Source organism: Triticum aestivum, chromosome 2D (genome assembly GCF_018294505.1).
Source record: "Triticum aestivum cultivar Chinese Spring chromosome 2D, IWGSC CS RefSeq v2.1, whole genome shotgun sequence".
Classification (NCBI taxonomy): Eukaryota; Viridiplantae; Streptophyta; class Magnoliopsida; order Poales; family Poaceae; genus Triticum; species Triticum aestivum.
Window position 1 is genome coordinate 105,204,037 of NC_057799.1, and position 71,382 is coordinate 105,275,418.

The 71,382-nt window shown below is 44.4% G+C and overlaps 4 protein-coding genes across 6 annotated transcripts; 3 read left to right on the plus strand and 1 right to left on the minus strand.

Moving 5' to 3' along the window:
• The first annotated feature begins 21,356 nt into the window (after window positions 1-21,356).
• On the plus strand, window positions 21,357-24,926 carry LOC123051959 (probable serine/threonine-protein kinase At1g01540). Its single transcript, XM_044474974.1, has 7 exons — window positions 21,357-22,590; window positions 23,371-23,475; window positions 23,582-23,704; window positions 23,788-23,958; window positions 24,046-24,175; window positions 24,277-24,489; window positions 24,606-24,926. Exons 1-7 carry the CDS (start codon window positions 21,974-21,976, stop codon window positions 24,735-24,737), a joined length of 1,491 nt encoding a protein of 496 aa, XP_044330909.1. The 5' UTR covers window positions 21,357-21,973; the 3' UTR covers window positions 24,738-24,926.
• Window positions 24,927-31,864: 6,938 nt separating this feature from the next.
• On the plus strand, window positions 31,865-39,590 carry LOC123051960 (DExH-box ATP-dependent RNA helicase DExH10). Of its 2 annotated transcripts, none has more exons than XM_044474976.1 (17): window positions 31,865-32,144; window positions 32,682-33,694; window positions 33,952-34,266; window positions 34,478-34,582; window positions 34,688-34,756; window positions 35,551-35,718; window positions 35,799-35,870; window positions 35,944-36,060; window positions 36,291-36,518; window positions 36,640-36,798; window positions 37,164-37,253; window positions 37,341-37,436; window positions 37,511-37,664; window positions 37,748-37,896; window positions 37,988-38,083; window positions 38,295-38,387; window positions 39,236-39,590. In XM_044474976.1, the coding sequence occupies exons 2-17, from the start codon at window positions 32,696-32,698 to the stop codon at window positions 39,344-39,346; spliced, it is 3,021 nt and encodes a 1,006-aa protein (XP_044330911.1). In that variant the 5' UTR covers window positions 31,865-32,144; window positions 32,682-32,695; the 3' UTR covers window positions 39,347-39,590. The 2 variants fall into 2 exon arrangements, with proteins under 2 accessions (XP_044330911.1, XP_044330910.1); XM_044474975.1 differs by having other exon boundaries at window positions 31,922-32,144; window positions 32,678-33,694.
• A 556-nt stretch (window positions 39,591-40,146) lies between these two features.
• On the minus strand, window positions 40,147-42,366 carry LOC123051963 (anaphase-promoting complex subunit 13). Of its 2 annotated transcripts, none has more exons than XM_044474978.1 (4): window positions 42,166-42,366; window positions 42,019-42,081; window positions 40,732-40,835; window positions 40,147-40,435 (listed from the first exon to the last, which is right to left on the minus strand). In XM_044474978.1, exons 1-3 carry the CDS (start codon window positions 42,245-42,247, stop codon window positions 40,753-40,755), a joined length of 228 nt encoding a protein of 75 aa, XP_044330913.1. In that variant the 5' UTR covers window positions 42,248-42,366; the 3' UTR covers window positions 40,147-40,435; window positions 40,732-40,752. The 2 variants fall into 2 exon arrangements, with proteins under 2 accessions (XP_044330913.1, XP_044330914.1); XM_044474979.1 differs by having other exon boundaries at window positions 40,732-40,814; window positions 42,166-42,365.
• Window positions 42,367-43,735: 1,369 nt separating this feature from the next.
• LOC123051961 (uncharacterized) lies at window positions 43,736-46,091 on the plus strand. The gene has a single exon (XM_044474977.1). It carries the CDS (start codon window positions 43,917-43,919, stop codon window positions 45,669-45,671), a length of 1,755 nt encoding a protein of 584 aa, XP_044330912.1. The 5' UTR covers window positions 43,736-43,916; the 3' UTR covers window positions 45,672-46,091.
• Window positions 46,092-71,382: the final 25,291 nt, after the last annotated feature.

The window sequence follows — 71,382 nt, forward strand, 5'->3', positions numbered from 1 at the left end:
CGGATGAGATCCCGGACGTCACGAGGAGTTCCGGAATGGTCCGGAGGTAAAGATTTATATATGGGAAGTCCTGTTTTGGTCACCGGAAAAGTTTCGGGTGCTATCGGTAATGTACCGGGACCACCGGGAGGGTCCCGGGGGTCCACCAGGTGGGGCCACCAGCCCCAGAAGGCTGCGTGGGCCAAGTGTGGGAGGGGCCAGCTCCAGGTGGGCTGGTGCGCCCGCCACCAAGGCCCAAGGCGCAGGGAGAGTGGGAGGGGGCAAACCCTAGGTCCAGATGGGCCTTAAGGCCCACCCTAGTGGTGCCCCCCTCTCTTTTCCCCTTGGCCGCACCCTAGATGGGTTTTGGGGGCTGCCGCCACCCCTGGGGAGGGAACCCTAGATGGGGGCGCAGCCCCTCCCCTTCCCCTATATATACTTGAGGTATTTGGGGCTGCAAACACACGAGATGATCTCTCTCTTGGCGCAGCCCTACCTCTCTCCCTCCTCCTCTCCCGCGGTGCTTGGCGAAGCCCTGCAGGATTGCCACGCTCCTCCATCACCACCACGCCGTCGTGCTGCTGCTGGACGGAGTCTTCCCCAACCTCTCCCTCTCTCCTTGCTAGATCAAGGCGTGGGAGACGTCACCGGGCTGCACGTGTGTTGAACGCGGAGGCACCGTTCTTCGGTGCTTAGATCGGAATCAACCGCGATCTGAATCGCTACGAGTACGACTCCTTCATCCACGTTCTTGCAACGCTTCCGCATCGCGATCTACAAGGGTATGTAGATGCACTCCCCTTCCCCTCGTTGCTAGATTACTCCATAGATTGATCTTGGTGTTGCGTAGAAAATTTTGAATTTCCGCTACGTTCCCCAACAGGAACACCATCACTTTCTTGCACATGATCGTCCTGATATTGCCATTCCTTATAACCTGCTGTTTAGCGTTAAAACTCATGATGTTATTCCATTGCCTGCACCTGCTTTGTTTGATTCTGCTGCCAGGGGCGGATACCGGATTATGCCTGCAGACATCATCGCCTACCGGAACGCTCAGGCTACTGCGGAGGCAGCACAGGAGGAGCCTCAGAAGTGGGATGAGTGGATGTTTGCTCCTCAGCACCCCTACTACCCTCCAGGCTACTGATTAATTTCCAACTTAGGCCAAAAGCCTAAGCTTGGGGGAGTATGTGTTTCTCACCGACATTATATTCATGCTCATTCTTATCATTCTATTTATCGGTGCTCACACATTTTCATTGTATCATCCATGCTTAGATTTATTTTCTTGCTTTCTTCTTGTGTGTTTGAAAACTTTAGAAAAACCAAAAAAATTAGTTGTAGTAATTTACTTTGTATGCATGCTTAGTAGTAGTATTAAAAAGAAAACCCAAAAAGATTTCCTTGTTCTTCTTTTGCTTGTTGGGAGCTTTCCCGTGTAAATATTTTTCTCGTTTTTGCTTTCTACTTGCTTGTTGAAGAAAACCAAAAAATCCAAAAAAAATCAGTGTGTTTCTCTGTATTTCTTTTCTTTTTATTCGAGTTGTACCAAGGAGAAGACCGCGATGAAAATGTTGAGTGGCTCTCACATGAATAACTGTTGAACTAATAAGAGCACATTTTACCTTGTCTTCTCTTGTTGAATAAAATGTTTGCAGATTCCAGCTTAGTCCACGACACTCTTCCACTATTATTATTTTCATATCATTCGGTCGTGCAAGTGAAAGGCAATAATGACGATATTCGATGAACTGGCCGTGGCAGAGAGAAACTGGTATGAACTCGACTTGTTCTATTTGTGTAAATATGTTTAACCTAGTATCCATGATTCAGCCCATTACGATTAACCATGTTTGCAATGGCAATTAGAGATTATAGTTTCTCATGCCATGCATAAGTAGCTGGGAGTTGATAATGATTTAGCTTGGATATCAACATAGCGTTAAAATGAGTGTGATGTAGTATGATGATATGGTATCCTCCTCTGAATGTTCGAGTGGCTAGACTTGGCACATGTTCATACATGTAGTTGAATCAAAACCAACATAGCCTCTTTGATATTTATGTTCGTGGTGTCCATATCCTACTCATGCTAGTGTCCAATGTTACTTATGCATAATGCATGGTTATGATCGTTGTTGCTCTCTAGCTGGCCGCTTCTCAATCTAAATTGCTAGCCTTCGCCTGTACTAAGTGGGAATTCTGCTTGTACATCAAAAACCTTGAACCCAAAGTTATTCCAGATGAGTCCACCATACCTACCTATATACGGTATTACCCTGCCGTCCTAAGTAAATTTGCATGTGCCACCTCTAAAAACTTCAAAAATTATCCTTTTGTGTGCCTGGATCGTTCATGGAACGACAGGAGGTGGTCGGTATCTTCCATGCTAAGCGGGTTATTCTCAGGTCGAGTGTTTATTCACTCGCCATCGCACGAGAAAAGGGTGGTAATAGGGATTCCCACTCCCGAACTCAAAATGAAAATAATTAAACAAAACTCCCCCGAGAGTGTTGTTGGTATGGACAGCACCCGTTGTTTCAGACAAGGTGTGGAATGTGACTGTTGGTGGAGGGGGAGTAAACCTTTACTTTTATCGCTTGGGAACCTCCACTAGCATGCTTAGCATGGAAGATGTTGAAAACTGATGGTCGTGAAGTGAATAAGAAAGGTGCATGTCTCAAAATAATCATTTGTCTCTGTTTTAAAAATTGAGCTGTGGCACCTCTACAAATCTATGCTTCCCTCTGCGAAGGGACTATCTATTTACTTTTATGTTGTGTCACCACCTTCTGAAACAAGCGCCAGAAACTGAGTAGAGCAGAGTTGTCATGATTTATGCATTGTGTGTAGCTAATGTTGGGTGCATCATGACTGGATGTTTTCTACCATGAATTACAATGTTTAGTCGCTGCTTGAACTTGGAGGTGCTCTGCATTTATGTTTTGCGGTCTCATAAAGGGCTAGAGAGATACCACTATTGTCATATTATATCATGGTTGTTTTGACAACGTGGTGCTATATGAGATATCTTATTATTGCTCACTAGTTGATTATGTCATTGATATGAGTGATTATAATCTTTAAGAGTTATTGTCGACATGGTTAGTTATAATGATTGGCTGAAAACATGGGTGCTGTTTAACCTTATTTATGCAAACAAGAGCAAAAGAGTTCGTAAAAGTTTTTCTTTCTCACTTTTAGTTTATCAACTGAATTGCTTGAGGACAAGCAAAGGTTTAAGCTTGGGGGAGTTGATATGTCTCCAACGTATCTACTTTTTCTCACGCTTTTCCTCTTGTTTTGGACTCTAATTTGCATGATTTGTATGAAACTAACCCCGGACTGACGTTGTTTTCAGCAGAACTACCATGGTGTTGTTTTTGTGCAGAAATAAAAGTTCTCGGAATGGAACGAAACTTTGCGAGGATTTTTTATATTAATAATAAGAATTTCTAGAGCCAAGACCTGCCGGAGAGGGGCACCTGGGTGGGCAAAACCTACCAGGGTGTGCCCCCCTCTTCTGGCGCGCCCAGGTGGATTATACCCACCTGGTGGCCCCACAGACGATCCCCCTGATACTATAAAATGGCATACTTCTAGAAAAAAATAAGGGAGAAAGAATTATCGTGATCCACGAGACGGAGCCACCGCCAAGCCCTGTTCTTCCTCGAGAGGGCAGATCTGGAGTCCGTTTGGGGCTCCGGAGAGGGGGATCTTCGTTCTTCGTCATCACCAACCCTTCTCCATCGCCAATTCCATGATGCACCCCACCGGGAGTGAGTAATTCCTTCGTAGGCTCGCTGGTCGGTGAGGAGTTGGCTGATATTCATCATGTAATCGAGTTAGTTTTGTTAGGGCTTGATCCCTAGTATCCACTATGTTCTTAGATTGATGTTGCTATGACTTTGCTATGCATACTGCTTGTCACTTTGGGCCCGGGTGCCATGAACTCAGATCTGAACCGTTTATGAATTCATCGTTATATCCATGTTTTAGATCCGATCTTGCAAGTTATAGTCACCTACTACGTGTTATGATCTGGTAACCCCGGAGTGACAATAACCAGGACTTCTTCCGGTGATTACCGTAGTTTGAGGAGTTCATGTATTCACTATGTGTTAATGCTTTGTTCCGGTTCTCTATTAAAAGGAGGCCTTAATATCCCTTAGTTTCCAGTATTGACCCCGCTGCCACGGGAGGGTAGGACAAAAGATGTCATGCAAGTTCTTTTAATAAAGCACGTATGACTATTTACGGAATACATGCCTACATTATATCGATGAACTGGAGCTAGTGCCGTATCGCCCTAGGTTATAACTATCACATGATGAATATCATCCAACAAGTCAGCGATCCAATGCCTACAAATTTATCTTATATTGTTACTGCTAAGTTATTACTGCTATCATCACTGTTACACTTGCTATAAAATTATCGCTATCACCGTTACTGTTACCGTTGCTACTGTTACTATTATCAAAACTATCAAACTACTTTGCTACTGATTAGTTGCTGCAAATAATTAATCTCCAGGTGTGGTTGAATTGACAACTTAGCTGGTAATACCTTCAAATATTCTTTGGCTCCCCTTGTGTCGAATCTATAAATTTGGGTTGAATACTCTACCCTCGAAAACTATTGTGATCCCCTATACTTGTGGGTTATCAGCGCCATGAAGAGGCGTATGCTCGAGTACTCTCAATTCTCGAGGTGTGCTCGACCAAGCTGTAGGCGTGCGTGCTCAAGACGAAGGTGTTGGGTGTCATGGCACGCCTTATGGGTATGAAGCTTGTGTTGATTTTGGGGCCACAATTGCCATTTCTACCTCGCCATTGACATCGATGCTTGATGATTTGCAAAGCTTGTAACCTACCACTACATGGGAGAAAACCACCAGACTTAAAGGAGATGAGAGTATTGGGTTTAGATATATTAAGGTCTTCAATCAAGCGTCACTTACAAGGCAGGCATAGCGCCTACTTCAATTTCCAAACAATTTGTGTGCTAGAATTATGAAGGCTAAATATTTCCCTTGTGGGCGTCTGCTAGACACAACCTTTCATCAAAATATGTTGCCAACTTGGCAAGGCATTCTGCATGGCTTGTACTTGTTGAAGGAAGGTATCATTTGGAGATTTTTTTCCTGTGAGAAGGTTCTTGTTTGCATAGATAAATTGGACCCCCATGAGTCCTCTTTGAAATTTTAGGTAAAAGGAACAAAACTCTGTTGATGTGGGTATCTGAATTGTTATTGTGTCGTCCCCTGTGATGGAATGAAAACTTTATTGGACACATTAATACGTCTCCAACGTATCTACTTTTCCTAACGCCTTTCCTCTTGTTTTGGACTCTAATTTGCATGATTTGAATGAAACTAACCCCGGACTGACGCTGTTTTCAGCAGAACTACCATGGTGTTGTTTTTGTGCAGAAATAAAAGTTCTCGGAATGGAACGAAACTTTGCGAGGAATTTGTATATCAATAAAGAGAATTTCTGGAGCCAGGACCCACCAGAGGTGGGCACCTGGGTGGGCACAACCCACTAGGGCGCCCCCCTCCTGGCGCGCCCAGGTGGGTTGTCCCCACCTGGTGGCCCCGCAGACCCTGAAACTGACGCTATAAAATCCTATTTTTCCAGAAAAAATCAGGGAGAAAGAATTATCGCGATCCACGAGATAGAGCCGCCGTCACCTCATGTTCTTCATCGGGAGGCCAGATCTGGAGTCCGCTTGGGGCTCCGGAGAGGGGGGGTCTTCGTTCTTCGTCATCACCAACCCTTCTCCATCGCCAATTCCATGATGCTCCCTACCAGGAGTGAGTAATTCCTTCGTAGGCTCGCTGGTCGGTGAGGAGTTGGATGAGATTCATCATGTAATCGAGTTAGTTTTGTTAGGGCCTAATCCCTAGTATCCACTATGTTCTAAGATTGATGTTGCTATGACTTTGCCATGCTTAATGCTTGTCACTTTGGGCCCGGGTGCCATGAATTCAGATCTGATCCGTTTATGTTATCACCATTATATCCATGTTCTAGATCCGATCTTGCAGGTTATAGTCACCTACTACGTGTTATGATCCGGCAACCCCAGAGTGAAAATAGTCGGGACAACTCCCGGTGATGACCGTAGTTTGAGGAGTTCATGTATTCATCGTGTGTTAATGCTTTGTTTCGGTTCTCTATTAAAAGGAGGCCTTAATATCCCTTAGTTTCCAATAGTACCCCGCTGCCACGGGAGGGTAGACAAAAGATGGCATGCAAGTTCTTTCCATAAGCACGTATGACTATTTACGGAATACATGCCTACATTATATTGATGAACTGGAGCTAGTGTCGTATCGCCCTAGGTTATAATTGTCTCATGATGAATATCATCCAACGAGTCACCGATCCAATGCCTACAAATTTATCCTATATTGATCTTGCTAAGTTACTACTGCTGCTGTTACTGTTGAACTTGTTACAAAACTACTGCTATCACTGTTACTGTTATTGTTACTGTTGTCACTATTATCAAAACTATCAAACTACTTTGCTACTGATCACTTTGCTGTAGATAATTAATCTCCAGGTGTGGTTGAATTGACAACTCAGCTGCTAATACCCTCAAATGTTCTTTGGCTCCCCTTGTGTCGAATCTATAAATTTGGGTTGAATACTCTACCCTCGAAAACGGTTGCGATCCCCTATACTTGTGGGTTATCAAGACCTTTTTTTGGCGCCGTTGCCGGGGAGCATAGCTATATTTGTTGAGTCACTTGGGATTATTATCAATTTATCACTATGAAGAATCTGAAGGATGCTAAGACTAAGATTTATCCCTCTAAGACGAGGGGATGTAAGGAACTGCCATCCAGTTTTTCTTTAGATTCACCTTCTGTTATAAGTAAACTTGCAACACCAACACATGCTATCAATTCTGATATGTCGCAAGTTATTGATGATGCTACTTCTACTATGAATGATGCTTACGATGATGCTAGTACCATGCTTGATAATGATGATGTGCCACTTGGTGAATTTCTTGATAAACAAATTGCTAGAGTTATACAACATGATGTTGTTGAATCTGATGATGAGCTTGAAACTGAATCTCCTGAAACACCTGCTAGAACTAGCCTTCCTAGATATGAATTGCCTAAGGTACCGGAAGGTTATGTTATGAATGAGGAGACAACTAGAGATATTCTTGCTTGTAAGGATAGAGATGATCTAGAGAAATTACTATGCAAGTATAAAGAAAAATCTCTGAATGCTAGAATGCAATATGATCCTAAGTTTGCTACCTCACCTATCTTTATTGTTGATAAGGATTATGAATTCTCTGTCGACCCAGAGTTAATTACTTTGGTTGAATCTGATCCTTTCCATGGTTATGAAACTGAAACTATTGTGGCACATCTTACTAAGTTGAATGACATAGCCACCCTTTTTACTCATGATGAGAAGACTCGCTATTACTTTATTCTCAAACTATTTTCGTTCTCATTAAAGAGTGATGCTAAAGCTTGGTACAATACTCTTGCTCCTGGTTGTGTGCGTAGTCCCCAGGATATGATTTATTACTTCTCTGAAAAATATTTCCCTGCTAATAAGAAACAAGCTGCCTTACAGGAAATAATTGAATTTGTGCAAACTAAAGAAGAGAGTCTCCCACAAGCTTGCGGGAGGCTTTTCCAATTACTTAATTTTTTGACCGATCCTCCTCTTAAGAAAAATGAAATACTTGATATCTTCTATAATGGACTAACCGATGCTTCTAGGGATTTCCTAGATAGTTGTGCTAGTTGTGTTTTCAGGGAACGGACTGTTGGGCAAGCTGAAGAAATATTGAATAATATATTGAAAAATTATGATGATTGGACTCTTCCTGAACAACCGGTTAAACCCACTCAGAAGAAGAGGGGTATATTATATCTCAGTCCTGAAGATATGCAAGAGGCAAAGAAATCTATGAAGGAAAAAGGTATTAAAGCTTAGGATGTCAAAAAATTACCTCCTATTGAAGAAATACACGGGCTTAATACACCACCACTGCCTAAGGTGGTAGAGGTAAATTCTCTAATGAAGTTCAATGATGATGACAATCCTCACAATATGCATCCTAGCCAATGCCTTTATGAGTTTGAAAATTGCATTAGAAAACAAGATCACTTCAATGCAAATGTTATAAAACAATTGAAATACAATGCTGATATGATTGCTTGCTTGAGTGACTTGTTATTTAGAATCTCAAATGATGTTAGAGGTGTTGGAAAGCATGCTTCTATGGTTCAAACTCAGCTAGAACAAGTTGCTAAATCTTGAAGAGAATTGCTTGATGAAATAAATAATAATAAACATGACTTTGCTATTAGAGTAGCAACTAGAGGAAGTAAAATGACTTAGGAACCACTTTATCCTAAGGGATACTCAAAATAATTGAACAAGATTCTCAAAGAGATAGCACTGATGCACCTAGTCCTTCTAGAAAGAAAAAGAAGAAGAAAATGGTAGGACTTTGCATGCTTCTAGTGAACCTAAAACAGAAAAACCTCCTGATAACGATAATGAAACTCCTATCTCTGATGCTGAAACTCAGTCTGGTAATGAACACTCACCTTTTGATAATGAAAAAGATAATGATGAGGTTCATGAAGATGCTCAACCAAATAATAAAGAACCAGACAATGATGTTGAGATAGAACCACCTGTTGATCTTGATAACCCACAACCTAAGAATAAAGATATGATAAAAGAGACTTCATTGCTAGAAAACATGGTAAAGAAAGAGAACCATGGGTTCAAAAACCTATGCCTTTTCCACCCAAGTCAACTAAAAAGAAAGACGATGAAGAATTTGAACGCTTTGCTGAAATGCTGAGGCTAGTCTTCTTGCTTACTCGCTTGACTGATATCTTGAAAATGCCTCCTTATGCAATCTCCACTATGCTTGCTAATTATACTTTTAAAGATGGAGTACCTAAAAAACTTGGAGATCCGGGAATACCAACTATACCTTGCTCTATCAAAAAGAATTATGTGAAAACTGCTTTATGTGATTTAGGAGCTGGTGTTAGTGTTATGCCTTTCTCTTTATATAAAAGACTTGATTTGAATAAACTCACACCTACTGAAATATCTTTGCAAATGGCTGACAAATCAACTGCCATACCTATCGGTATCTGTGAGGATGTGCCCGTTGTTGTTGCTAATGTTACTATTTTGACTGACTTTGTTATACTTGAGATGCCTGAGGACGACAATATGTCGATTATCCTTGGTAGACCATTCTTGAATACTGCAGGGGCTGTTATTGATTGCAATAAAAGTAAGGTCACTCTTCACATCAATGGTAATGAGCATACGGTGCACTTTCCAAAGAAACAATTCCAAGTGAATGGTATTAATGTTATTGAAAAATCCCCGACAATCACTATTGGAAGTTTTCAAATACCTCTACCTACTGTCAAAAAGAAATATGAAATGCTTATTATTGGGGCATTCATATCCCCGTTGAGGTAACTTAGTGATTTACGATAGTTCTTCGGTTTCATGATTTACGATAGTTCTTCGGTTTCATGCTAATCGAAAGTGGTTGTTAATAAGACTTGATCAACCTTATTAATGGATCATTTTTTAGCGATATGAAGTTGATGAATTTAGTAAGCACTACCTTTTGTCCCTACTTTTTGTTTTCTATCTTTATTAGTTAAATAAAATAAATGCCATGTTTTGTCTGTTTTCTGAATTTCTCGTGCAATAAAAAATGACCCAAAAATAAAAGTTCTCAGAATGCTCTGAAAATTTAATACGGTTTTTTCTGAATATTTAAGAATTACTGGTGCAAATAATATCAGAGGGAGGAGCACGAGGTGGGCACAACCCACCTGGGCGCACCAGGATCCCCAGGCGCACCCTGGTGGGTTGTGGTCCCCACGTGGGCCCCCTCACTTATCCCTTCACACCACATCATAACTTATCTCCAGAAAAAAATCTCCATTACTCTCTCTCCCATGTTCTTTCTCTCAAACCCGCGGATTTCGGTCTCTTTGCTCGAAGCTCTGTTTCCGAAATTGTTTCGGGGGATTGTCGCTTGGTATGTGACTCCACCGTTTGTCCAATTAGTTTTTGTTTTAGTGGTTTATATTTTGAATAATTAGCTGCTCTTGGTGCTGCTGTAGATGAGCTTGCATGTTGAATTCTTAGAGTTCTAAGTAGTTTGAATGCTTGATATGGCTTCTATGTATCCCTATGAGTAGTTGATATCAATCTTATAAAGTTTTGTTGATAAATTGTGTCACTCAAAAATTTTCAGAAAATTGTACGCGAACATGATGAATCTATTTGGAAGGAGTTCTTCGAGGAGGAGATCCTCGGGGGCATCTTCTAGTGACAACTCCGCTCGCCTGTCTTATGCCGAACCAAGTGAAAGTTCCATTCGAGATGTAGCCACCAAAACATTTGCGATGTTTATATGATGCGTGTGGGCATTAAGGAGGAATTTGAGCAATATGTTCACAATGCCGGTCTCGGTCCCTACATTTCAGATAAGTGCGAACAACACCACACTCTCACTGAATCATTTGTCAAAGGATTTAAATTCCATCCCCGTGAGTCTAGGGTGTCATTTAAGCTTTATGAAAATCCATTTACCATCTCACTAGAGAGTTTTCCTCACCACTGCAAACTCCCATTCTAGGGTTCGCTTGAGGAACCGCCAAGGGCTGAGTACCAATCATTTTTTACTAGTCTTTGTTACGGTGAGACGAGGGGAGTGACACAAGGTAGAATAAAGAGCATTCATTTTCCTGCAATTCGGTACTTTGCATTATTTAACGGGAAATGTATAGTAGGCAAGCAAGATTGTAGAATTCTTTGTGCTCCAGACTTGAGCCTCATATGCACCGCTCTCACCGGTGATAGGAGTTATAATCTTGGGGCTATTGTTGCACGCAGACTGTAGCATAACGCCAACAATGGCTATTTCTATGGTGGAATATATGCCACGCGTTTAGCACGAGGGCTGGGTGTTTCACCTTTGCCCTTTGACCCTATCCTACCCATGCAGTATGTAGACTTTGATGCTTTAAAAAGTCATAAGATCCTCAAAGGAAAAATTCATAACTTCACTTACAATCTGTTGTTTAACCAAACATTTGTTGTGCACACATATTTGCCTGCGCCTGCTCTTTTTTACTATCACAGCAAAGGAAGATATTTTGTTCTTGAGAGCGAGGCCGGAGCTCACAACGCAACAGTGGAGGCAGCACGGCAGACCGAGGCATCCGCACCGGGAGCCTCTGTGAGCTACCACGCCGACTACTATCTAGATTATTGACTGTGTACCAAGTTAGGCCAAAAGCCTAAGCTTGGGGGAGTACGTGTTTCTCACCGACATTACATTCATGTCCACTTATTCCATTTGTCGGTGTTCACACTTTTTCATTGTATCATCCATGTTAAATTTATTTTCTTGCTTTCTTCTTGTGTGTTTGAAAAATCTTAGAAAAACCAAAAAAAATTAGTTATAGTTAGTTTACCTTCTATGCATGCTTAGTTGTAATACTAAAAAGAAAACCCAAAAAGATTTCCTTGTTCTTCTTTTGCTTGTTGGGGGCTTTCCCGTGTAAATAGTTTTTCTCGTTTTTTCTTTTCCCTTTTATTTCCTTATTCGAGAAAACCAAAAACTCCAAAAATATTTTAGTGTGTTTCTCTAAATTTCTTTTCTTTTTATTCGAGTTGTACCGAGGAGAAGATCACGATGAAAATGTTGAGTGGCTCTCATATGAATAATTGTTGATCTAATAAATAACCCATTTTACCTTGTCTTCTCCTGTTAAATAAATTGTTTGCAGATTCCAGCTTAGTCCACGGCACTCTTGCACTATTATTATTTTCACATCGTTCGGTTGTGCAAGTGAAAGGCAATAATGATGATATTCGATGAACTGGCCGTGGCAGAGAGAAACGGGTATGAACTCGACTTGTTCTGTTTGTGTAAATATGTTTAACCTAGTATCCATGATTCAGCCCATTATGATTAAACATGTTTGCAATGACAATTAGAGATTATAGTTTCTCATGCCATGCATAAGTAGCTGGGAGTGGATAATGATTTATCCTGGATATCAACATTGCGTTAAAATGATTGTGATGTAGTATGATGATATGGTATCCTCCTCTGAATGTTCGAGTGGCTTGACTTGGCACATGTTCATGCATGTAGTTGAATCAAAACCAACATAGCCTCTATGATATTTATGTTCATGGTGTTCATATCCTACTCATGCTAGTGTCCAATGTTACTTATGCATAATGCATGTTCATGACCGTTGTTGCTCTCTAGCTGGCCGCTTCTCAATCTAATTGCTAGCCTTCGCCTGTACTAAGTGGGAATTCTGCTTGTGCATCAAAAACCTTGAACCCAAAAGTTATTCCAGATGAGTCCACCATACCTACCTATATGCGGTATTACCCTGCCGTCCTAAGTAAATTTGCATGTGCCACCTCTAAAAACTTCTAATAAATGTCCTTTTTGTGCCTGGATCGTTCATGGAACGACAAGAGGTGGTCGGTATCTTCCATGCTAAGCGGGTTATTCTCAGGTCGAGTGTTTATTCACTCGCCATCGCACGAGAAAAGGGCGGTAATAGGGATGCCCAGTCCCAAACTGCAAACAGAAAAAGCTTACAAATAATCAAACAAAAACTCCCAATGGAGTCAAAACCTTTACTTTTATCGCTTGGGAACCGCCACTAGCGTGCTTAGCATGGAAGATATTGATAACAGATGGTCGTGAAGTAAATGAGAAGGGTGCATGTCTCAAAATATCGTTTACCTATGTTTTAAAAACTTGAGCTCTGGCACCTCTGCAAATCATTGCTTCCCTCTGCGAAGGGGCTATCTATTTACTTTTATGTTGTGTCATCACCTTCTAAAACAAGCGCCAGAACCTGAGAGCACTGCTGTCATGACTTATGCATTGTGTGTAGCTAATGTTGGGTGCATCATGACTGGATCTTTTCTACCATGAATTACAATGTTTAGTCGCTGCTTGAACTTTGGAGGTGCTCTGCATTTATGTTTTGCGGTCTCAGAAAGGGCTAGCGAGATACCACTATTGTCATATTATATCATGGTTGTTTTGACAACATGTTGCTGTCTGAGATATCTTATTATTGCTCGCTAGCTGATTATGTCATTGATATGAGTTAATATAATCTTTAAGAGTTATTGTCGGCATGGTTAGTTATAATGTTGGCTAAAAACCTAGGTGTTGTTTAAGATTATTTATGCAAACAAGAGCAAAAGAGTTTGTAAAAGTTTTTCTTTTTCACTTTCAGTTTATCAACTGAATTGCTTGAGGACAAGCAAAGGTTTAAGCTTGGGGGAGTTGATATGTCTCCAACGTATCTACTTTTTCTAACGCTCGTCCTCTTGTTTTGGACTCTAATTTGCATGATTTGAATGCAACTAACCCCGGACTGATGTTGTTTTCAGCAGAACTACCATGGTGTTGTTTTTGTGCAGAAATAAAAGTTCTCGGAATGGAACGAAACTTTGCGAGGAATTTTTATATCAATAAAGAGAATTTCTGGAGTCAAGACCCACCAGAGGGGGGCACCTGGGTGGGCACAACCCACCAGGGCGCCCCCTCCTAGCGCGCCCACGTGGGTTGTCCCCACCAAGTGGCCCCGCAGACCCTGAAACCGATGCTATAAAATCCTATTTTTCCAAAAAAAAATTAGGAAGAAAGAATTATCGCGATCCACGAGACGGAGCCGCCGTCACCTCCTGTTCTTCATCGGGAAGCCAGATCTGGAGTCCGTTTGGGGCTCCGGAGAGGGGGATCTTCGTTCTTCGTCATCACCAACCCTTCTCCATCGCCAATTCCATGACGCTCCCCACCGGGAGTGAGTAATTCCTTCGTAGGCTCGCTGGTCGGTGAGGAGTTGGATGAGATACATCATGTAATCGAGTTAGTTTTGTTAGGGTCTGATCCCTAGTATCCACTATGTTCTAAGATTGATGTTGCTATGACTTTGTCATGCTTAATGCTTGTCACTTTGGGCCCGGGTGCCATGAATTCAGATCTGATCCGTTTATGTTATCACCATTATATCCATGTTCTAGATCCGATCTTGCAAGTTATAGTCACCTACTACGTGTTATGATCCGGCAACCCCAGAGTGACAATAGTCGGGACAACTCCTGGTGATGACCGTAGTTTGAGGAGTTCATGTATTCATCGTGTGTTAATGCTTTGTTTCGGTTCTCTATTAAAAGGAGGCCTTAATATCCCTTAGTTTCCAATAGGACCCCGCTGCCACGGAGGGTAGGACAAAAGATGTCATGCAAGTTCTTTCCATAAGCACGTATGACTATTTATGGAATACATGCCTACATTATATTGATGAACCAGAGCTAGTGTCGTATCGCCCTAGGTTATAACTATCTCATGATGAATATCATCCAACGAGTCACCGATCCAATGCCTACGAATTTATCCTCTATTGATCTTGCTAAGTTACTACTGATGCTGTTACTGTTGAACTTGTTACAAAACTACTGCTATCACTGTTACTGTTACTGTTACTGCTGTCACTATTATCAAAACTATCAAACTACTTTGCTACTAATCACTTTGCTGCAGATAATTAATCTCCAGGTGTGGTTGAATTGACAACTCAGCTGCTAATACCCTCAAATATTCTTTGGCTCCCCTTGTGTCGAATCTATAAATTTGGACTGAATACTCTACCCCCGAAAACTATTGCGATCCCCTATACTTGTGGGTTATCACACATCTACCCTCATTATGTGGAGGCAACCTAAATATCCATTTGTCATCCACTGGAGGGGGTCATTGTGTCTTCGAACGAGTTTTTCACTGTAAGAAGTGTGTACGAAATGGCGATGCAACATAGTAATGGCATGCAATAGAGGTTAATATAGTATGGTGCCACAAGGAGATAGAAATATCTAGAAGTTAATTTGGCAATCTCACACGCTTCAAAAATTGAAAGTTTTTTCTTGGAGAGTGATGATGAATAGTCTTGAGATGTATGCTGATAGAGTTCACCATCATTTGGTGTTATTCTTACATGTGGCATATGCAATTGTGAAGATAAGGATGCTTTCCACACTCTTGTCAAATGCCCCAAGGTACACACCCTTAGGTCTGATCTTCGAGAAGTTTGGCCTCTTCCTGGTGAGGATTTGTTTGCTAATACTAGACCAAAGTGGTTGCTCCTTTTTGCTAGAAATTCTGAATATTGATCATAGAGCTAAGGTTTTGTTCATGCTCCAGAGATCGTGGCCTCTAAGAAACGACCTAATATTCGGTGAAGGTAAGGCACCTGTCCTAGATTTGTCACCTTTATCCAAGTTTATGTGGCTAGTTTCTTGGATGTGGTAGTGTAGGAAATCAAAATGGCAAAAGTAAAGAATCTATGGGAACAGATTAGTTTTCATACGCAAGCATGAACAACTATAGTTTGGAAAAGCCATCAAGCTGGATGTAGTATGATTAATGTTGACATTGGCTTCGATCCTTGCTCAGCGTCAGGAACTATTTGCTAGGTAGTGACAGAGATATCTGGCAGGGTCTTGAAATCAGCAAGGATATTGTCCCAACTTGTTCCACGATGGAAAAGGCGGAGCTTCAGGCGTGCATCATGGGGATCCATAGGGTATTGATTCCTATCCACCCTACATTTTCAAAGCTCGCTGCCTTTACATATATTAAGAATTGCCTTAACTCCTCATATATGGGCAAATCGTCTTACATGAATTTTGAACATGATGACGTTGGATTCGTTGAAGAAGTCAATGAATTTCAAGATTGTTCATATTTAATAGAGATACTAATGTTATGGCTCATGGTTTTGCTTAATTTAGTAAGAGTGGTTCTTGTATGGGTGTGTGCGTTGGCGTGGTTACTTCTTGCATGTTGGAGTTGGCCAAGAATGATTGTAAAACCTTATCCAAAAAGGTGCATTGAATGTCATGATGGTTGACATGACAACCTTCATCATTGCATATCGGCTTTCAATTATGAAGGAGCTGGTATGATTATAATTTTGAATGACGGCGTAGTTGTGGGGAAAGGAACAAATGAGAACCCTATGGGCATCACCCTCAGAGCGTAAGCTTCTATTGTAGAACATAACTTCACCCGATGCAACTTTTTATTAGAAAAGACCATATGTCTGGCTTTAGTGAATTTAAGCCCTTAGAGGTTTACAACATAGGTTCATGATGGCGGGATCTCATAACCTGGGTAAAACATCTCTCGAGTGAAATCTCATAACTAGATCATCCACGTGCACCTTGCCTTACCAAAATTCCCCAAATCATGTGTATTGCCATGAAATCCCCACAACAGTTCAAATGCAAAAAAACAGAAATCTAGCTCAAAAGCCATGAAAGAACACATACCTCGATACAAACTCTGAGCAGGGTCCTCGGCTCGATAGCTGCAGTACACACACCCCAACTCCAAATGAGCCTTGACTGCGAGGCACTTCAGTTTCCAGACCGCTCCTCATTGAGCGCCACAACATGGATCCCAAGTCACCGAGAAAGAGCCTCAAGGGTCAATGAGTCTTGGGTCTTGCTCGGCGGCCTCCAAAGCTGTAGAAAAAATAGCCTTTTATATAGGCAGTCATTGAAGTGTATTCTAATCCCCTAGGTGAATTTTGGTAATCAGTGCCAACATATCTCAAGGTACTAATGATTCATAAAGTATCTTTCATATTAGCTCCCAAATGATGCATCAAAATAAGATGATTGGTGCCCACTCAAAATCCCATTAAGACAAGTGTTAGCCAAACTAAGGACTTGAATTTTATTTTAGTAATCCAAGATCATATTGAGTCCATAGATACGAGATGCTATCAAAAAGGATAGAACTTGTTAAGCTGAGTTTCTTTCTCTATGTGTTGACAGATCGAACTCAAAAGCCCTAAAAATAGCCTTTGGTTTCTCCACTGTATCTACCATTTTTTCTACTTTTTCGCTTAGGACCATACGAACTATTTTTTTAGATATAGTCATTGCAAACGATAGATGAGCTCCCGAACACCTCCGTCCGGAACCTCTACAGCGTTTGTGCACTCCTTTGCACACAGTACGGATTTTCGAGCGGACTTGGTTGAAATTTCCGAACGACATCCAGTAGTGTGTGCTAAGTGAGTCATTGGTCAGTCAAAGCCTCTAAATGACTTTAAGTTGGACCTTTTGAGCTTTTGAAAGTTTCTGCCTTTAGTGTTGTTTGGAGATTACGAGCTAAACCTCCGGAGCTTCCTAGCTATGCTAAAAAGGTGTGTAACAGTCATATTTCTGTTTCCGCCAATTTATACTCTCACCTATTGTAGCGACCCGACCTCAGACGGTCAAGTCTCTGTGCTTAAGTGTCATCCCTGGATCGGTATGCTGACACACACAGTACTCGAGGATTTATAACAGAGGTAAATCACATATATAAAGTAACGTAAATACTATTACCTCAATCCAAATAGCGGAAGTAACAACAAGGTTGTGGATTCCCATCAACACCAACGACAAAGTTGAGTGTAGAAATCGTAACCCTAACGTAGCACTTACTCGTCGTAAGATTCCTGCAACATGAGACGTTGCAGCCATGTAGGTCGGTACATTGAATGTACTGGCAATTTCACACTGTAGAGCAATACTGAATAATGGCTATCACTACATGCATATTTGGCTGGTGGAGGCTCTAAGTTTATTTTTTTGCATAAAGCCAATTTTTCCCTACAACAAAGGAATATATTTTATTTAACTATCATGGTAGTTGATAAACATTGAGAATGGTAACCCCATCTCAATCCCAATATAGTAATCATTAACCCAAACAAATTAATTAAGTAAAGTGTTGAGATCAACATGATAATTCAAGAACCAGATACTCAAGATGTCCATAACCGGGGACACGGTTAATCATGATTAGTTTGTACACTCTGCAAAGGTTTGCGCACTTTTCCCCACAAGACTCGATCTCCTCCGTTGGATTTCTCGCACTACATGGTGTTTGAGAAACGGATGACCGAGACACAGTCTTTCAGAAGCATTAACTCTTTACTCTGGGTAGACAGTTACACCTACTTTCCCCTACATCTGCTAGCCTACCACTGAAAGAGGTCACACAACATACTCAACTATGTCAGAGCCCATAATGGCTTGTGGCTGCACACAGAAGTTTCTAGCATGAATAATCTTATGATCCCTTTGAGCCTGGGTGGCATTCCATAGGATGATCACACAGGTTCCCCGGGATCTCCTAGGACAACACTGCTATATCCCCAGGTGTCCAGGCAAGCCACTGGTATATCCCCAGGGTGCCCCAACCAATCCACCCAGATGTGTATTAAAGTAGCCACCTTAAGTTTCCCTTAGAAAATATTACTCTCGCAACTTTCATGAATTCTCTCAAACCAATCCACGTCTACAAGCATAGCATAGCAGTATAAGCATAACGTAGAAGTAACTCCCAGGGGTTTGATATAAAGGACAATAGGTTCTACCTCATCAACTACTTCTCAAAACCCACATATTAAATAGATCCTACTCATGCAATGTTTGAGGGTGAAACTAATGCATAAAAACTGGGTATGAAAGGGATATGATCAAAGGGTGAACTTGCCTTGTACTGTTGATGAAGATGATTCGCACTCATAACTCCTGATAGTTCTACTCGTCACACTCCGGTCAATCTATCGTGAGCAAGCAATTGCATACATAAGCACTCATGCAAAAGAATCGAAGAAAAGATCTCGGAAAACTTCGAAAACAGGCAAATAACTCTTGCAACATAAAACAATTTCTAACAGTACCAAAATTGGGTGAATTTGTTCTTATCAGAAAGTTTAGATCAAGAGCTTCGAATAGCAAAAAGAATCAATTAAATCGGAATTATAAAACTCGAGTTATGAACAGAAGAAGTTCAAATACAAATCTGTTTGAATTCGAATTTTAAACTTTTCAAAAATATGTTTAAGTTGTTTTACTGGATAGAGGGGATCGTAACGAAGAAGTTGGAGTTGGTTTCGTTGGATTTGGATAAACGGTGTAAAAGTTGTGAGTGTTTGAAAACCATGGGCTATTCTGTAAGAAAACAAATTGCAACCGGGTCCCTGGCTACGTGGCAGAATCCTATTGGCTGAAACCGTTCGCTTCGGAGGCTTTAACGAACGAACGTTCGGTAAGTAAAGAAAAACGATTCGAATAAAAAATAAAAATAAAAAACTAATCTAATCATATCCATCTAACCTAGATCGGACGGACGAGGAGCAGCGGCGGCTTACCACAGTGGTGGGCGTCGACGTCACCGGAGAAGGAGACGGCAGCGGCGTCGGGGTCGACGAGGTGGCTGCTCCGGCGGTCCTCTGGCGTGGCCGCGGGGTCAGGGAGAAGCGGCGCGAGGTTTCGAAGCCGATGGTGGTGGCGGAGTCGGGCGTAGGCGGCGGTGGAGCGCGGGGCAACGGCGGCAGATCTCGGCGGAGCTCGCAACTTCGGCGAGGTTTTGCGGCATAGGGGCGGTGGTGGCTGCGGTTTGAGGAGGAAAACGGGGCCGGGGTCGAGTGTTTATAAAGGAGGCGAGGCGTGGGCGAGGGGCAAGGCGAAGAGGAGAGTCCAGGGCGGACTCGGCGTCGGCCGACGTCGGCGTACAGGAGCGGGACCCCTGCTGCCTTGCGGGAGGAGGAAGAAGACGCGGGGCCCGCCTGTCGGCGTCCGTGGGAGAGAGAGGGGGAACGGGCGACCAGGGCGGAGGCGGTTCACGCGAGGGAGAGAGGCCATGGGCCGATTCGGCTTGCTGGGCCGGGGGCGGAGAGAGAGAGAGAGCTGGGCTGGGCTTCCGCCTCGCACTGTTCGAAGATGTTTTTTTTACAGACACAACAGAAATATAATAAAACCAAATAAAATAAAATGCAACCTAGGCATATTATATATCAAAATTTTCATAAAAAGATTGTCTACAACTTGAACATTTTTTTAGCGTCAAATAAAATCCGCAAAATTTTAAATAAATCAAACAGTGCTATAGCTATAATAAACCCAATAAAAATCATTTTAAAAATACCAAAATGATTTCAAATTTATTTCTCTCCAATTTTCTGATGTAAGGAATCATTTTACCCTAATTTCCATATATTTTATTTTTGGAGAAAAATAATTTGAATAAAAACCAAATAACTCCAAATTGAAAATAACTTTCAAAGGGACTTTAAATTGGATTTCTTTTAAACTTCCAACTCATATTTCATATTTTGAAGAAATCATTTTATCTTCTCTCATGAAAATCATTGAGTTGCTTAAAGTTTCTGAATTTGAAATATTTCCAAATGGAATTCAAATCTTTTCAAAACCCTTTTCATTTATTTAAATGGAAGAAGTCATGTCATCTTCTCTCTAGGGTTTTATGATGAAATAAATTTGAATTCATGGAGATCTTAAATGCAAAAATGAAAGTTTGGGAAAGTCCTTTTATTCCCTCTCATTTAACTTTCAAAAAGTTTCAAATTTCACTCACTTTCAGTCAATCAATCACACAACAATCAAACAAACAATCAAAACTATTTATTTATATAACATTCCAAAATTTAGAATTTTGGGATGTTACACCTATCCCACGAATTGATGCAGAGGTCGGAGTCTTCCCCTTTCTCGAAAGAAAAATAAAACTATCCTACCAGTTCACTGGAAGCAACACTCTTTCAAATCATATTTTCTAAGAGAGGATACTAAGATCCTTCATGTGGGAAACTTTTGGTCTATGAGTGTATATACCCCTTATATGGGAAAATTAGTAATTAAATAAAAAGTCAAATTCTGAACATATTTTTGAAATAAAGTTGACCTTCCATTGTACTTGTAAGAAAAATTCCACACACAAAAAACCTGTTGACTTCTTCCCGAAAAAACAAAAATTCTGGCTAAAATAGTGTGAATAGCGACCTATAAATAATAGCAAATAAATTTTATTTTTTTGCCCAAGTCAACACTGGATTTTTGTTCACGAAAATTTATATACTAGTGCAAAAGAAAGTCAGGTTTATTTCAGAAAAACTTATAAACTTTTTTCACTTTTTTGTAATTATTAATTTTTATTGCTCATATAGGGTGTATATGGGTATTTTCCAGATCATTCACCGCTATTGGTCCATTCTGCAGCAGCAGTGTAACGTTCATGAAAGGATCCAAATCACCCTGCAAAAACAAATGATTGGATGTAAAAATAAAAAACAGGATTAGAAAAGTCGCAACCTGCTCTCCAATCCCCATGACAGCTCCTTCGGCAGATGGCGGAAAGGATATCAGCAGACACTCACTCCTCACCGCAATCCACACCTAAATAAACATTTGCCTCCCTTCTCCTTCTTCCACACTTTGAATTCACGCTGCGCCCGGCTTCCTCCCATGCATACGAAGCAGCAGTGCTCCCATTACTTCCCAATTACTCCTCTCGCTCCCACCCTCTTCTACCTTCTTCCCTTCAATTGTCATTCTCAGTCCATCACTCGAGCCTAGCACTAGCACTAGCATCATTTTCACCAACCTTCTACCCGTGCTCGGTAATCTTCTCCCCGCGTTTCTTGGCTCGCCGCGGAATTTCCATCGCACCAACCACCGGCTGCACCATATCTTTCTTTTTCTCTCGCCTCACCGTAATCCTGAATTTTCATCACGCCGACACCGACCGAGCCATCCACCGCCCTCCACTTTCCCAGCGAGCAAATCCAATCTTCGCAACCACATTGCTGCGGCCCTTCTTCCCTTTTGCACCCGATCACCCACCCCGATCAACTTCCTCTTCCTCCCCGCTCCCTTTCCCGTGCCGCCGTGTCCAGCATCTGGCCGTTTGCGAGGCAGAGTCCGATGATCTTTGCGGCTTGATTGCTCCGGGCGCGGCCAGAGATCCAGCAATCCGAGGGGAGCAAGAAGCTGCAGAGTGGTGGTACCTTTGCTCGGGCAGCTCCCTCCCATAAATGTCGGAGTCGGAGCTGTCCCGGAGCACGGTGCTGTTCGGGCTGCGCTTGTGGGTGCTCCTCGCCATCGCCGTCGGCGCCGCCTCCGTGCTGCTCCTTGTCCTCCTCTCCGTCCTCTGCTTCCTCGGCTCACGCCGGCGCCGGCCAACCACCCCCGCCCACCACCTCCCCACGTCCGCGCCTCCGAGTAAGGATGCCAGGAAGGTCAACGCGCCCGAGGGCATCCAGGAAGCCCCCTCCCACGCCGCCGCCGCGAAGATGCCGCTGGCGCGGGTGCTCCAGTCCCCCATAACGCCGCCGCCATCGGTCAAGGAGCAGCGCGTGACGTACCCGGAGCAGCCCCCGCACCACAGCCACCGGAGCAGCGGGATGCCGTCGTCGCAGGGCAGCACCTGCGAGAGCGGGGACGGCGCGGCCCCGGCGCACCACGCGCCGAAGGCGGCGCCGGAGGTGTCGCGCCTCGGCTGGGGCCACTGGTACACGCTCGAGGAGCTGGAGACGGCGACGGAGATGTTCGCCGACGAGAACGTGATCGGCGAGGGCGGGTACGGGATCGTGTACCACGGCGTGCTCGAGGACGGCACGCAGGTCGGTGTCAAGAACTTGCTTAACAACAGGTATTTTACAGCAACTTACTATTCATGGAACTCGCTCTGAAAATTTTACAGTAACTTGAAATTGTCATCTCGGATGAAGGTGTTGCCAACGTTGAAATATCATATCTGTCACTATTTGTGAATTGCATTGGCTATGGATCACTCGAGAACACCCTCGCCGATTTGAATTTGAATTTGAATTTGTGGGTGCTCCAAATTGAAAAGCCTCTATATGAGCTGCAGCTTAGGTTCAGTAATTTCAGGTATGTTCGTAGCCAGTAGCTTCAATGCGGCTGGTGGCGCTGCGCGCGGCCGTTGCCCACGTGATCAGTGTCGCCTGCTGGATTGCGTTCATCTCCTCGTCGGCTCTGGTGCCGGTGGCACCGCCACGGCTTGTGGACATCGGCTGGGAGGAGTAAGTGCAGATGGCGAGGTGGTGCGAGCGAGAGCGCACTGCAACTGCTCGATGAAATGCCTATGGGGGAGAGAGATATGATGACAAGGACAGAGGGTAGAGAGAGATATTGCCAGGTGTCAGGTGTGCGATGACCTGTCAACCCCATGCTTAGTCAGCACGCTTTGGCTAGGTTGAGGGACAAAAAATGTCCGGTTTAAAAAGTTGAAGTGCAAGTTTCCCGGATTTGGGGTTAAGGAACAAAACCCAAACTTGTCGATTAGTTGACGGACTAAAAATAGGTTTTTCTTCAATGTATATGTTCAACTTTTTAGGACCGGCTTGGATTGGTCAATGTTTAGTGTGTTACTCAAACTAATGAAAATTTTGTTTTCTTGACTTGTTAGGGGGCAGGCGGAGAAAGAATTCAAGGTTGAGGTCGAAGCAATTGGGCGTGTTCGGCACAAGAACCTGGTGCGCCTTCTAGGATATTGTGCCGAGGGGAATCAAAGGTATTATCTTGTTGTTCGTGCACGTTATTTGATTACTTTGGTGAGTTGTAGAATCAACAATTATGGATCGTGGCGATGTAAGTGTTGCTCATTCTGTTATTTTTAGGATGCTTGTGTACGAGTATGTTGATAACGGCAACTTGGAACAATGGCTCCACGGGGACGTTGGACCTGTAAGCCCCCTTACATGGGAACATAGGATGAAGATCATACTAGGGACAGCAAAAGGGTGCGTGTTGCTCAGATTGGATAACTCTTATTATTGGTGACATTTTGCCTAGTCACGTAAACATCTCACACTATGTAGTGTAGGTTATTGTATTTGCATGAGGGGCTTGAACCAAAGGTGGTTCACCGGGACGTCAAGGCAAGCAACATCCTTCTTGATAAGCACTGGAATGCTAAGCTCTCCGATTTCGGACTTGCGAAACTCTTAGGCTCAGAGCGAAGTTACGTAACTACACGAGTTATGGGAACTTTCGGGTTAGTTTCTCTGCATTGCCTGCACCTATGGTGATATTGTAATGTGGGATGAATTAGTGGTTACTAATTTGTTGTTGATCATTGCAGGTACGTTGCTCCAGAGTATGCGGGGACTGGGATGTTAAATGAAACAAGCGATGTATATAGTTTTGGGATCCTTGTCATGGAAATAATATCTGGTAGAGTACCAGTGGATTATAACAGGCCACCTGGAGAGGTTAGCTATTGATGTGTCTTTGTATAGCCTTATGAGCTTGTTAATGCATTTTTTACTGGAACTTGTTAGCTGCATTTATTTCTATAATTAAACATTTTCAGGCAAATTTAGTTGATTGGCTAAAGACAATGGTGAGCACCCGAAACTCTGAGGGGGTTGTGGATCCAAAGATGCCCCAGAAGCCTGCCTCTAGAGCAGTGAAGAAAGCTTTGCTCGTGGCGTTGCGATGTGTGGACCCTGATGCTTCCAAGAGGCCAAAGATTGGACAGATCATTCACATGCTTGAAGTTGAGGATTTCCCCTACAACAGAGATGTAGGTCAATAAAGGCATACATTCCTAATCTGGATTTTCATTTGATTTGGACATTCATGATCGTAAAGACAATGAAACATATGAATAAGAAAACATCATCTTATTGCTAATTTCAGGAACGTCGAGGCGGTAGAGCTCCAACGAAGGCAAGGTTGCCCGGGAAACCGACTAACGGAATAGATGATGGCGAAATTGACAACAGTGGGGACCATGACCAACCTTTCAGATGGAAAAATACAGTGGCCTAGGCATTTGTTCAGTTACCAAATCATGTGGAACCCCATGTTGTAAATAGGGGCAATACCTGGTGAAGCCGCAAACTGTCATTATTTTAGTGTCAGCCATGGAGGACATCACATCATATGTATATGTCATCAAAGGAACGCGGCAGCGGTAGTAGTAATCCTTGATTATTTATCCAATTGGAGATGTTTTTACATGATAATGTTGTGATCCTTTTAAGTTAACAACAGAATGTTAAAGCCCTCAGACGGCCTTTGGTTAAAAACTGGCCAGCGTTTGTGACTTGCACTGACGCTGACACCATTTAAAGAAGCTTCACATTTGAAGAAGTTTGACTTAAGACAATACCAAACCTTCACTTAATTTGGAACTGTGGGGGTACTTAGTACTGGAGATCAAAGAAGAACAACCAAAATGTGAAGCTGGTTGTTCAGTGATGGCGTCTACATCTAATCCGGGTTTCTTTTTCCTTCTGTTGCCTTCTTGTTTGAACATGTGAGGAACTTTGGCCAATGTGGTTAAAAAATGTGATTATTCATGTGCCCGTGTACAAATAACCTTAAGATATTTCTCGTTTGAAGGGCATGATCATTTCTAGAGTTACTTCTAAATTAGTTCATTTCTAGAATTTCATATTTTTGGAGTTTATAAAGTCAGTACACCCACTGTTCTAAATTAATTGGAGTTGTAGATATGTCTGAAGTCAAACTTGTTTAACTTTGACCAATGGTACATGAAAATATCCTGAAATCTACAAATCTAATATCAAAAATACGAAAATATATTTTATAAAGAACCTAATGAAACTAATCTGATTTTGTAGATGTTAATTTTTCTGTAAACTTGATCACATTTAAAGAAGTTTGAATTAAGACAAAACCAAACCTTCAATTAATTTGGAAATGGGGGAGTATTTGGTGCCGGAGATAAAAAACGAAGACCAAAATGTGAAGCTAGTTGTTCAGGGATGGCATCTACATCTAATCCGGTATTTTCCTTTTGTTGCCTTCTTGTTGGCACATGTGAGGAACTTTGACCAATATGGTTAAGACGTCGATGTACAAAATTAAAAGAAATAGATGGTGCCTGCCTGGCATCCATGTCAGGGCTATAATTCTCAGAACACAAAAGCTCTTTCCAGCTGAAACAAAATGTTAGCTGATATGTCGTGACCGTGACTGGAGCTTTTCTTAATGCAGCACGCATGAAGTATGCACATGCAGTTAAGCATCATCGTTTGACAAACCTGCAAACTGCCAGCAACAACCAAATTGGCATGTTCAGAAGTTGAAGCTTAAGAAAGAATATCAAACCAATAATGCAGAGAGCCTAGCCAGCACGATGAGTACAGCTTGGCCAAGATGCAAACGAGAGAGAGGGAGAGAGAGATGCAATGCTACAGTGAATACAACAAAGTACAGAAAGAATGAAAAAGAAATCTTCTTCCACTGTGCTGCACAAGCTGTTATCTGTACCGTCTTTTGTTACAAGATTTATTTTTTATTTTTTTACGGAAATGATCGGATCTATTGTAAAAGTTCACGGAAATACAACTCAAACATACTAAAAACTACATCGAGATTCCAAGACAACCGAACGATCACTACTGCCGTCAGAACGAGCCGTCGATGCGTCGTTCCCCTACCGTAGCCGGCTTGACCTTATCGATGACAACCAGTAAGTCTTCATGCACGTGCCCATAAGGACCATCATCCTAGAGCCGCATTCGTCGCTGTTTAGCCCTTGCATAGATCTGAATCACCTGACACCAAATCTCACCACATGACAAGAAACCCTAACCTCACAGCCTGAAGGAGACGGCGGGAATCTACGCCGGAGCTCCGTCGACTACGTCCAAATGGACGAACTCGAGGAGGATCGAAACCCGGAAGACAAACTCAAAGAAGATGCACCGTCATCCACCCGAGTGCCGCACCTGCGAGAACTAAAAAACCCTAACTTAAACTACTAACCGAAACAGAGGCAACGAGATTCTCCTCCCCGCCATCGGATCGGCAAGCAGAGGGGAGGCGAAACCACGGGCTCGCCGGTGAAGTCTGGAGGAAAAAGTTTGCCCTGGCCACCTAGGGTTAGGGGAGGAAACGAGAGGAAGTCACGTTTGTGCGCAAAGAAATACTTTTCTGTTACAAGATTATGTGGAGAGTGCAAGGAACTTGAAGATCGTATTTATCTGTTTGAGCTACTCTCTCGACTATATTATTTTTAAACACTTTCGCCCTGCTTTATGGATAAAGCATCAACCATCTCCGTACACCATTTTTTTTAAATACGTTTTCGCTCCGCTTTATAGATAAAGCATCAACCATGTTCATACACCAAGTTAGCCAAGTACAGGAAAAATAAATAAGAGATTTGTTGGGGCAACAACACAAGACATGCCCAAAAGAGAAAAAGGGAAAGCAATACATGAATCCTCATAAACGAGGAATCAACTGCTAGGAGGCTCGGCGAGCTGACAGTCGAGCACCTGAACATTATCCAACATGTTACCTAGTCGGTCTCTGTCCCACCGCCTATATAGCAGGGACTATTAATATTCTTCCCCGTGTTTGGCTACTAGATGAAGCTCTAGTTTCCCTCCGAAAGGATGAATTAATAACACTTTTGAGCTTGTCCATATTCTGAAAATTTTGACGTATCACCAAAATGTGAGACTTGTTCTTAATAAATGCGGGAAACAGCTCCACTAAGCTTATAGTGACTATATCATGCATCATAACTACTCCAGAAAATTTCAAATCATCATGCAAACTCGTTTTCTTGTTTAACAACAGTAGAAAACATAGCATGATATACGACACTGATCAAAATTCTAATAGGATGAGTGGAGGAGAAACATACCATTGAGTAATCCCCCAAAGTTTCAACACATATACTTGGTGAGAGAGGAAGATAAACAATGTGCATCAAGAAAAGTATGGATTTTTTTTTGAAAAATATGTGATGCTTGAGGAAGGTGGAAGAAACCTCCCATGCCCAAGCCCTTGTGTGGGTGGCTAGTGGGCCCCACACAACTCTACCAGGCGGCCACTCCTCGACCGTAACGATCTGGCCCCATCGTGTGGGCCTTTTGGAGGTCCTGGATGGGCCTCCACGTGCCACCGGTGCTCATTTATTTATTTGTGCACTAAAATGGTTTTTGATCATTTTTTACATTTTATTTTGACCACTTTTTATTATTTAATAAAGGTGCTTAATGACAGTAAAAACTCTACTTGAAAGCTTTAACTAAAATAAAAGGTACATGTAGGTCAGATGGGGAAATATTGAAAACTTTTGACTTTGTAATCACCAAGGATTCTATTAGGGAGGGTGATCAAGCATTTTTAGCAATTATTCATGGATTACGAAATCAGTTATATGCTTGTGTTACCTCCACTTGAGCATGGTTCCAACCATAATTATTCGATACAGGGTGCATTTGAAATTGGGAACTTCCAATATGAATGATCGTCACCCACTTTGACGGAGGACAATATTTATTTTCATTGATTTTGGCATTCCTTGGGAAATAAACAGTGTGTTCACTTCCTTCATTATTAAAAGTAACTTTTGCTTGAGTGAAATCAGTAAAATCCCATGTAGTGTTTAAAATGGTCTTGCAGGAATAAAGAGAGAAGGGTACTACATGAGCTATTTAAACACTACATGGTCTTGTAGTAACATTCAACTTTTGCATAGGCAAAAAATTACATGGGATTTTAAAATGGTCTTGCAGTAAAATCCCATGTAGTGCAATCAGCAATTTCTTTAGCAATAACATTCAGCTTTTGCATAGGCAAATAGTCATGAGCAATTTCTTCCAAGTTGATTATGCTTCTAGGTGGAAAATAATTGAACCATATCTTAGCATCACCTCAAAGTGAAAAAGTAAATAACTTAGGCGTGTAATGGTGAAGGTACATGCCTTTCTTAGCAAAAAAGATTTCAAATTCCTCAAGCTTCACTATATGATCGTAAGGATTTTCATACTCCCTACCGTTGAACCCATTTGATTCAACAATATATATCAGGTTCAACAGAGAATCCACTAGCATTATCTTTAAAATATATGGTAGAAGCGCACAATTCATTGTCGGGGATAAACATCTCCCATAAAGCTCTCCTTCTAAATAGTCCAATTCTAGCATCAAGATCATTATTAGTTTCACAATTCACAAAAGATGTAGCAAAGTTTTAATCATACACAATGGGTGTACGTGGAGTGTTTGGTTCCCTAAGTTGTGAAGTGGATGCATTAGCAGCCTCATCAAGTTATTTTGCTCTATAAATGTACATATCTAAAAATTCTCCAAAGAACCCATATAAGCAATATCAAGTATAAGATCATCACTAACATGTTGGATTGTGTATCAGGTGCACATAGACGTGTGGGTGGTGTGACTAGTTAATTTAAAACTAATGATGAATCAAGAACATGTTCTGGTTTTGAAGGCACAATTTTTACCTTCGAGTCTTGAGTTGTTCCCATGATGGAAAATGAATTCAGTAAACAAGTAATTCCCAAGTTGACTTATACATACATCTATAACACTATGCTCCCTAGTTTTAAAGTGACCACATTCAATTGAGGTCTTCAATTGAAATTGGGTCACCTGATTTTGACTGGGTCAACAATTTTTTAAAGTTCTCTCATTCAATTCGTTTATACTATAGGCTATGCTTCCTAATTTTTAAGGTCTCACTATTAATTGAGGTGTTGAATTTATAATTGGGTCACCCGATTTTGACCGGGTCAACAATTTCTCAAGAAGCTCTCTCATTCAATTCTTTTAATTCCCTATGTTCCCTAATTTTGATGCTCTTTCATGCAATTAAGGTATTCAACTTTTGGATTAAGTATATGATTTTGACCGGGCCAACAATTTTTCAAGTCAATCAGCAGCAACCGGCCTATAAAAACACATCAATTCCGCGCACCCTCCCACCACCTAGAAAAAAGAAGCACCACCATGTGATGTTGTAGCACCAATATAGTACATGCAACCACTGACGCAGAAATTTCCCCACATAAACATACGTTGGTTAGCGGATAACACGGAACCACATCACGAAAGACCCATCAAATCACCGCATTATAAAAAAAACACAAATCCATCATCTCCCCACCGGTCAAACTAAATATTCCATCAGTTCCAAAATACAAGGGGTATTACTTTTTGGAAAGTTAATTTTCTTTAACTTTGACCAGTTCAGAGCAAAAAAACCGCATCCACATTATTAAACAAAAAAGTACGGAAATTTATTTCAAGATGAATCTAATCATACTGATTTGATATTATAGATTCTGATTTATTTATCTACAAATTTGATCAAACTTAAAAGGTTTGACTTTTTAAAAAAAAGTAATACACCTTATGTTTTGAAACCGAGTGAGTAACTTTTTTTAAGAAACCCAATAACACCAATGGTGCAGCAAAGCACACCCAACCCTTCTAGTACATAGATCTACGCTACCTGACAACGACACCAGAAAGTGCTTGATATCCCCCAAGTGCAAAGGATCACATTACTCTCCATTGAGAAGCATTACAACCCTAATTTATATTTGACATGGTTGGAGCCAGAGAATACTTATAATTTTTAGCAGTTGAGTTGTCAATTCCACAATCATCTGGAAACAATATTTGATCAAGAATTTTTTTAGTATAAAATGCCCGCAGTAATTGTGATTGTTGCATGTTTTATACAAAAGTAAATGAAAGCAGCAAATACCTAGCGGTTGCCAAGTATCAAGTATCTTAAAGAGAAAGCCAATTATATGAAAAAATAGGCACATGGTTGGTTAATGGGAGGTTGAGTGTATCCAATGTAAAAAATGTTTGCGTAATGTAAAAGAAATGTTCCGTACCATTAAAAAATGTACGTGACATTTTATGGAAATATTCTCATGCTTTGAAAAAAATTCATGAATCTCTTGAAAATTTATATAAAATGTAAAAAAAATTCATAGGTTAAAAAATGTCTATTTTCACTATAAAAATGTATATGACATTTTAAGGAAATAATCACGTGTTTGCAAAAAAATGTCTATGAAAATTTTCCAAAATGTTTATACAATCAAAAAATGTTTGCATAGTTTAGCAAAAATGTTTATTGCCATTTAGAAAAGTGTACAATGTGTATTTGGCAAAATTATTACCATGAATTCAAAAAAGTGTTCAAAACATGTATTTTTATAAAAGTTTACATCATGTATTTGAAAAATGTCCATCGTGTATCATAAAAATGTTCCATGGGTGCTCTAAAATATACATATGTGCTGAGAAAAAAGTGGATATGTTTTGAAAAATAAAACCGATAAAAACCTACAAAAAACAAAAAAACCAGAGTAAACAAAGAAAATCAAGAAAGAAACAAAAAAAAGACAAAGTATATACGATGAAAGAGAAACCAAAAACCAAGGAGAAAACAAAGAAAACCAAAGCAAAATGAAGAAAAAAACTAAGAAAACCAGTGAAAATAAATAAAACCAAAGAAATTAAAAAATACAACGCACATCGAACTATCCGTACTACTGGGCCGGCCCACTAGACGTCGCCCATAGGCGATTTCTACCAGGAATCGGTACAAACAACATATAGCCCTGACAGTAATAAAGCACTCCGGTGAACTAGGAAAACCAATGACAACAACAAAGACACTAACAAAGTCCCAAAAGAGTTGAGGTCGACCACCACCACACCCTGTAGGCGTAGCGGGGTGCCTCGCACTAAGGGCATCTCCAACGCTAGGCGCTAAGAGAGGGGGCTAGAAAAATGGTCCTAGCCGATCGGATGACACACGGATTGCTATTTTCTACCAATGTTTAGCGCCGATGGTTAGCGCCCAGCGTTGGGATAGATGACGCTTGGTGCTTTAAAAAAATTCTGGTATTTATTTTTTTCTGTTTAAGCGCCCAGATAAGCGCTCTTGCCCTAAGCGGCACATAGCCGCGCACAGTAGGGTGCAGTAAACAGTTTTTACACCTTTTTAGATGAAATAGTTTTTGCATTGTACACACAATTTTCCAAGAAGAGTGTCCTAATTTCGAAACCCAGAGCATAGATACATTCCCGGGCCGTATTTTTGCATTAGTTTTGCGCCATCAAAGCAGGCCCTTAGACTTCCTCTCCTGGCCTCATGTTCCAAGCCCACGTCTCTTCACCAAGAGAAAAAAAAGGCTCCAAGCCGCCCCAATGCGGCTCTAAAAACCTCCTCTTCCCCTGTACCCTAGAGCTGCCGCCGCGCCGTAGCTTAGCGTCACCGCCGACGCCTCAACCCCCAACCCTCAACCGGCCAACCCCTCCGCCTCTCGCTCGCGGGCGCCGCCGCCATCGCCGTTGCCGCTCAAGCTCGTCGCCTCCCTGCCATCCCAGCCCCGTCCGCAATTTTTGCCGTTGGTCTCTGAGGTATGAGCTCGTGTCATCCATGTTTAGTTAAACCCCTGACCTCGAGAAATGCTGGGTGTGCGGGCGCTTACCCGGTGCGCCATCTAGATCCGCCCCTGCCCCTGCTTAGCGTATCTTGCCGGAATTGATTCGTTTCGCTTTTATGTTCCCGGTCCGTTTGTTCTGGCAATTTTCTGTGTATTTTTAATTATAAATGTTTGATGCGGTGAAGTGCTAATTTCTGTATATGGCTGGGGGGAATTAAATTGAGAACTTTCTGAGACACTCCACTCAGTTCGCGTACGAAAGCGCCCACTGTTCACTGTTGGGACACATAATCTGTTTTTGGTACTGTTGTGGTTTAGAGTTTGTTCTTACTGGTACCGTGGTATTGGAATCTTTCAAGCTGGCTAAATCCACACCATTCTTGACATTTTAAGTGGCAATTCTGGTGTAGCGCTGCTCCTAGCAATGTTTTCTTTCCTCTTAGGGGGTTAATTAAATGTTTCTGATGTTATCCTGCTGCAATTGACTCATGTTCCTGATCTGATAAGGTAGGCTGTATCGAAGAAATGGAAGAGGTGGAGAATTCCAGCAAGCGTAAAGCACCCGAGCTGAGCTCGGAGGACAATTCCTCCGCTGCCGTTCTGGACGAGCAGCAGTCGCTGCCTGGCTTGACTGCCAAGCGTCCGAACCTTGCCCGGTCGTGCATCCATGAGGTCACTGTCCCCAACGGCTACGATATGTCCAAGGATGAGGCCGTACATGGGACCCTTTCAAACCCTGCGTTTAATGGGGAGATGGCCAAGACATACCCGTTTCAGCTCGACCCCTTCCAGAGCATCTCCATCGCGTGCCTGGAGCGGAACGAATCTGTCTTGGTCTCGGCTCACACCTCTGCGGGGAAGACGGCCATCGCTGAGTACGCCATTGCAATGTCGTTCAGAGACAAGCAGAGGGTTATATACACCTCTCCGTTGAAGGCTCTGAGTAATCAGAAGTACAGGGAGCTTACTCAGGAGTTCTCTGATGTTGGATTGATGACTGGCGATGTCACGCTTCAGCCAAATGCTACTTGCCTGGTCATGACAACAGAAATCCTGAGGGCGATGCTTTATAGGGGCTCCGAGGTGATCAAGGAAGTTGGTTGGGTTATATTTGATGAGATCCACTACATGAAGGATCGTGAGAGAGGCGTTGTGTGGGAAGAGAGTATAGTTTTCCTGCCCCCTGCCATCAAGATGGTCTTTCTTTCTGCTACCATGTCAAATGCAACCGAGTTCGCTGAGTGGATATGCAATCTGCACAAGCAGCCTTGTCATGTGGTGTACACAGACTTCAGGCCAACACCGCTACAGCACTATGTGTTCCCAATAGGTGGGTCTGGTCTCTACCTTGTAGTGGATGAAAATGGTCAGTTCAGGGAGGATAATTTTCTAAAGCTGCAAGACACATTTGCAAAGCAACCTAGTCAACCAGATGGGAGGAAGGGCGGTGGGCCTAAAGCCAGTGGCCGAATCGCAAAAGGTGGAAATGCTTCTGGAACATCTGACATATACAGAATTGTCAAGGTAGGCAGTCACTGACATACTGTATGCAAGATAATTTCTGGACTTATTGTGCTTTCTAAATTTATCAACAATAGATGGTTACACTTTCTTCAGCTTGCATGGATATTTTGTAATTCACCACTCACTGGGTTAGGAAACTAGGCCGCAATTACGTCTTACTTTTCAGTATTCACTGTTTAGTTGTTGATGTTTTATACCTAGTTTAATTCTTTCCACTCATATCCTCGCTTAATTTCGATTGAATTATAATTCTGCAGATGATTATGGACCGCAAGTTTCAACCAGTCATAATTTTCAGCTTTAGTAGAAGAGAATGTGAGCACCATGCCATGTCGATGTCAAAACTTGATTTCAACACTCAGGAAGAAAAGGATAACATCGAGCAGGTTTTCCGTAGTGCTATTTTCTGTTTAAGTGAGGAAGATAGAGGGTTACCTGCTATAGAGTTGATGTTGCCTCTTCTTAAACGAGGTATTGCAGTACACCATTCTGGACTGCTTCCATTAATTAAAGAGCTGGTGGAATTGCTCTTCCAAGAAGGTCTTGTGAAAGCTCTTTTTGCTACTGAGACGGTGTGCCCTTTAACCCTGATTACCCGCTTGGCCTTATACTTATTTTGTCCCTTTACATGTAGTATAACTTGGAATTACATTCCTCAAATGGACTTCTATTTTTTGTTTTTGAACTACGGAAAGTCAGAGAACTATTGTCTTATACTTTCTGGAATGCATCTTACACTCTTTAGGAGCACCATTTGATTGATAATGATTGTTATTTCCTCAGTTTGCCATGGGCCTGAACATGCCTGCAAAAACAGTTGTCTTCACATCTGTCAAGAAATGGGACGGTGATAGTAACCGCTATATTGCTTCTGGAGAATATATACAGGTAAATATTTTGTATATGAAGAGAAGTCGGGCATATGGATAGATTTATTAGGTTGATTGAATTTTGTACAAGCCCTTCTTACTATAATTTTGTATGCATTTGTAGATGAGTGGAAGAGCTGGTCGACGTGGCATGGATGCACGTGGTATTTGTGTTATAATGATTGATGAGAAGGTAAGGCTGTGCAGTCTTCTGTTGCAACTATCTTTGTTTTATTTAATAAATTTTATAAAGCACTATGATCATGCAAGAAGCTTTGTTTTCTCTTTGTTGACTGAACAAGCCTAATGAACTCTTCATTTAATACAATGATTTGATCAAATGCATCCCTATCCAGATTCTGCAGTTGTCTTTTTGGGTTGATTAAGCATAATGAAATGTGACAACTGATAACTGCTTTATTTTTGTCTGATGCAAATGGTTTCTATTTCACTTCTAGTCATGGTTCTCATTGCAATAGATGTTTATCAGTTTTGATATTTAAAGTTTTAAACTATAACAGTTTCATCGTTATTCGTATGCAGTGAGTTAAGATGTGTTTTAAGACTTTACATTTGAAAGATATATGACCTGTTCCAACCTCTCACCTCTGAGTAGTTGTGTTGAGTGTCATTTTGTGCTGTTGAAGTTGTCCACCCAAGAGATGGCGTTCCATGTTCATATTTGGATTTAATTCTCATATTGATATTCACTTAGCTTGCAGTTGCAGTAGTTATGCAAATTTAATTTGTTCTGACTTCTTAGTGGTTGTGTTAACATTCACTTTGCGCTATTGGAGCTGTCCTTCAAGACACTTATTTCATCCTATATTCATGCTTGAATTGCCTTCCATATCAAGACACTATATCAAGATTTGTTTTGTAAGCCGTGGTTCTTATGCAACTTAAATACACTGAGCTTTTGTGGCGTGCTCATGCGCTTCCTTTAGTCAGACTTTTGCTTGGTCTTAATATGAGTTAAATTTACAGATGGAAATGAGTGTTATCAAGGACATGGTGTTAGGTAAACCAGCGCCTCTCATCAGTACTTTTCGACTGAGCTACTACACTATTCTGAATTTACTGAGTCGTGCGGAGGGCCAATTTACTGCTGAACATGTGATCCGGAATTCATTCCACCAGTTTCAGTATGAAAAGGTTTGTCTCAGGACCTCTTATAGATGCCTCTCCTGACATTTCCTTGGCAATGTCAAATATTAGCTTCCCTTGCTCTTCAGGCATTACCTGAAGTCATTCAGAAGATTACAAAGTTGGAAAATGAAGCTACATTGCTGGACTCTTCTGGAGAGGTATGCTATTTTAATTGTAGCAATGCATAACTGTTCTTCTGTTTGACTAACGTCTTAACACTTCTCTGTACAGAATGATCTTGCCGAGTATCACAAGTTAGGGCTTGATATATCTGAACTTGAAAAGAAAATCATGTCTGAGATGATTAGACCAGAGAGAGCTTTGTTATATTTGGTCCCTGGAAGGCTGGTACGTAACTCTATTTCTCATAGGTTCTGTTCTTTCTTGAGGATGAGATATACATGTTCATTAATGCTTGATATATTTGAACTTGACAGCACTACAGCAGGTATGCTGTATCTAGTTATGTTCACCATTTTATTTTATTTGTTGAACCGCAGCTTTGTTTTGACTATGATGTTGGTTTTATAAAATTTGCACAAATTCCCTTGCACTCAGAGCAATTTGCTTCATGGCAGGTTAAAGTCAGAGATGGCTCAACAGACTGGGGGTGGGGTGTGGTCGTAAATGTTGTGAAGAAACCTCCAGCATCTAGTACTCTCCCCCCTGCATTAAGTGCACCTCGCAATAACTATATAGTGGATACCTTGCTTCATTGTTCTTCAAGTTCAAGTGAGAATGGAGCCAATGGACCACGTTCAAAGCCATGCCCACCTCGCCAAGGGGAGAAGGGAGAAATGCATGTGGTGAGTTGAAGCACATGATCAAGGGTTTTAATTGGTGGCATATCTTTTCAGTTCACTGGACTCGCGTTATGATGGTCATTTATCCCAAAACTATTTTTGACTAATGCTGAGGTTTATGCAGGTGCCTGTACCATTACCTTTATTATCTGGTCTAAGCAGCGTTAGAATCAGCATTCCAACTGATCTACGACCACCTGAAGCGAGGCAAAACATACTCTTTGCAGTTCAAGAACTAGGAAAACGTTACCCCCAAGGGCTTCCAAAGCTACATCCAATTACGGTGAAAATTCTTTTTACATGATGCCGCTTTTTAATCTTGTTAATGTTGCACTGCAAGTGACATTTCTGTCTAGAGAGCGGAAATTCCAAAAAAAGAAACGCTGCAAAATATCTCATCAGGATTTAGATGGACATTTTTTTGGCACTTAGCATGCCACTCACCCATGCATGATACACAGGCAGAGAACACAGATGCAATAGCTCAAATAACAATATCCGTTGATGTCTTCTTGTGCTCTACCTTCTGTTGTCATTTTTTTTTCTGTCGTATTTAGCTGGTCCAGTTCCTGGGAGCATATTTTCTTATCATCTGGCATTGTAAAGTGATCTCTTTGATATTCTGATATAATCTGATACAATTAATAGGACATGGGTATTGAAGAAACTGAATTAGTTGACTTGGTTCATAAACTTGATGGCCTCGAGCAGAAATTATGTTCTCATCCACTTAATAAGGTATGCCTTGTCATCACCTTTCAATTAAGAAATGTCCAGTCCTTTTGTACTGTGACCCACTTATTTTTTGCTATTTTTGTGTCTTAGTCTGATCAAAGTGAGCAGCAACTGTCATGGTACCAAAGAAAGGCTGAACTGAACCATGAAATTCAACAACTAAAGTCAAAGATGCGGGATTCACAGGTTGGTTAGTTCTTTGTATACTTGATCGTTCGTACAGAGCTAAATGTGTTCTTACGCTTTTCTCCTCCATTCAGCTGCAAAAATTTAGGGATGAACTAAAGAACCGGTCTCGCGTTCTGAAGATGCTTGGTCACATTGACACGGATGGTGTTCTCCAGCTAAAGGGACGTGCTGCCTGTTTAATAGACACTGGGGATGAGCTGCTTATCACTGAACTTATGTTCAACGGTACTTGCTTAATATGATACCATGTTCAGTTTCTTTTTTGTACTTTATATTCAGGATTTCATTAATATGCTGTACGTGACTAGGTACATTTAATGAACTTGATCACCATCAAGTTGCTTCTGTTGTTAGCTGCTTTGTACCGTGTGAGAAGTCAAGTGAGCAAATACGCCTGAGAAATGAACTTTCTAAGCCAATGATGCAACTCTCGGAGGCTGCCAGAAAAATAGCTGAGGTGCATACATACTTGTTGTATCACCACTATTTACTATCTCACTAGTCCTTATACTTGTAGTGGGATCTCTGATTTCTCATTCTTGTTTTAGGTACAACGAGAATGCAAATTGGACGTAAATGTGGAGGAATACGTTGAATCAACTTGTAAACCCTATCTGATGGATGTCATATACTGCTGGTCAAAGGTTGGTCAGACTATGCATGTGCAGTTTGTGATGTCATACATTTTTTGTCTTTTTGGAAATTTCCAGCCATTGATAAAATCTTATTTCCAGTTGTGACATTTGATCATTATCATGCCTAATCACCCCATCAGATGCAATGTTACTCTACATGGTTAATTCTGTTGCAGTTTCTTTACCTCTATATCGATTCCTGATTATCATGTTCACACAGGGCGCGACCTTTGGAGAGGTGATAGAAATGACTGACATTTTTGAAGGAAGCATCATACGGCTAGTTAGGAGGCTGGATGAATTTCTAAATCAGGTATGTGTTGCGTATGCTACGCCCTACCAGTACCTGCTCTCTCCATTCGCAGATGCATGTTGTTTGGGACATTGATATGGTCTCCAACATACATCTTTGACTGTTACTTTATACATGTATATGCTTGTAAAAAATATGGAAATTTTCATTTTGTGAAGTTATTTTTCATGAAAAATCTAAAAGTATTATTTTCCCTACCAATGTCAATATTTATAATTATTTTAACAGTCAAAGCTATACAAGTTTGACTGCATGCTTTGTAAGACGACACATACTCTATTTAGGAAAGGAAGCAGTAAATCACTTGGACAATCAGAATGTCTGGCATTGAATGTCCTGTTTGGATCAATGTGCAAGTGAATCAAAAATTGTCTGCCTTTGAATATCCCCTTCGGATCAATGTGCATCCGTGTCGAGGAAGTTTAATACTGTGACATTGCCGAATATGACGTACAAGTTGAAGTCTAGCCGAAATCATTCCATGACTCAATTACTCACCAAAAAAAAAGCTAAACCAACTAAAATTGTCGTACTCGTACTGCCTGATTTCATAGCTTGCTTGGCGTGGTAAGTAGCTGGTATTTATTTGGATGTAGTGGTTGACTTGTGTTGCCTCTGTACAAGGAAATGTAGCCACATACCTATGTTGCTTCTGTGGAGGTTGACTATGTTGCCTCCGTAGAGGTTGACTATAGTAATTGTGACTGGCATCCACATTCTTCTATGCCTTTTTCTGCATGCCTACCACTTCATTTTCCTGTTCCCAAGTCTGTACATAGTCAACAGAAGTAGACGTGCATTGTTTTACTTCTCGAACCTAACTGACTGTGTGACTCTGTTTATACCAGCTAAAAGCTGCTGCTGAAGCCGTTGGGGAGGTAAACCTTGAGAAGAAGTTTGGGTTGGCGAGCGAGAGCTTGCGCCGGGGTATCATGTTTGCCAACTCATTGTACCTGTGATCAGTGGAGCTCCAGCAGTTGTACCATACGGGGTATATGTTAGCATATCAAATGTAGCTGTCTTGTATTTTGTCTTTGACATGGCATGGAGATGTAGCCCTCATCTGTCGCAGCGTAGGATGTAACCTTCTACTTTAGTAAACCCTTAGGCCGCAACCGTTTCATCAGAAGATTAGAAGCAATCTGCTATACATCAACATTTTTACAAGTGGTCCGATGCCTGAAATGGCACCAAGTTATATTATACCTGTCTCATTTTAGACATTATTATGTGATGCTGTGGTTAGCAGGTTTTGGATGTGTTGTCATCAAGCAATCCTCTTTACATCGCCGTGGCATGTGTTATGGAGTCTAGTTAGCTACTGAAAGATTATGCCCTGAAGACACTTCAGGGAGTTCTTTTTTTATGCATTTAGAAACGAGTTATTCGAAAATTACTGCATTGCTGAATGAATGTGATATATCAGTCCATAGCGTTATGTTCATAACAAACATGAATGAGTCTAGTTATTGAAGTAAGAGATCGCCATATTTTTTGAAAATGCAGCAGATGTTGTTATAGCAGAATTGTTGAATTACTGGTCCTTGCGTGTGCAGTTTGAAATGTTAAATTAAATTTTATTTGCAAGTTAAAGAAATGCATGATCAAACTGTGACCTTGTCATTGTATTGTACAGCTATACAATATAAGTAATTTTGCCCCCCACACTCTCACAAGCCCTTTAATTTAAGAATGCCTTAATGTTTCAAACATTCCAAGCTGAACTGGCCTTCAGAGGTGAGTGACGACACTAAAGCGGTTTAAGAAACAACAGCAAACAAATATTATATGTCAGGAACTTTGTACATAGCCAAACTTCTCAAATGATCGCCTCCAGAATTACGAACTGGCTACATAATCTAGTTTCTGACGATGTTCAATACCATCATGCTGCCAATATCTGGAGCATCTACATATTGCCATGACACAGTACAGTTCAACCAGATACACTACACTAGTTCATCCACTGGATTTAAGAAATATCTACAAAGGCCAGAGTCCGCCGTGCAGCTCCTAGAATTCCAGCAGAATCTTGATCCCTTGAAGCACTGCAGTTCATACCAAGTTAGACCATGGACAGATTAGCGACGGGCTCTGCTACACAAACCACATGACAGCATATGTTCATCATAAAGTTCAGTATCTAGCCAAGAAGATGCTATGCACGGAAACTAATAGACTTCGTATGGAAAATGCTTATGATTTTATGAAAAACATGATAGTGAATAATGATCACTATTGACGAGCACAAGATTTATCCTAACAGCATTTTTGGGTGTTTGTATGCTGCATTAATGAATCATTGTACCATGTCAGCTTGCGCTTAAACCAGCAATGTTCTTACCTTGTACTAGATCATAAGCAGTTAGATATTCTCCAAGGCAAAATCCCTCCATACGTCCCCTTGTGCTGGCTGGCTTTCCTGATCTGTTTGGTATGAAATAATTCCTATCAAGAATTGCAATATTATACCAGCTGTTGAGTATTGACCATAAAGATAGGAAAGATTTTACATTTCAAATTTCTAAAAGATACCATAATAGTGTAAGGCATTCGACTTCAACCATTTGTATTGCTCAAAAATGTAATACAGTGGTACTTATGCCTAGCAATCAAGCAGACATTCATATTACAAAAATTGAGTTCAAGGTGTTTTTACGCTCCAAGTTTCGTCAAAGAGTAAAGATGCAAGCATACAGTCAACATTTCATCACGGGGAGACAATTTGAAATTGCATTAGAAATAATATTACTTGATCAATTGAAATAGGTTATAAAGAAAATTTGCTAACAGAAACCATGAACTCCAGTCGGGCTTGGGCCAAGCGTTTGATCGTGGTTAATAGTTTACTGCTAAATAAATCAACAAACTTAAACATCCATGTTAAACGCCAATGTGAGTGCAATAAGGCAGCCCAGAAAATCCTGGTGTGAGAGTAGATGGTTACAAGTGATAAATAATTCAATCTTAACTCCACACTCAATTGCATAGAGCGCTAGAACTAACAGCATTTTTATGATGTGGCTCTAGTGAAAAAAGGCAGCTCACTTCTGTTATATATTTCCCCGTTCCAAAATAAGTGATGTGGTTTTAGTTCAAATTTCAAGGAAATCCACGTCACTTGTTTTTGAATGGAGGGAGTAGATATAAGACGTTTTTTGTCACTGTCATGGACTTCAAAAACGTCTTACTCAAAAGTTACAGAGGGAGTATCATGCTGCTATTGGGATTTGGGAATCTAAGGGCGCACACCAGCAAGAGCGGAACAGTAGCGTATCACTGGTGTAATGGAAGTTTCATCAGTAAGATGCCCTACAACAGACACATTTCCCTAACAAGCAGCCACAGCATGATGCAACCCCATGACCTAATGCCTTCAATTTGTTTGGGAAGCTATGGGCTAATGGCAGTTCTAGGAGTCTAGTTGCACAAATTAAACCTAGCATCGCAATCTGGGAGCTCGGTGGCTGTGCCTACTGCCTAACCTAGAACACCATCAATCAACTGTCCAAGCGCAAGCGGGGTTCGCATCCCGGATGCAGATCGGGATTGATTGATTCAAAACTCATCACCACAGGCCACGGACTGCGCAGGAGAAGGCGATAGAGAGGGAGGCGGAGCGCGGGCGTACTTGCGGGCGCTGGGTCCTCGGTGTCCTCGGTCTTCACGGCCATCGCCGGCGGCACGGGGATATCTGCAACACCAATGGGTGAGCGGATCGATTTGGTCTACTCGGTTAGGTCGCCGGGCGCGGAAAGGGAGGGGAGGGCGCGCGTACCGTCGGCGGGGAGGGTGTCGCGCATCCACTGCTCGTCGACGATGTCGATGAGGATGCCCAGGCTCAGGCTCTGGTCGCCCATCTTCTCCTCCGCCGCGTCGTCTCCTCTGCTCTCCCGTCGGCCGCCGCTACCTGGCCACCGGAGCCGTGTCGTTCGGTCGGAATGGGGGCCTGCAGTTTCGACCAAACGAAGGGGCTTTATTTAGCCGGCCCGTGTGGTTTTGGGCCGGAATTCGGCTCAGACTGGGAACTGGCTAGTGGCCTAGCCCCGTATTTTCGCGATCCCCACTTGTGAAAAAATAATTGAATACGCCCCTTTGATTCATACGATTTTTTCTTCATATGGTGATAATTTTTTTTTGCGAAGAATATGGTGATAATTTTGATTTGCGTGACTAGAAATTTTGTAAAATCCTTATGATTCATTTCCACTCTGTTTTGGAGAAAACTCTTCATCCACTCAAACTATGGTAATATTTCTTTATTTTTCATGTGCCGACAAAACACTCTTTGGTCATTATTCATGTAGTTTTCTAATCCTATAGAATCCCACTTCAATTACATAGTACTTTCTTTTATCTATAATGTATTTTGGGAATCATTTGATTCAACAGGTCATAAATGTTTGCTCTCTAATCAAAGGGAGTGAATGCATGATACCCATCCAATCCAGAGGAGCAGTGGGAGGGAAGCCGGCGCGGGGTGGGGAGAAAGAGGGGCCGAAAATAAGCGGGAAAGGGTAGAATTGGAGGAGGGTACCCGACTATTACAAGCTCAAGAATACATATAGCGGGAAAAAAATAATCTAAGTGGCAAGAAAGACACTTGGTGGCTGATCTGAGACCGGTCGAGGTAACACTTTTGGCTTTGGACTTAAAAGGGGATGTTTGAACAAGGCGATGACACCCGCCTCAAGAAATGTTCATGGTAGGATGAGACCAGAAAGCCTACAATGGGGTGAAAATGAAACACAACATAAGGAGAGCTTGAGAGTAGCAAAATGGGAAAGGATAATGGCGGAGGCAACTATTCAGCGGGATTGAAGTAGATAACGAGCTGGGGGACAAGACTAACGTACCACGAACGCCAGAGAGGTATCACCTAGCTTCAGCTTCAAGAAAAAAAGAAAAAAGGGAAGAAAAAACAGCGCTCCAAACGGACTTGAAATGTTTGATTAAATTCATGGTTTTGCATTTCAAAGGAAGCACAGTGTTTTTTTATATCTTTTTAGAATGCATCGTGTTCCCAACCCTTTTACTTCTTGTCCCGTTTGGCGTACTCTGTACACCGTCGACGTGCACTCCTCTCTCCTTCCTTGCCGGTGAACTCGTCGGCGGTGAGGACGAGGTCACAGAGAAGGAAGACGGAGACGATCGTACGCACCACTCAGCAGTGACAGTGACTGACGCGTCCATACCCACCTCTCGGCAAGAAGAGCAGGGAAGACGACTGACCAGCGCCGTGCGTGCGTGTGCGATCTCCTTTCTCCCCCTCCTAAAAACTCGATCTTTCTTCCTCCTAAAACTAAAAAATTACTCCGGCGCCGACACACACCACGCAACGCAAAGGAAGGAAGACAGCCGAGCACGACAGTGCCACCCCACCGCACTCCCTTTCTCTCCCCCACTCCAACTCCACCTGCAACATCGCATCCCCATTCCCATTCCTACCTCTCCCACTCTCACTCCCCCTCCCGCTCCAACCAAATCTCGCCTCCGCTCCCCCCCCCAGATCCAGCCCGCCCGCCCGCCATGTCCTCCTCCGACCAGGAGGACCACGACGAGGACGCCCCCCTTGTCCGCGACCCGTCCCCCTCCTCCTCCCGCCACCCCTCCCGCGCCTCCGCCTCCGCCGTCGGCGAGGTGCCCGTCTCGCAGTCGCTCATCAAGGCGGCCAGCAACGTGTGCTTCTCCTTCTTCGTGCTCGCCGTGCTCGCCGTCACCGTCGTCGCCGTCACCTACCAGCCGCCCGACCCCTGGCTCCAGTCCTCCGCCGCCATCACCACCTCCCTCGCCCGCGTCCTCCCCAACTCCTCCTTCCTCCAGCCCGACGACTCGCTCCTCCCCACTGGCGAGGACTTCCCCTCCCCCTCCGCTGCCCCCGGCGCCGCCGCCGCCGCCCAGCGCGACGCCGCCGACCAGGCCCTCACCTCGGCGGGCGGCAACGCCACCGCGGGGACCTGCGACCCGGACGCCCCGCTCAACTGCACCGACCCGCGCGTGCTCGCCGCCGTCAAGGCCTTCAACGCCAAGGCCTTCTTCCGCAGGTCCATCGTCTTCCTCAGCTACGAGGCGCCCGTGCGCGGCCCCAAGCCCGGCCAGTGCGACGTGGCCTGGCGCTTCCGGAACCGCCGCGAGAAGTCCTGGCGCCGGTACAGGGACTACCGCCGCTTCGAGCTCACCCCCGGCGACGGATGCGCGCTCGACATCACCAAGGTCGGCAAGTTCAGGTCCGGGAAGAACGCGGCTCGCCCGCCCCGCCCCAAGGGTCCCAAGAAACCGCGCGTCGCGGCGCCGCCGGTGGATGCGGAGATCAACGACACGATCCCCCTCGTCGGGTCGGAGGCAGAGTTCAGGAGAGGCAAGTACCTCTACTACATGAGAGGCGGTGACCACTGCAAGAGCATGAACCAGTTCATTTGGAGCTTCCTGTGCGGGCTCGGCGAGGCCAAGTTCCTGAACCGGACGTTCGTGATGGATTTGAACATGTGCTTGTCCGGGGCTCACACAGAGGACGGCAAGGATGTGGATGGCAAGGACTTTAGGTACTATTTTGATTTCGAGCACCTCAAGGAGTCGGTGTCTCTGGTGGAGGAAGGGAATTTCTTGAAGGATTGGCGGCGCTGGGACAAGAAGAAGGGCCCGGGCCGGATCTCGGTGCGCAAGGTGCCCACATACAAGGTGACCCCAATGCAGCTGAAGAGGGACAAGAGCAACATCATTTGGAGGCAGTTTGATGGGCATGAGCCCGAGAACTACTGGTACAGGGTCTGCGAGGGGCGAGCTGCCAAGGTCATCCAGAGGCCTTGGTATGCCATTTGGAAGTCCAAGAGGCTGATGAACATTGTAACTGAGATTGCAGGCAGGATGGATTGGGACTACGATGGTTTGCATGTGGTCCGAGGGTGGAAGGCAATGAACAAGAAGATGTATCCGAACTTGGACGCGGACACATCACCCGACGCGATCGTAGATAAGGTGACCAAGCTTATCAAGCCGTGGCGGAACCTCTACATCGCAACCAATGAGCCATTCTACAACTACTTCGACAAGCTCAGGTCACACTACCATGTGCATTTGCTTGATGATTATAAGGAGCTTTGGTCGAATACGAGCGAGTGGTACAACAAGACGACAGCAATCAATAATGGGAAGGACGTGCCGTTCGATGCGTACATGAAGGTGATTGTGGACACTGAGGTATTCTACAGATCAAAGGCAAAGGTTGAAACGTTTAACAACCTGACGAGAGATTGCAAAGATGGAATCAACACGTGCAATTTGTGACACATGGGTTCATGGTGTGATAATTACCGGTGTCCATATACTCCTACTGGCTGGCGCAATGGAACTTGGGCGGACTTCATCCAGGGTTTGTCATATTAGGCATAATATCTTGATGCCGCTTGTCAGTCATAGCATGCTCAGTTGATTGCATTACATGTGCATCTAAATTATGTGCCCTCCATTCTTTTTGTATAATTTACCACTGTGCTCAAACCTGCAAAATCCAAAATAGTAACACTCAGTGAGCATTTTGCAGTGCCTCTACTTCTTAGTGTCTGGACTTCTGCAGTATCTCTGAGTCCCCATTAATTAGCTTGGGGTTTCTCTTCATTTATTGTATGTTTCCATATGTGTGTTGCTAAATATTCTCTAGTCGGAAATGAACTTTCAGAAAATTATACATTTTACTGTCAAAAGTCAGAACAGAGGTCACTATGGCCATCAGATTACCATGTATGCCGTGTTCGTTGTCATAAGTAACTTACTTACCTTGAATGATGCTTGCTCTGTGAGAATTGCAGACTATCAGTTGTGTTTCTCTTGTGTATAAATGGTAACATGTTGGAAGCTGTGACATAATATTGGAAGCTATGACATAACAGTGAACTTCTAGAATAGTGCGTTTGCAGTTGTCAGCTGCCCAGTGTTAAGTTGTGGACATTCATGCGATGTAGAGAAAAGAGAGGAGACCAGGCCAGTCTAGTCCAAATGAATTAACATATGTTGTATCCTATTGCATGATACTCCCTCCGTCCCAAAATGTAAGATGTTTTTTTGACACTATCATAGTATCAAAAAACGTCTTACATTTCGGGACGGAGGGAGTACATTGGTGCATATTTGAGGTTATGTAATTTCATTATGTTCGTTTGAGTATTTGTCACAGTGGGTTTTCTTTTTTGTTTTTGTTAAAAATGAACATCACATCAGTATTATTATAATCAGATTTCACAGTGGAAACCAATCAATCTAAGTCATTAGTTCAGACTTTGCCCTCAAGAAAGATGGTAGGTGGCATAAGTCCTTCACAATCGGTCGTCACACTAGTAGTTAAGTTTGATCAGCTGTTGTTTTCAGTGTGTTTGTTATCACCTCTTTGAGTGGCCGTACTTCAAGGAATGTTTCAACTGGCTGTTTTCGACTTGAGGATGTTGAGTATTGAAGCCATTCTGCGCATTTATCTCAGGCTGCTTTTTTGGACATGTTGGCCTACCTTTCTGAGCTTGATGAATTCACAATGATGCTTATGATTAAATTTATTTCTGCGCATTCATCTCAGGCTGCTTATTTTGGATATGTTGGCTGACCTTTCTGAGCTTGCTGAATTCATAATGATGGTTATGGTTAAATTTGTACCATCATGCATGTATGGTTCAGAGGTCTTATATTTACTGCCTACTTACTATTACTTCCACTACCTCTGGTAGACGGACTGATCAGTGATATTTGAACTGCAAAAACATCTTTATATTGAGTTACAGAGGTAGTAGGAAGTAAGCAAGTAAGCAGCTTGCTGTGGCCAACAAACCAGAGACATATATTGTTGGAGGAATGTTAAGGTGCCACACAGCAGGCTACATAAACCTGCTGCCCTGCCCTGAAATTGACAGTGGCATGCATACAAAGATGAGAGAATTCCTTATTTAACACTGTCCAAAAAATTTATTCCCTATTTGACACTGAAAAAATATTTCTTCCCTATCTAACACATCCTTTAAATTTTATTCCCAATATAACACTTCCATCCATTTTTTGTGCAAACAGTGTTAAATGGCACATGAAATGACAATTCTGCCCTTGAACGTCTATTCAATCATTTTCTTTATATTAGACTTAGGTTTCCTAGTTCTAATCAAGTCTCTCGTCGTGCATAACGTGTATATAAGCACCGCCAAGACTTCTTTGTACGATAGAAAAAAAGATTGAGAAGTACTGTATAATAAAAATGCAGGAGCGACATGACCAGCAAATCTCTCTGCCATGTTTGTTCTATTCGCCAAGCTAGCACAAGCAAGACTCAAGGCTCAAGTACGTCCATACATACGCGGCTAGAGATGATCACGTTTTGCTTCTAGGGAAAAAATAATCAAGCTGCATGTGTTTGAGCTAGCATTGCACGTACGTGCGCTGCTTGGGTGAATGGATCTGGCATTCTAAGAGCATCTCCAGCCGTTGCCCCCTCCCTTCCAGGACGCATAAAAATCGCCCCTGGGGGCGAGCCGGCGATACAATCGGCGCCGGGGGCGGTTTTGCGCCCAGTCGTCGCCCCCAGGCGTCGAAATTGGCCCACTTTTCAGCCCAATTTCGGCGAATAAAAGGCCCATATGGGCGAGAATATGCCCATATTCGGCGTGGTTCGCCGTGTCTCCGCGTTCAATTGTCAACACAATTTTTCTTATCACATATTTCATCACAGAAAAATCAAATACTTCAGCAAAATAGTACAACAACAAATAGTTCAATACAAATTATATAGTTCAACAAATAAAAACTCATATTTCATCACACGGCGTCCCCCTTGAGCCTCCATAGGTGCTCAATCAGATCTTTCTGCAGTTGATGATGCACCTGTGGGTTTCGGATCTCCTGACGCATACTGAGATAGGCAGTCCAGGTTGCCGGTAGCTGGTGATCGACTTCGGCTAGAGGACCCTGCCTGTAGTATGGTTCAGTGTCAAACAATGGGTCTTCTTGCTCGCTCTCGATGATCATGTTGTGCAAGATGACACAGCAAGTCATAATCTCCCACATTTGATCTTTGGACCAGGTCTGAGCGGGGTACCGGACAACAGCAAATCGAGATTGGAGCACACCAAATGCCCGCTCGACATCCTTCCTGCAAGCCTCCTGAATCTTCGCAAACCAGGATTTCTTGCCTCCTGCCACAGGGTTTGAGATCGTCTTCACAAATGTCGACCATCTCGGATAGACGCCATCAGCTAGATAGTACCCCTTGTTGTAGTGCCGCCCATTGATCTCGAAGTTCACCGGAGGAGAATGACCTTCAACAAGCTTGGCAAAGACAGGAGAGCACTGCAGCACGTTGATGTCATTGTGAGTTCCTGGCATACCAAAGAAGGAGTGCCAAATCCAGAGGTCCTGTGTGGCCACCGCCTCAAGTACCACACTGCAACCGCCTTTGGCGCCTTTGTACATCCCCTGCCAAGCAAATGGGCAATTCTTCCATTTCCAATGCATGCAGTCGATGCTTCCAAGCATCCCAGGGAATCCTCTTGCTGTATTCCGTGCTAGGATCCGAGAAGTGTCTTCCGCATTGGGTGTTCTCAAGTATTGTGGTCCAAACACTGCCACCACTGCCCGACAGAACTTGTAGAAACACTCTATGCTGGTGGACTCGGCCATGCGCCCATAGTCGTCGAGTGAATCACCGGGAGCTCCGTATGCAAGCATCCTCATCGTTGTCGTGCACTTCTGGATGGAGGTGAATCCAAGGGCGCCGGTGCAATCCATCTTGCACTTGAAGTAGTTGTCAAACTCCCGGATGGAATTCACAGTCCTGAGGAAGAGCTTTCGGCTCATCCGATAACGGCGCCGAAATGTTTTCTCGCCGTGAAGTGGAGCATCGGCGAAGTAGTCGGAGTAGAGCATGCAGTAGCCTTCGAGACGATGCCGGTTCTTTGCTTTCACCCGCCCCGGCGCCGACCCACCTCGCCGCGGCTTTTCATTGCTCGCCAGCAGCTGGGCGAGGGCGGCGAGCACCATGAGATGCTCTTCTTCCTGGACGTCGGCCTCGGCTTCCTCCTCCAGCAGCGCGGCGAGCGCTTCCTCGTCATCCGAGTCCATCGCCGAGGCAGGCAAATCGCCGAACACCTTGCGCCCGGTGGGCGTGTACCCGCCGCTAAACTGCCCCTCCGCGGCCGGAAACGCCCAGCTGCTGTTGGAGGGGCTGCCGCGGCGAAGCTCTGCTATTTTTCCGGTGGGGAATGGCTATCTAGCGGTGAAGGCCGGCGGGTGGCGCCGGGATATAGCTAGTGGCGGCCGAGGGCGCGGGGGGTGGGAGACGAGTCGGGGAAGAAAACCTTGACTTTTCCCCTAACGGTGTGGGCCAGCCGCGCTTTTCCCTTGCGCCGGAGCCCCCAATTGCCCCCCAGTGCGCCGGGTTCAGCCTGTGACCGCCGGGCGGAAAAAACGGCCGAATCGGCGATTTTCGGCGTCCTGGGGCCGCGACTGGGGCGTTTTTTGGCGCCGGCGCCCAAAAAATGGCCTAGGGGGCCCTGTTGGGGGCGCGGCTGGAGATGCTTTAAAACCAACACTACACCACGGCCTCGCGCAACACTCGTCCGCTCCCATCCACTGCGCCTTGATTGTTGTTGGCTCAGACCCGGTGTCGAGTACTTTCCAGCGACAATGATGAACGACGACTAAACGAACCAACATTGACTGGCTTGGTTCCTGCCCCAAGTCGGCTCAACCCGACGAGATACTTTACATCGAGACACACCTTACAGTGCAAAGCTGACCTCAGCTTGCTGATCTAGTGATCTCCAAGCCTAAACACATACCGACCTATGTACAACCCGCAAAAAATAAAAAATAAACACGTACGTACACAACAACCTTTGGCTGGATACTCAAACGCACGCACGCATTGGAGACTTCGGCTGATTGCCACACGTACGTATCGTGCGTTGTGATTTTACTTGGTCTACAAAGTTTACGTAAATATAGCAGCAGCTAGGACACGAACCACGTACATACAACTACAACTTGGTGATTGAACGTGTACAAACGGGACACTAACCACGTACGTCGTGGTTATTTCAAACTGTCCCCGCCACCCTGCCTCGAGGAATTTTTGCAGCCGGAACCAGGGGTAAACTTGTCTTTCACGTTTCATTTAACACCGTTAGGTCAAAAAATGAACCAAAGTGTTATATTGGAAACAAAATTTAAAGTTGGTGTTAGATAGGGAAAAAACATTTTTCCAGTGTTAAATAAGGAAACAAAATTTAAAATAGTGTTAAATAAGGAATTCTTTCTACAAAGTTTGGACATCATACAAACCAAACCAAAGCATCTTCAATTTCTTCATCTATATTAGATTAAGCTATGCAGGAAGCAATTTGTACAAGTTCCGCCCGTTTCGACAGCAGCTTGTTTGGAGGTTGGTTTCATATGGTACCCATCCCAAATTTCTCCTGCCAAAATTGACCACAAAGTTATCAAAATGTGCTTACAGCTAGTTTGTGCGTACGTTCTTGGATACCTATACCTATTAGAGAATAATCCCGTATTCCTCTTCTCTGTTTTTTCTTCAGAAAATCTAGTGACCAGATACTTTGGAGAGCCATCTGTATCAACTAGGACGTGCTTGTGTTCTCGAGTCATGAGTAGCGGAATTTTGTCGCGGACATTGCAAACATTTGAATCCTCGTTGAGTATGTGTTTTCGGAACTAGATATTGTCCTGAAGATTATCAATGAATATGAATGTGAATGATCTTGCACGTGATCTTCTCATGGAGCATCAGAGCATTTGTCAAATATTTCTCGCAAAAAAAGAGAGCATTTATCAAATAGAAAATATCACCGATTGTCTTGGTTCAACTGTTCAAGTATACAAAGCCGGCCCCAACAGCGAAGGTCCGTCCCGCTGGGTGACGGTTAGCGTATCGCTCCGGTGATTGCGGAGGCGATTAGGGTTTCGTGGGTTCTTGCTCGCTGTTCTGTGTCCAGATCGAGTCCCCGTCACCGTAACTGAGACTGCCGGCGCGTCTACTCTCCGTCGTGTGCCCAGTCTTCAATCCATCCACCTTCCCCCAGCCTTCCGTGTGTTTCCTGGGGCGCACGGTCGTAAAACACTTCTAACCCTAGGCGGCGGCGTTCTGGTGGAGGTGCGGAGGATGGAAGGAGTGGCCGGCATGATGCGGAGTCTGAAGCTGTCGGAGGAGGAAAGGAAGGGGGTCAAGATCCGGCTGTCTGCGAAGGAGAAGGGGAAGGGAGTTGAACCCCAAGCAGTGGGGAAGGTGCTATCGGAGAAACTTGCCAATCAAGATGCGATCAGCCTGTCTTTAGGGAAGGTGTGGTGTCCGATCAAAGGAACTGATTGCAGGGAGGTGGGAGACAATCTGTTTGTATTTACGTTCAAACAGGAATCGGGGAGAAGAAAGGCCATTGAAGATGGCCCGTGGATGTTTGATAAAGATCTAGTGATAGTGGAGGAGTATGATCCAGGGAAGAGATTCGAAGATTATGAGTTCAATGATATTCCAATCTGGGTGAGGATCTTTAACCTCCCGATGGGGATGATGAACGAGGAGTCGGCGGAGGAAATAGGGAATATCATTGGGCGGTTCGTGGAGGCAGATGCAGGGATGGACGGGAAAGCAATAGCAAAGTATATGCGAGTGAAGATTAGAATGAAGATAGACAAGCCTATTATGAGGGGAATTACACTGGATGAGGAGAGTATGAAGCAGAGGAGAAAGAAAAATATGAACATAGATGGGAAGGAGGAAGAGGAGGATGAAGGGCTTTGGTGCCGGTTCGAGTACGAGTTCCTGCCCGACTTTTGTTATAGCTGCGGGATGATTGGTCATGGAGAGAAAGACTGTTCCACACAGCTGAAGAGAGGGGAAAACCCCCAGTTTGGGCGATGGCTAAAGGCGGATGTGGGTAGAAGGAGGGGCTATGATGATGAAGACTGGAGTTGGAAGGGTAATGGGAGGAATGGCGGGAGCCACGGAAGCTTGGGGTTTAGTCGCTCGAACGGACGATCGGGGAGTGGTAGTGATGGCCCGACATGGAGGAAGGATGGATCGCGTAACAGGGGAGGGACGAATAGTTGGACAGAGAAAGGAGAAGAAGTGACCAGCCCAGCAAAAACAGCAAAGGAACCACCGAAGAAGGGGATACAGAAGAAACTAGACATGAGTGCAGAGGTCCCGTACAGGAACAACGTTGGTGATGACAAGGAGGGCGCTGAAGGAAAACAACTGGTGGCCGCTGGGCAGGTAGATAAGGTAGGAACTGGTCCGGTGCCTCACTCATCGGATATGATCTCAGCGGATGGAGGGGAGACGGAGAAGGGGGCAACTCGGCAAGTTAAGAAGCAGGATGGTGGTTCGGGAGAGGGAGGACAGCAGCCCACCAAGGGTAGTGGAAGGAAGTATAAGAAGGTGGAGAGACGCAAAACGGGAGGGCAGAAGAGCAGTGTAGAAAGGGAGCAAGTCTTGGGGAGGAAGAGAGGGCATGTGCAGGAGAGGGAAGAAGAGGATGAAGCCAAGAAGGGGAGGGTGGAGGAGAAAGAACTCAAGGAAGGAGACGTAGCAGTGGAGCTTGGAGGTACTACAACAGTTAGCACATCGGCCGGCTGTCCAAGCAGCCCCGCCGGGCACATTGAAAATCATCAGTTGGAACTGCCGGGGACTCGGGAATGGCCCGGCAGTTCGCTCCCTCCTCGAGATGGGGAGGGTGGAGGATGATGGGAATCGTAGCATAATTTTAAAATTTTCCTACGCTCACCAAGATCCATCTATGGAGTATACTAGCAACGAGGGGAAAGGAGTGCATCTACATACCCTTGTAGATCGCGAGCGGAAGCGTTCCAATGAACGTTGTTGACGGAGTCGTACTCGCCGTGATTCAAATCACCGATGACCGAGTGCCGAACGGACGACACCTCAGCGTTCAACACACGTACGGTGCAGCGACGTCTCCTCCTTCTTGATCCAGCAAGGGGAAGGAGAGGTTGATGGAGATCCAGCAGCACGACGGCGTGGTGGTGGATGTAGCGGGTCTCGGCAGGGCTTCGTCGAGCTTCTGCGAGAGGGAGAGGTGTAGCAGGGGAGGAGGGAGGCGCCCAAGGCTGTGATGTTGCTGCCCTCCCTCCCCCCTTTATATAGGCCCCCTGGGAGGGGGGCGCCGGCCAAAAACCCATCTAGGGTGGGGGGGGGGCGGCGGCCAAGGGGGGTGCCTTGCCCCCCAAGGCAAGTGGGAAGACCCCCCCCCCCCACCCTAGGGTTTGCAACCCTAGGCGCATGGGGGGAGGCCCATGGGGGGCGCCCAGCCCACTAGGGGCTGGTTCCCTTCCCACTTCAGCCCACGGGGCCCTCCGGGATAGGTGGCCCCACCCGGTGGACCCCCGGGACCCTTCCGGTGGTCCCAGTACAATACCGGTAACCCCCGAAACTTTCCCGGTGGCCGAAACTTGACTTCCTATATATAATTCTTTACCTCCGGACCATTCCGGAACTCCTCGTGACGTCCGGGATCTCATCCGGGACTCCGAACAACTTTCGGGTTTCCGCATACACATATCTCTACAACCCTAGCGTCACCGAACCTTAAGTGTGTAGACCCTACGGGTTCGGGAGACATGCAGACATGACCGAGACGCCTCTCCGGTCAATAACCAACAGCGGGATCTGGATACCCATGTTGGCTCCCACATGTTCCACGATGATCTCATCGAATGAACCACGATGTCGAGGATTCAATCAATCCTGTATACAATTCCCTTTGTCAATCGGTATGTTACTTGCCCGAGATTCGATCGTCGGTATCCCAATACCTTGTTCAATCTCGTTACCGGCAAGTCTCTTTACTCGTACCGCAATGCATGATCCCGTGACTAACGCCTTAGTCACATTGAGCTCATTATGATGATGCATTACCGAGTGGGCCCAGAGATACCTCTCCGTCACACGGAGTGACAAATCCCAGTCTCGATCCGTGCCAACCCAACAGACACTTTCGGAGATACCCGTAGTGCACCTTTATAGTCACCCAGTTACGTTGTGACGTTTGGCACACCCAAAGCACTCCTACGGTATCCGGGAGTTGCACGAGCTAAGGAAAAGATACTTGACATTGGAAAAGCTCTAGCAAACGAAACTACACGATCTTTTATGCTATGCTTAGGATTGGGTCTTGTCCATCACATCATTCTCCTAATGATGTGATCCCGTTATCAATGACATCCAATGTCCATAGTCAGGAAACCATGACTATCTGTTGATCAACGAGCTAGTCAACTAGAGGCTTACTAGGGACACGTTGTGGTCTATGCATTCACACATGTATTACGATTTCCGGACAATACAATTATAGCATGAACAATAGACGATTATCATGAACAAAGAAATATAATAATAACCATTTATTATTGCCTCTAGGGCATATTTCCAACAGAGGATCCCGACATTATATTTCTTTCAGAGACAAGATTAACGTCGAAGGAGTTGGATAGGTTCAGGTGGATGCTGGGGCTTGCGAACATGTCAGTTTGGGACCCGGTGGGGAGAAGCAGGGGTGTTGCCATGCTCTGGAGGAGGGGTATTGATGTGTCCCTGAGGTCGTATGGCAGGAGGCATGTGGATGTCGATGTAACAGAGGATGATGGGTCGGTGTGGCATTTAACAGGGATGTATGGAGAATCGGCCACGGAGAGGAAGAAAGAAACCTGGCGGACACTCAAAATTCTAAAGCAGCAGCATCAACAGGACCGCCCATGGCTATGCCTTGGGGACTTCAATGAAATCTTGTCAAATGTGGAGAAGGTTGGAGGGGTGGACCGACCCCAACATATGATGGACAGCCTCAGAGAAGCGCTACAATTCTGTGAGCTAGGCGATCTTGGGTTCGAGGGTGACATCTTCACTTGGAGGAATCACAGCAAGGATCTGAGCTCGTACATATGTGAGAGGCTTGATAGGGCAACCGCAAATGACAGGTGGCGAGAGAAGTTCCCAGATTTTACAGTTGTGAATGGTGCACCACGGCACTCGGACCACAGGCCGGTGATTGTGTGGACGCAAGGGGCGGATAGGAGCTGGAAAGGTGGAGACCGTGGATTCCGTTTTGAAGCCCGTTGGTTACAGGAGGAGGGATGTGAGGATGTAATCAGAGAAGCATGGGAGCAAAGCTGGGGAAGGAGAGACGGAGGGGTAGCGCATGCTTTAAGAGAAGTGGCTGGGAAGCTGCGGACTTGGGACAGAGAAGTGGTCGGGGCAGTGGAGGGCCGGCTGAAAAAAGCTAAAGCGGAGCTGGAACGGTGTATGGCGGCGAGAGTTTCGCAGGAAAAAATAGAGGAGGAAGCTAGACTTAGGTGTGTGGTGGATGAGCTGGAGGAGAAGAAGAACACGATGTGGAAGCAGAGAGCACATGTTTGGTGGCTGCTAGATGGAGATAGGAACACACGGTTCTATCATACTGTCGCTTCGGCGAGGAAAAAGCGAACCGTATTAAGGAGTTGAGGAGGGAGGATGGAACCGTGGTGGCGGAGGAGGATTTAACTAACTATGTGTTGGGAATCGTAGCATAATTTTAAAATTTTCCTATGCTCACCAAGATGCATCTATGGAGTATACTAGCAACGAGGGGAAAGGAGTGCATCTACATACCCTTGTAGATCGCGAGCGGAAGCGTTCCAATGAACGTGGATGACGGAGTCGTACTCGCCGTGATCCAAATCACCGATGACCGAGTGCCGAACGGACGGCACCTCCGCGTTCAACACACGTACGGTGCAGCGACGTCTCCTCCTTCTTGATCCAGCAAGGGGAAGGAGAGGTTGATGGAGATCCAGCAGCACGACGGCATGGTGGTGGATGTAGCGGGTCTCGGCAGGGCTTCGCCGAGCTTCTGCGAGAGGGAGAGGTGTTGCAGGGGAGGAGGGAGGCGCCCAAGGCTGTGATGTAGCTGCCCTCCCTCCCCCCCTTTATATAGGCCCCCTTGGGAGGGGGGCGCCGGCCAAACCCATCTAGGGTGGGGGCGGCGGCCAAGGGGGGTGCCTTGCCCCCCAAGGCAAGTGGGAAGCCCCCCCACCCTAGGGTTTGCAACCCTAGGCGCATGGGGGGAGGCCCATGGGGGGGGCGCCCAGCCCACTAGGGGCTGGTTCCCTTCCCACTTCAGCCCACGGGGCCCTCCGGGATAGGTGGCCCCACCCGGTGGACCCCCGGGACCCTTCCGGTGGTCCCGGTACAATACCGGTAACCTCCGAAACTTTCCCGGTGGCCGAAACTTGACTTCCTATATATAATTCTTCACCTACGGACCATTCCGGAACCTCTCGTGACGTCCGGGATCTCATCCGGGACTCCGAACAACTTTCGGGTTTCCGCATACACATATCTCTACAACCCTAGCGTCACCGAACCTTAAGTGTGTAGACCCTACGGGTTCGGGAGACATGCAGACATGACCGAGACGCCTCTCCGGTCAATAACCAACAGCGGGATCTGGATACCCATGTTGGCTCCCACATGTTCCACGATGATCTCATCAGAAGAACCACGATGTCGAGGATTCAATCAATCCCGTATACAATTCGCTTTGTCAATCGGTATGTTACTTGCCCGAGATTCGATCGTCGGTATCCCAATACCTTGTTCAATCTCGTTACCGGCAAGTCTCTTTACTCGTACCGCAATGCATGATCCCGTGACTAACGCCTTAGTCACATAGAGCTCATTATGATGATGCATTACCGAGTGGGCCCAGAGATACCTCACCGTCACACGGAGTGACAAATCCCAGTCTCAATCCGTGCCAACCCAATAGACACTTTCGGAGATACCCGTAGTGCACCTTTATAGTCACCCAGTTACGTTGTGATGTTTGGCACACCCAAAGTACTCCTACGGTATCCGGGAGTTGCACGATCTCATGGTCTAAGGAAAAGATACTTGACATTGGAAAAGCTCTAGCAAACGAAACTACACGATCTTTTATGCTATGCTTAGGATTGGGTCTTGTCCATCACATCATTCTCCTAATGATGTGATCCCGTTATCAACGACATCCCATGTCCATAGTCAGGAAACCATGACTATCTGTTGATCAACGAGCTAGTCAACTAGAGGCTTACTAGGGACACGTTGTGGTCTATGTATTCACACATGTATTACGATTTCCGGACAATACAATTATAGCATGAACAATAGACAATTACCATGAACAAAGAAATATAATAATAACCATTTATTATTGCCTCTAGGGCATATTTCCAATAGTCTCCCACTTGCACTAGAGTCAATAATCTAGTTACATTGTGATGAATCGAACACCCATTGCGTCCTGGTGTTGATCATGTTTTGCTCTAGGGAGAGGTTTAGTCAACGGATCTGCTACATTCAGGTCCGTATGTACTTTACAAATATCTATGTCCCCATTTTGAACACTTTCACGAATGGAGTTGAAGCGACGCTTGATATGCCTGGTCTTCGTGTGAAACCTGGGCTCCTTCGCAAGGGCAATAGCTCCAGCGTTGTCACAGAAGAGAGTCATTGGGCCCGACGCATTGGGAATCACCCCTAGGTCGGTAATGAACTCCTTCATCCAGACTGCTTCCCGTGCTGCCTCCGAGGCTGCCATGTACTCCGCTTCACATGTAGATCCCGCCACGACGCTTTGCTTGCAACTCCACCAGCTTACTGCTCCTCCATTCAAAATATACACGTATCCGGTTTGTGACTTCGAGTCATCCAGATCTGTGTTGAAGCTAGCGTCGACGTAACCCTTTACGACGAGCTCTTCGTCCCCTCCATAAACGAGAAACATATCCTTAGTCCTTTTCAGGTACTTCAGGATATTCTTGACCGCTGTCCAGTGTTCCATGCCGGGATTACTTTGGTATCTTCCTACCAAACTTACGGCAAGGTTTACATCAGGTCTGGTACACAGCATGGCATACATAATAGACCCTATGGCCGAGGCATAGGGGATGACACTCATCTTTTCTATATCTTCTGCCGTGGTCGGGCATTGAGCCGTGCTCAATTGCACACCTTGCAATACAGGCAAGAACCCCTTCTTGGACTGATCCATACTGAACTTCTTCAATATCTTGTCAAGGTATGTACTCTGTGAAAGACCAATGAGGCGTCTTGATCTATCTCTATAGATCTTGATGCCTAATATATAAGCAGCTTCTCCAAGGTCCTTCATTGAAAAACACTTATTCAAATAGGCCTTTATACTTTCCAGGAATTCTATATCATTTCCCATCAATAGTATGTCATCCACATATAATATGAGAAATGCTACAGAGCTCCCACTCACTTTCTTGTAAACACAGGCTTCTCCATAAGTCTGTGTAAACCCAAACGCTTTGATCATCTCATCAAAGCGAATGTTCCAACTCCGAGATGCTTGCACCAGCCCATAGATTGAGCACTGGAGCTTGCATACTTTGTTAGCATTCTTAGGATTGACAAAACCTTCCGGCTGCATCATATACAACTCTTCCTTAAGGAGGCCGTTAAGGAATGCCGTTTTGACATCCATCTGCCATATCTCATAATCATAGTATGCGGCAATTGCTAACATGATTTGGACGGACTTCAGCTTTGCTACGGGTGAGAAAGTCTCATCGTAGTCAACCCCTTGAACTTGTCGATAACCTTTAGCGACAAGTCGAGCTTTGTAGATGGTCACATTACCATCTGCGTCCGTCTTCTTCTTAAAGATCCATTTGTTTTCTATGGCTCGCCGCTCATCGGGCAAGTCAGTCAAAGTCCATACTTTGTTTTCATACATGGATTCTATCTCGGATTTCATGGCTTCTAGCCATTTGTCGGAATCCGGGCCCGCCATCGCTTCTTCATAGTTCGAAGGTTCACCGTTGTCTAACAACATGATTTCCAGGACAGGGTTGCCGTACCACTCTGGTGCGGAACGTGTCCTTGTGGACCTACGAAGTTCAGTAACTTGATCCGAAGCTTCATGATCATCATCATTAACTTCCTCCCTAGTCGGTGTAGGCACCACAGGAACATTTTCCCGCGCCGCGCTACTTTCCGGTTCGGAAGGGGTGACTATCACCTCATCAAGTTCCACTTTCCTCCCACTCAATTCTTTCGAGAGAAACTCCTTCTCTAGAAAGGATCCGTTCTTGGCAACGAAGATCTTGCCTTCGGATCTGAGGTAGAAGGTATACCCAATAGTTTCCTTAGGGTATCCTATGAAGATGCATTTTTCCGATTTGGGTTCGAGCTTTTCAGGTTGAAGTTTCTTGACATAAGCATCGCATCCCCAAACTTTTAGAAACGACAGCTTAGGTTTCTTCCCAAACCATAATTCATACGGTGTCGTCTCAACGGATCTAGACGGAGCCCTATTTAAAGTGAATGCGGCAGTCTCTAAAGCATAACCCCAAAATGAGAGCGGTAATCGGTAAGAGATATCATAGATCGCACCATATCCAATAGAGTGCGATTACGACGTTCGGACACACCATTTCTCTGAGGTGTTCCAGGCGGCGTGAGTTGTGAAACTATTCCACATTTCCTTAAGTGTGCACCAAACTCGTGACTTAGATATTCTCCATCACGATCTGATCGTAAGAATTTTATTTTCCTGTCACATTGATTCTCAACTTCACTCTGAAATTCCTTGAACTTTTCAAAGGTTTCAGACTTGTGTTTCATTAGGTAGACATACCCATATCTACTTAAATCATCAGTGAGAGTGAGAACATAACGATATCCTCCGCGAGCCTCAACACTCATTGGACCACACACATCGGTATGTATGATTTCCAATAAGTTGGTTGCTCGCTCCATTGTTCCGGAGAACGGAGTCTTGGTCATCTTACCCATGAGGCATGGTTCGCACGTGTCAAATGATTCGTAATCAAGAGACTCCAAAAGTCCATCTGCATGGAGCTTCTTCATGCGCTTGACACCAATGTGACCAAGGCGGCAGTGCCACAAGTATGTGGGACTATCGTTATCAACTTTACATCTTTTGGTATTCACACTATGAACATGTGTAACATCACGTTCGAGATTCATCAAAAATAAACCATTGGCCAGCGGGGCATGACCATAAAACATATCTCTCAAATAAATAGAACAACCATTATTCTCGGATTTAAATGAGTAGCCATCTCGAATTAAACGAGATCCAGATACAATGTTCATGCTCAAAGCTGGCACTAAATAACAATTATTGAGGTTTAAAACTAATCCCGTGGGTAGATGCAGAGGTAGCGTGCCGACGGCGATCACATCGACCTTGGAACCATTCCCGACGCGCATCGTCACCTCGTCCTTTGCCAGTCTCCGTTTATTCCGTAGTACCTGTTTTGAGTTACAAATATGAGCAACCGCACCGGTATCAAATACCCAGGAGCTACTACGAGTACTGGTAAGGTACACATCAATTACATGTATATCACATATACCTTTGGTGTTGCCGGCCTTCTTCTTGTCCGCTAAGTATTTGGGGCAGTTCCGCTTCCAGTGACCACTTCCCTTGCAATAAAAGCACTCAGTCTCGGGCTTGGGTCCATTCTTTGACTTCTTGCCAGTAACTGGTTTACCGGGCGCGGCAACTCCCTTGCCGTCCTTCTTGAAGTTCTTCTTACCCTTGCCCTTCTTGAACTTAGTGGTTTTATTCACCATCAACACTTGATGTTCTTTTCTGATCTCCCCTTCCGCTGATTTCAGCATTGAATATACCTCAGGAATGGTCTTTTCCACCCCCTGCATATTGAAGTTCATCACAAAGCTCTTGTAGCTTGGTGGAAGCGACTGGAGGATTCTGTCAATGACCGCGTCATCCGGGAGATTGACTCCCAGCTGGGATAAGCGGTTGTGTAACCCAGACATTCTGAGTATGTGCTCACTAACAGAACTGTTCTCCTCCATTTTACGGCTGAAGAATTTGTCGGAGACTTCATACCTCTCGACCCAGGCATGAGCTTGGAAAACCATTTTCAGCTCCTCGAACATCTCATATGCTCCATGTTTCTCAAAACGCTTTTGGAGACCCGGTTCTAAGCTGTAAAGCATGCCGCACTGAACGAGGGAGTAATCATCAGCACGCTGCTGCCAAGCGTTCATAACGTCTTGGTTCTCTGGGATTGGTGCTTCACCTAGCGGTGCTTCTAAGACATAATCTTTCTTGGCTGCTATGAGGATGATCCTTAGGTTCCGGACCCAGTCCGTATAGTTGCTGCCATCATCTTTCAGCTTGGTTTTCTCTAGGAACGCGTTGAAATTGAGGACAACGTTGGCCATTTGATCTACAAGACATAGTGTAAAGATTTTAGACTAAGTTCATGATAATTAAGTTCATCTAATCAAATTATTTAATGAACTCCCACTCAGATAGACATCCCTCTAGTCATCTAAGTGAAACATGATCCGAGTTTAACTAGGCCGTGTCCGATCATCACGTGAGACGGGCTAGTCAAGATCGGTGAACATCTCCATGTTGATCGTATCTTCTATACGACTCATGCTCGACCTTTCGGTCCTCCGTGTTCCGAGGCCATGTATGTACATGCTAGGCTCGTCAAGTCAACCTAAGTGTATTGCGTGTGTTCCGAGGCCATGTTTGTACATGCTAGGCTCGTCAACACCCGTTGTATTCGAACGTTAGAATCTATCACACCCGATCATCATGTGTTGCTTCGAAACAACGAACCTTCGCAACGGTGCACAGTTAGGGTGAACACTTTCTTGAAATTATTATAAGGGATCATCTTACTTACTACCGTCGTTCTAAGCAAATAAGATGCAAAAACATGATAAACATCACATGCAATCAAATAGTGACATGATATGGCCAATATCATTATGCTCCTTTGATCTCCATCTTCGGGGCACCATGATCATCTTCGTCACCGGCATGACACCATGATCTCCATCATTGTGTCTTCATGAAGTCGTCACGCCAATGATTACTTCCACTTCTATGGCTAACGCGTTTAGCAACAAAGTAAAGTAAATTACATGGCGTTATTCAATGACACGCAGGTCATACAAAATAATAAAGACAACTCCTATGGCTCCTGCCGGTTGTCATACTCATCGACATGCAAGTCGTGATTCCTATTACAAGAATATGATCAATCTCATACATCACATATATCATTCATCACATCTTCTGGCCATATCACATCACATAGCACTTGCTGCAAAAACAAGTTAGACGTCCTCTAATTGTTGTTGCAAGTTTTTACGTGGTTTGTAGGTTTCTAGCAAGAACGTTTCTTACCTACGTATGACCACAACGTGATTTGCCAATTTCTATTTACCCTTCATAAGGACCCTTTTCATCGAATCCGTTCCGACTAAAGTAGGAGAGACAGACACCCGCTAGCCACCTTATGCAACTAGTGCATGTCAGTCGGTGGAACCTATCTCACGTAAGCGTACGTGTAAGGTCGGTCCGGGCCGCTTCATCCTACAATGCCGCCGAAACAAGAAACGACTAGTAGCTGCAAGAAGAATTGGCAACATCAACGCCCACAACTGCTTTGTGTTCTACTCGTGCATAGTAACTACGCATAGGCCTAGCTCATGATGCCACTGTTGGGAATCGTAGCATAATTTTAAAATTTTCCTACGCTCACCAAGATGCATCTATGGAGTATACTAGCAACGAGGGGAATGGAGTGCATCTACATACCCTTGTAGATCGCGAGCGGAAGCGTTCCAATGAACGTGGATGACGGAGTCGTACTCGCCGTGATCCAAATCACCGATGACCGAGTGCCGAACGGACGGCATCTCCGCATTCAACACACGTACGATGCAGCGATGTCTCCTCCTTCTTGATCCAGCAAGGGGAAGGAGAGGTTGATGGAGATCCAGCAGCACGACGGCGTGGTGGTGGATGTAGCGGGTCTCGGCAGGGCTTCGCCGAGCTTCTGCGAGAGGGAGAGGTGTTGCAGGGGAGGAGGGAGGCGCCCAAGGCTGTGATGTAGCTGCCCTCCCTCCCCCCCTTTATATAGGCCCCCTTGGGAGGGGGGGCGCCGGCCAAACCCATCTAGGGTGGGGGCGGCGGCCAAGGGGGGTGCCTTGCCCCCCAAGGCAAGTGGGAAGCCCCCCCACCCTAGGGTTTGCAACCCTAGGCGCATGGGGGGAGGCCCATGGGGGGGCGCCCAGCCCACTAGGGGCTGGTTCCCTTCCCACTTCAGCCCACGGGGCCCTCCGGGATAGGTGGCCCCACCCGGTGGACCCCCGGGACCCTTCCGGTGGTCCCGGTACAATACCGGTAACCTCCGAAACTTTCCCGGTGGCCGAAACTTGACTTCCTATATATAATTCTTCACCTCTGGACCATTCCGGAACCTCTCGTGACGTCCGGGATCTCATCCGGGACTCCGAAAAACTTTCGGGTTTCCGCATACACATATCTCTACAACCCTAGCGTCACCGAACCTTAAGTGTGTAGACCCTACGGGTTCGGGAGACATGCAGACATGACCGAGACGCCTCTCCGGTCAATAACCAACAGCGGGATCTGGATACCCATGTTGGCTCCCACATGTTCCACGATGATCTCATCGGATGAACCACGATGTCGAGGATTCAATCAATTTCGTATACAATTCCCTTTGTCAATCGGTATGTTACTTGCCCGAGATTCGATCGTCGTTATCCCAATACCTTGTTCAATCTCGTTACCGGCAAGTCTCTTTACTCGTACCGCAATGCATGATCCCGTGACTAACGCCTTAGTCACATAGAGCTCATTATGATGATGCATTACCGAGTGGGCCCAGAGATACCTCACCGTCACACGGAGTGACAAATCCCAGTCTCGATCCGTGCCAACCCAACAGACACTTTCGGAGATACCCGTAGTGCACCTTTATAGTCACCCAGTTACGTTGTGACGTTTGGCACACCCAAAGTACTCCTACGGTATCCGGGAGTTGCACGATATCATGGTCTAAGGAAAAGATACTTGACATTGGAAAAGCTCTAGCAAACGAAACTACACGATCTTTTATGCTATGCTTAGGATTGGGTCTTGTCCATCACATCATTCTCCTAATGATGTGATCCCGTTATCAACGACATCCCATGTCCATAGTCAGGAAACCATGACTATCTGTTGATCAACGAGCTAGTCAACTAGAGGCTTACTAGGGACACGTTGTGGTCTATGTATTCACACATGTATTACGATTTCCGGACAATACAATTATAGCATGAACAATAGACAATTACCATGAACAAAGAAATATAATAATAACCATTTATTATTGCCTCTAGGGCATATTTCCAACACTATGTGTCCTCTTTTTTTCAGGATCTTTTCACCACCTCGGTAGGCAACCGCGTTGATGAACTCATCGCGAAGGTCCAGCCACGTGTGACAGCTGAAATGGCAAACTTTCTTGATGCTGTATTCACACGAGAGGAGGTGAAGGCAGCTCTAGACCACATCGGCGATCTTAAAGCTCCGGGGCCTGACGGCATGCCTTCTATTGTGTTCAAGCGTCATTGGCATTTCATGGGGGATTATGTGGTTGACGAGGTCTTGGCCGTGCTTAATGGAGGGGACATGCCGGCAGGGTGGAATGACACATTGGTAGTTCTTATTCCCAAGGTCAGGAACCCGAACAGAATCAAGGACCTAAGACCAATCAGCCTCTGTAATGTTTTGTACAAGTTGGTGTCCAAGGTTCTTGCAAATAGACTAAAAGTGATCTTGCCGGAAGTTATCTCTGAAAATCAAAGTGCATTCTTTCCTGGACGGCTAATCACGGATAATGTGCTCATTGCCTTTGAGGTCTCGCACTATCTCAGGAACAAGAAGCATGGCCGAGAAGGAGTTGCAGCAGTGAAAGCGGATATGAGTAAGGCCTATGACCGAGTAGAGTGGACATTCCTTGAAGCCATGCTAAGAAAACTGGGATTTAGGAGAAGATGGGTGACCCTGATAATGAAATGTGTAACCACTGTGAGGTACCAGGTTAAAGTTAATGGCGCCCTAACGCAGCAGTTCAGTCCATCTCGAGGATTAAGACAAGGGGATCCGCTTTCCCCTTACCTGTTCGTGATCTGTGCTGAAGGGTTGTCAGCGTTGTTACACGAGGCCGAGGAGACGGGGAAGGTTAGTGGTGTCCAGATTTGCCGAGCTGCACCAACTGTTTCACATCTGTTCTTTGCAGATGATTCCATGATTTTGCTAAAGGCAACACAACAGGAAGCCACGACCCTTCGAGATATCCTTGATCTTTATGAAAATTGATCTGGCCAAAGTGTCAACATGGAGAAATCGGCGATCATGTTCTCGCCCAATACTAGTACAGAGGCAAAAAGTTCAGTCAAAGGGTCGCTCAAAATATACAGTGAGAACTGGAACGATCGCTATTTGGGGCTACCTGTACATGTAGGCAGATCAAAACGGCGAGTCTTTGGCTACATAAAGAATAACATTTGTGGCCGAATGCATGGATGGCAGGAGAGACTGCTTGCGAAAGCCGGGAAGGAGACGCTCGTGAAATCTGTGGCGCAGGCGATACCGGCCTTTGCCATGTCGTGTTTCGACCTGACGAAAGGTTTTTGCAAGGAACTGAATACGCTCATAGGGAAATTTTGGTGGAGCCAACAGGATAAAGAAAACACCATGCACTGGCTAAGTTGGGAAACCTTGTCACTTCCGAAAGGTATGGGTGGACTAGGCTTCAGGGATATGCACAGTTTCAATATGGCAATGCTGTCTCGACAGGGGTGGAGACTGCTGCAAAATCCGGAGTCCCTTTGTGGACGCATCATGAAAGCGAGATACTTCCCTCATTGTCATCTGTTGGATGCAGAACCTAGGGATTGAATATCGTATACATGGCGGAGTATTCTTCGTGGCCTCGAGCTAATCAAGGAGGGTTATATCTGGCGAATCGGCGATGGGATGGGAGTTAACATCTGGTCCGATCCCTGGATTCCAAGGGCTTGGTCACGCCGTGTTATTACACCCAAAGGACAGAACCTGATTACACAGGTCAGCGAGCTTATTTGCCCGATTACAGGAGCATGGGATGAGCAGCTTGTTAAGGACACTTTCTGGCCGGATGATGTACGACACATTCTCCAGATTCCATTGCGTGAAGGAGTCAGTGATTTCATGGCATGGCATTTTGACTCTAAAGGGAACCATACTGTGAAAAGCGCCTACAAGCTATTTGTACAGTTGCAGAAACAAGCAAGGAATGGGGCCCCTGGCAGTAGCACAATGGTGGCGGGAAACTTTGATAGGTGGGATAACCAGGCATGGCATAGGATATGGAAACTACCCTCCCACACAAGATTCAGATGTTCGCTTGGCGAGTCAAACACGAGTCACTGGCTTTCTGTACTAACCTGACGAGAAGAGGGGTCAGGCTCGAGAACTCCAAGTGCTTCTTTTGCGGGAGAGTGGATGAAGACGGGGCTCATCTTTTTGTCAAATGCAAGGCTGTCAAGGAAGTGTGGAGGGCGATGAGCCTGGAGAGGGTACGCTTGGAGATGGAAGAGCTATCGTCAGTACATGCAATCATGGACCTGCTTTGGAGGCTAGATGAAAATGTGTGTGTCCAAATCCTCACCTTCTGGTGGAACTGGTGGAACAAGAGGAATAAAATACGAGAAGGGGAATTACCAATCACGGATGACGAGCTAATTCGCCGAGTCCAATGCAGTACCTTGGAGTTCATGCAACTGTTTAGAACGAGTAAAAAGAAGCAAGCGGAGAGCAAGTGGGCACCGCCGGGTGAAGGAATTCTAAAGATCAATGTGGATGGAGCGTATACGCCGGGCGAGACTTTTGCTGCATGGGGAGCGGTTGTCCGTGACGAGGCGGGGGATGTGCTGCTGGCCCGAGCTGGTAGGAAGGAGCAGATAAATGACCCATTCACTACAGGAATCAGCTATTTTGCCGTTTGCCACGGCGGACGGCAAAGGCATGAACGGCGGACGGCAAAAGGCTCCGGCAAAGTAGGCTACGGTAAAGAGCTACTTTGCCGTCTGCTTCCGGGCGGCTGACGGCAAAGGGCCTTCGCCGTCTGCAGCGGACGGCAAAGAGAGCAGACGACAATAATTGCGCTGGCAGTCCGTTAAGTGGCTAACGGCAGGCCTTTGCCGTCCGCCGCTGACGGCAAACTTTCTAGTGTCTTTGTCGTCTGCCACTGTAGGCAAACTCTCTAGTGTCTTTGCCGTCCGCCGCTGACAGCAAACTTTCTAGTGTCTTTGCCGTCTGCCACTGTAGGCAAACTGACCAAATGGGTCAGCTCCCAGGAAGCACAGTTGGCTGCCACGTGGCTTCTTTGCCGTCTGCGGCTGACGGCAAAGAGCCCGTTGCCGTCGGTGGCAGACGGCAAAGAGCCTGCATATTGGCTCTTTTTCTGTTTTTTATTAAATCCAACAATTTTCACAGCAAATATATATGACATATATAGATATATTTCACAGGCCTATTTAACAGCAAACATATCACATATATCCAGCACATAAGTTCCATCCATTTATACATAAGCAAGTTCCATCCATTCATACATAAGCAAGTTCCATCCATACATATTACATAAGCAAGTTCCATCCATCCATTCATACATAAGCAAGTTCCATCCATACATAAACAAGCACTCCATAGCAAGCTAGCTTCCATGAAGTGAATGAAATCTGCAAAATGGCAAAATAAGAAAGTTAGAAATAGGTGACTAGAATAAGAAGACTAGAACAAGAAGAGTAGAACAAGAAGAAGACTAGAACAAGAAGAGTAGAACAAGAAGAAGACTAGAACAAGAAGTATATGTCATTTATGAGCTAACTTACGTGAAATGGATCATATATGAGCTAACTAAGTTGAAATGGGTCGTTTATGAGCTAGCTAAGGTGAAATGGATCATTTATGAGCTAACTTAGTTGAAATGGGTCGTTTATGAGCTAACTAAGGTCAAATGGATCGTTTTTGAGGTAACTAAGGTGAAATGGATCGTTTTTTAGCTAACGTAGGTGAAATGGATCATGTATGAGCTAACTTAGTTGAAATGGATCGTTTTTGAGCTAACTTAGGTGAAATGGATCATTTATGAGCTAATTTAGTTGAAATGGATCTTTTTGAGCTAACTTAGGTGAAATGGATCATTTAAGAGCTAATTTAGGTGAAATGGATCGTTTTTTGAGCTAACTTGGTGAAATGGATTGTTTATGAGCTAAATTAGTTGAAATGGATCGTTTATGAGATAACCTAGGTAAGATGGGTCATTTTGGAGCTAACCTAGGTGAAATGGGTCATTTTAAAGCTAACGTAGGTAAAATGGATCATTTAGGAGCTAATCTAGGTAAAATGGGTCATTTTTGAGCTAACTTGGATGAACTGGATCATTTATAAGCTAACCAAGGTAAAATGGGTCATTTTAGAGCTAACTTAGGTAAAATGGATCGTTTATGAGCTAACTAAGCTAATTATGCAATTTTTGACATAAGTAAGCTAAGTATAGATCGTTTTAGAGCTAACTTAGGTAAAATGGATGGTTTTGAAGGTCAGTAAGCTTATTAAGTCATTTTGGAGGAGAAGAAGCTAAGTCTAGGTCATTATGGTAAGCATTGGAGGAAATAAAGCTAAGTCTAGGTCTTTATGGATGGCGGCGAGGAAGGCACCGTAGCAGTCACCCTACCTCCTCTCCCGCGACCACGTGCCCCACCTCCTCTCTTCCTACCTCGTCCCCTGCTGGGCACCGCGGTCGACGAAGAAGGGCACGGCGGTGTCGCCATACTGTCCAGCAACGCTCGGCGGAGAGGTGCATGTGGAATGGAAGACCTCACACCACGCTCCCGACCAGCGCCCGCCATCTTTCAACACCTGCCATGACAAACAATAAACGAAATTAGTACAACATAAAAAAAGACCGACATGAATAATAATATGTGTATCACTTAAGTGTATCATCATCAAGTACAACATAAAAAAAATTAATACCTGACACTACTAATAATCTCGATCAGTATCATCAATAAATGCATAATCATCATCATCACTATAATCAATGACGGGCTCATAGGGTTCAGTGGCATCAACATGTGGAAGGCCACCTTGACGTAATCGGTCAAGCAATGACAGGTCATCCGCAGCAGTAACCTCTTCTTGTTCCGGCTCTTCTTGTTCCTCCTCTGGGGTGATGTCGGATTCACTGTCGCTGTCTACTTCAATGTTTTGGGGTGAAGTATAGCGGTTCTTGAAACGCTTTTTGCAAAGACGTGTCTCTTGGAAGAATTCTCCTTCATATGTGCCTGGGTTAATGTGAGGTTCATAATCCTCTTCCTTTGGGGGAGATAGTCTAGAACGTGGCGGCACTTCATAAACGACATCCCAACCTTTCAGATTTGGATTAGTTTGGCAGGCCCACGGTAGATAGAATACTTGGGTCGCCTGTTGAGCCATAATATAGACATCAGGAACATCTAAATGGGTGCTTTGGTTGATTTCAACTAGCCCTATATGTTCATGAGTCCTTCTAGTCTCCTTCGGCTGAAACCAATAACATTTGAAGACTACGACATTCGGTGGGTTTTCACCATAGAAAAGAAGTTCATAAATTGCTTCAACTCTCCCATAATACTCGGTACCTCCTTCGCCGATAGCAGATACACAACAATTTGTAGACTTTCGGTCGGCCATAGATAGCTCTTTGCCATAGGTACGAAAGCGATACCCGTTGATGTCGTATTTGTCAAATGAACGGACCTTATAGTCAAAACCATTAGCGACTTGTCTCAATTCGGCGTCCATAGACTCTGAATTAGCCTACAAGTTTAATATGAAAGGATTGTTGCATTACGCACAAATTAGCGAATGAAATGAAATTGTCTAATAGAAATTACCGTTTGTTTGAACCAAGAGATGAAACCGGGATAGCCGCCTCCTTGCTTTGCGAGAAGCTCATACTCTTCGACAGAATCCTTTTGGATCACCGCTCCATACGAGAATAAGGCGACGTATCGACTGTATGAAATATCCAGGAATAAGAGCAGTTCAAAGGAAATAGAAGTTGCGAAACAATGTACCGAGAACTTACTCGATGTACGGCCGCACTTCTATCAGGTTGTTGAAGATATACAACGAAATGGTCTGCCATTCTTCGTTATCCAAAGATACTGGATTTGAAACACTGGCTGGTGCGAGATTCCCTTTGAATAGGCTGAGGTTGGATCCACCCTTTTTAGGGTCGTCAGCATTGTACCGAGGCTTCGGATTATGCAAATGACGATTTTTGGCTTCGTAGTGTGCTGTCACGAAGTTTGCCGCCTCCTCAGTGATGAATGCCTCAGCCATCGATGCTTCAATTCTACGTTTATTTTTACATTTTTGTCGAAGCGTCTTCTGCATCCTCTCAGTTGGGTAGCACCAACGATTTTGCACGGGCCCCCCCAATCTTGCCTCGGTCGGGAGATGCAAAATCAAATGCTGCATTGGATTAAAGAAGCCCGGTGGAAAGATCTTCTCTAACTTGCAGATCAACTCCGGCGCCAACTCTTCCATTTCTTCTAGCACGCCAGGCGATAGTTCTTTCGCACAAAGAACACGGAAGAAATAGCTGAGTTCTGCCAGTACTAGCCATTCATCCTCAGGGATGAAGCCACGCAACATCACCGGCATTACCCGCTCAATCCATATGTGCCAATCATGACTCTTGAGACCAAATATCTTCAATTTATCAAGACTGGCTCCCCTCTTTAGATTCGCTGCATACCCATCGAGGAACATCAACTGCATTTTCACCCACAAGATAATTTCCCTCATAGCTGGCCTTCCAAGATTGAACCATGCCTTTGGCTTCGTCCAGTTCTGCTTTCCTTTCGGTTCTTTCATGTTTTGTAACGGCCTATCACATAGCGCCTCCAGATCGACTCTAGCCTTAGTATTATCCTTTGACTTCCCATCTATGCCGAACAATGTACCAAAAAGTGCCTCGGCGATATTCTTCTCAGTGTGCATCACGTCGATGTTGTGTGGGCAAAGGAGGTCTT

Excerpts from the sequence above, each read along its gene's own strand:
- LOC123051959 (XM_044474974.1), top strand. The coding sequence starts at position 21,974 with ATGTCGGAGTCGGAGCTGTCCCGGAGCACGGTGCTGTTCGGGCTGCGC. Across the intron at positions 22,591-23,370 it reads AAGAACTTGCTTAACAACAG|GGGGCAGGCGGAGAAAGAAT; the intron begins GTATTTTACAGC and ends TTGACTTGTTAG. Across the intron at positions 23,705-23,787 it reads ATACTAGGGACAGCAAAAGG|GTTATTGTATTTGCATGAGG; the intron begins GTGCGTGTTGCT and ends TATGTAGTGTAG.
- LOC123051960 (XM_044474976.1), top strand. The coding sequence starts at position 32,696 with ATGGAAGAGGTGGAGAATTCCAGCAAGCGTAAAGCACCCGAGCTGAGC. Across the intron at positions 33,695-33,951 it reads ACATATACAGAATTGTCAAG|ATGATTATGGACCGCAAGTT; the intron begins GTAGGCAGTCAC and ends ATAATTCTGCAG. Across the intron at positions 38,388-39,235 it reads TGGATGAATTTCTAAATCAG|CTAAAAGCTGCTGCTGAAGC; the intron begins GTATGTGTTGCG and ends TGTTTATACCAG.
- LOC123051963 (XM_044474978.1), bottom strand. The coding sequence starts at position 42,247 with ATGGGCGACCAGAGCCTGAGCCTGGGCATCCTCATCGACATCGTCGAC. Across the intron at positions 42,082-42,165 it reads CGACACCCTCCCCGCCGACG|ATATCCCCGTGCCGCCGGCG; the intron begins GTACGCGCGCCC and ends TTGGTGTTGCAG. Across the intron at positions 40,836-42,018 it reads CGAGGACCCAGCGCCCGCAA|GAATTATTTCATACCAAACA; the intron begins GTACGCCCGCGC and ends AATTCTTGATAG.
- LOC123051961 (XM_044474977.1), top strand. The coding sequence starts at position 43,917 with ATGTCCTCCTCCGACCAGGAGGACCACGACGAGGACGCCCCCCTTGTC.